General features: G+C 39.7%; 5 protein-coding genes across 5 annotated transcripts; all 5 read right to left on the reverse strand.

Annotated features, from left to right (window-relative positions):
- Nucleotides 1–6369: 6369 nt before the first annotated feature.
- LOC123949692 (olfactory receptor 51Q1) lies at nt 6370–7323 on the reverse strand. The gene has a single exon (XM_046017262.1). The coding sequence runs from the start codon at nt 7321–7323 to the stop codon at nt 6370–6372; it is 954 nt and encodes a 317-aa protein (XP_045873218.1).
- Nucleotides 7324–27623: 20300 nt separating this feature from the next.
- On the reverse strand, nt 27624–28577 carry LOC123950069 (olfactory receptor 51J1). The gene has a single exon (XM_046017936.1). The coding sequence runs from the start codon at nt 28575–28577 to the stop codon at nt 27624–27626; it is 954 nt and encodes a 317-aa protein (XP_045873892.1).
- A 5939-nt stretch (nt 28578–34516) lies between these two features.
- On the reverse strand, nt 34517–35455 carry LOC123949985 (olfactory receptor 51I1-like). The gene has a single exon (XM_046017787.1). It carries the CDS (start codon nt 35453–35455, stop codon nt 34517–34519), a length of 939 nt encoding a protein of 312 aa, XP_045873743.1.
- A 6545-nt stretch (nt 35456–42000) lies between these two features.
- LOC123948104 (olfactory receptor 51L1-like) lies at nt 42001–42954 on the reverse strand. Its single transcript, XM_046014577.1, has one exon. It carries the CDS (start codon nt 42952–42954, stop codon nt 42001–42003), a length of 954 nt encoding a protein of 317 aa, XP_045870533.1.
- A 7484-nt stretch (nt 42955–50438) lies between these two features.
- Nucleotides 50439–51431, reverse strand: LOC123947899 (olfactory receptor 51M1-like). The gene has a single exon (XM_046014203.1). The coding sequence runs from the start codon at nt 51429–51431 to the stop codon at nt 50439–50441; it is 993 nt and encodes a 330-aa protein (XP_045870159.1).
- Between the last annotated feature and the right edge of the window lie 20658 nt (nt 51432–72089).

The raw sequence follows: 72089 nt of genomic DNA on the forward strand, positions 1-72089 counted from the left end.
AGGCAATCTCAGATTGCCCAGGTTTCAGATCCTGAGAATTCTACCAAAAGCCCAAATTCTGCTCCAGTACACTCTCAGACCATATTTGCAGGGCCAAGTAGGTCTGGTGTCACTGTGCCTGGATATTCATGTTTTTCTTTCCTCCCCTCCCTTCAGCCTTCAGTAACCTCAGCTTATGGTATGATGGATTTATTTTTATATGTTTCTTGACCTTACCCTGCCTTCAGCCCTGTCAGCATGGAGCTGGTTGTATCTACCTATGCATTTCTAGGGTTTCTTGGAAACCTTTAGTCAAATGAAAAAGACCATTCTCACACCTCTTAAGGAACACAGACAGGGCTTTGTGTAGCCTGCATTGATAGGACTGGGCTGGTTGACCAGTAATTGGTCTCAGGTTTTCAGCCTTTCTTACTTCAGGGCCTCCAAGTACAATGCAAATGTTTTCCTCACCATATACAGTTCTTCCTGACTTCATCCAGTTCATTAGGTGATGGTTACTTTTTGTCACTAATTACTAGATGACATGCCCACCAATAACAGTTTCTATAAAGTCTGGGTGACTGATTATTTCTTACAACTGCATGTGCACTTACAATTATCTCCAAACAAAAGATTTACTTTTTTTTTTTTTTTTTAAGATTTACTTTTTAGGGGCTCCTGGGTGACTTTGTTAATTCTCAGGCTCTTGTTTTTGGCTCAGGTTAGGATCTCAGGGTCATGATATAAAGGCTTGAGTTGGACCCCATGTCTGCTCAAAGACTCTCTCTGCACCCCCCAAAATAATTAAATAAAATCCTTTTTAAAAAGTTTAATTTTTAAAAGGACATGAGAAATACAAACCTAAATTTTATATTAGATTTAACAGGCATACAATTCCTCAGAATTTTAGAATGTCTGCTCTTCAAAACACGTTATTAAGGAAATGAAAAAGCAAGTTAAAGACAGGGAAATTATTTATAGTACACGAATCTCACAAAAGATTTACATACAGAGTAAATAATGATCTTTTATAATATGATAAAATACAATGCAATTAAAACCACAGTGAGCTAAGACTTAACAAGTTAGTATGACTAACATTGAAAAGACTGAGAAAGATGTTACACATTGCTGGTGGAAATGTAAAAATAGTACAAGTGCTTTGGAAAAATGCATGGCAGGCACAAGATAAATGAAAACATGTGTTCATGAAAAAGCTTAACACAGGAATGCTTTTTCATAATAGCCCCAATATGGAAACAACTGAAGTGTCCACTCATAGGTGAATGGATAAGCAAAATGTGAATATCCATATAGTGGAATATCACTGAGCAATAAAAAGGAACAAACTATCATACATACAAAGACATGAATGAGCCTCAAAAACATGGTTTGCAAAACAAGAAAGACACAAAAGACTACACATGATAATTTCATTTATATGAAATTCTAAAAAAGGCAAAAACTAATCTATCATGATAGAATGTAGATCTGTGGTTACCTAGGACTGGGTGCAGGGCAGGGAATTGACTGGAAGTGATTAAGAGGGAAGTTTTGGGGGTGATGGAAAAATTCCATATTTTGATTGGGTGGTGGGTACAAGTATTTGTCTACATCATTAAACTGTACGCTGATAATGTGTGCATTTAATTTTATGTAAATTATAACTCATTAAGGTTGATTTCTAAAAGACAAAACACAAGATTATATTGTGTCTTAGATTCAACACATACAAAAATACTCTATCAACTTGCTATTAGAATTTCTATATGCTCACTAAAAAAAGAAAAAGGACTGATCTATTTCCCCAGCAACATTTCTCACATAACAATGTGTTAGTAACAAGTTGATAGGCACATCTGGGTGCCTGGGTGGCTCAGTTATTAAGTATTTGACTTCTGATTTCTGCTGAGGTCAATGATCTTAAGGTCATGAGATGGAGACCCTTGTGGGGGTCCGTGCTTAATGGAGTCTGCTTCTCTCCCTCTCCCTCTGCCCTTCCTTACATGTGCTCTCTCTCTCTCAGATAAATATATCTAAAAAAAAAAAAATACACCCTCCCCCCCAAAAAAACAAATAGTGATACACAGATAGATAACTTCTAAGAAAAATATGTGCAATACTGTAGCATAATGAATGTGATATCTATAGTAACTTAATAGTAGCCAATTTTTAATACATATGATGCCACTACCTTTTTCCTGCTAATTCACAGGTTAAAAGTTATCGCTGGAGTCCTCTGTTTTGCACATATTACCTGCTGTTCAATATACCATGCAGATATCACCGTCAGTAAACACACACACACACACACACACACACACATATATATACATATATGTATATATATATATATGTGCATATATTTACCTCAAGCTATGACTAGACTCTAGCTCCCAAGGTGAGAGGCAAAGAAATACAAACAGATACCAGGCTATAATTCCATAATCATAAAAATCCACCTATAGAAATGCTCATATTAGGACATAAACAGCATGTCAAATGTTTTACCCTTTGCAAACGAATGCAGAAGGATTGTATAAGCATGTACATCCACATTTAGTCCTGGTAAGAGTGGATTGTTGGACAAATTAGATGAGTTTAGCATTTTTATTAAAAAATGTTTAAATATTTTTTCCCTGATATTTTTCCAGTATGGAATATAATGTTGGAATAAAATTTTAATATATAAATTGAATTAATTCTTTTGCCATATTCTGCATTCCTTCCTGGGAATCCCTGATGTCATAAGTGATTTATCAACATTAACATACATTATAGTTCTTTCTGTACCGCTATAAACTGCTATGGTATGTGGCAAATGCATAGTGTCATGTATGTACCATTCCAGTATTATAGAATGATTTTATCCCTCTAGAAAATCCTCTGTGCTTCACCAATTCAGCACCTTACTCTTCCAAATCCTTGGTGATCACTGATTAGTTTATTATTTTTCTAGTATTGCCTTTTTCAGAATTTCATATAAATGAAAGCAAACATGTATGTTTTTAAGGATTGTCTTATTTAGCAATACACAATTTAGGGTTCATCTATGCCTTTACGTATCTTGGTATCTCATTCCTTTTTTTAATTTCTGAATAATATCCCATCATCTGGATGTACCACATTTTTTTTAACCTATTTACCTGATGAAGGGCAAATTCGTTGCTTCAATTTTTCTCTGTCTTTGCTTTTTTGCTCATTATTTGCAAGAAGATTCTTAGGTGCCCAGTTAGAATCAGATCCCTTTTTCTGTAGCAGCAGCCTGACCTATCTTTTGCTTGAACTAATACAATCCACTTCACATCCCTAAAAAATTGATATTCAATCCTACTTCCTCTTATATATCTCATTTAAAATAATTTTAAAAGGATCAAGAAGACCACCTTCTGAATTTTATGAGATACAAGCACATATCCATATTGACATGGGACTATTAGAGTCATTTACTTTCTGGGCACTGAGTAACTTATGTAGAAACATTTCACAATAGCTAAAAAAATTTTCCAAAGCCAAATCTATTTTGAAATCTAAACATACATGTCATTTCTTAAGTCGTGAAGGCCACACACATACACACATGCACAAATACACAAAGGAAAGAACAGCTTTGTCCAGGGAAAGGAAACAGAAAGATTGAATAAAGAATTAGGGCAGACTTCTTCATTTAATCTTCATTTAGTTTCCACTTAAATATTGGCAGTTGTCTGGGAGTTTGGTGACTATAATATTCAGTATCAGATAGAAAGCTCTCACTAAGAGATTATTTCATTCTCAATAGCTGCTGGAAAGGCAGCACACCAAGACATGACCCTCGCAAGCCTATGAGCTTAGAGTCGATGGGTGCCTTGTCTTCCATTACTTAGACTATACTTTATAACACGGACAGTCAGCCAGATCATTCACCGGTCATTGAACAACATACTTTGCCCAATAATTCCTCTTTGTGTTTCCAAACTCTAGTCTTTTTAGTGTAACCAAAATATTCCTACTCTCTTCTACAGCTGACTTTAGTTTTACAGTTACAGAAACATAGGCCATGGGTTGGAATAGTCTGCCAGTGCTGCCAAAAAAAAAGTACCACAGACTGGGTGGCTGAAACAACTTATTTTCTCACAACTCTGAAGGCCTTGCACAATTTCTCACCATTCTGGTTTTCTTTGAGGCCTTCGTTCCTTGGCTTACAAATGGTTGTCTTCTCCCTATGTCATCACATTGTCCTCCCACTGTGGTTGTGCTTATCTATATCTAATCACCCCTTTCTTCATGGGACACCAGTCATACTGGAGTAGAGCCCATTCTAGTGAACTCATTTTAACTTAATTACCTCTTTAAAGACCCTATCTCTAAATACTGTCATATGCAAAGATATGGGGATTACAATTTCTACATATGAATTTGCAGGGGACACAATTCAGCCCATGACACTGGTAGTTCTCATTGTCCTGAGCTGAATTTTATTCTGTCATCTCCACCTCAGAAACCCATCCTCCCATCGGGGAAGTCTTTAGAGGGTAGTGGAAGTATCTGTTTGTGTGGACAGTTACCATCTAGCTACTCCAGTTCCTATTCTCATGGGGATGGAACCATAGATGTTTCCATAGATGTTCCCATCCATAATCCACAGTGTGATTTTTTGGAAGGGAGCTGAAGAAAAGAATTCACATAAACTGAGCACCTCGGTTTGCAAACCTGTGTCTTCTACATACTGTGATTCATTGAAAATTCTTAACCTTGTGAGATGGGTATTATTATCCCAGTTTTAGAAATCCAAAAAGTGAACTCAGAGTTTTATTAGCTGGTCAGAAATTCATATAATTAATAATGGGGGGGGGAAGGGATTATTAATGGTGTCAGGTGCTCCACTTGAAAATCTGGCATAATCCCAAGACTTACTTTCCCCTCATGATGTTTTGGGAGATTCTCAAGCCTGTATTGTCTATTGAAAAAAAAAAAAGTCTCCTTCTCCTTCTCCTTTTTCTTCTCCTTTTAATTTTAGTTAGTTAACATTTAGTGCAGTATTGGTTTCTGGAGTAGAATTCAGTGACTCATCACTTACACATAACACTCAGTGCTCATCACAACAAGTGCCCTCTTTAACCCATCTCCTAACCCATTTATTGACTTTTTAAAAAAATATTTGGAATTCCTGGTCCTGATTTCCCCTGTTCTGAGATTGCACATGCTTCCCATTCTGCAATTTGTTTCCTTATGCAACCTGACCCATGGTTCTCTGGAGAAACATGGTAACTTCTAGGCTCTGGTAAAGAAGGGGGAAAATAAGGGAGAAAAGGGTATCAGTGGAGAAAGACATCCTTTCCCCACTTGTTCTCTGACTTTTTTCTCCCAAGCATCCCCTGCTTACACTACACTCTCTACACCCCACTACACTCTCACTGAAGTCCTGCCCGTTTTGATTCAAATCTAAGTCAGTCTTCCTACTGGCCACCTGCATTATGAGTTCAGGAATCAGAAGTTGTGACCATAATTATAGCTGCCTTTCAAACTGATATGTCTGAGATCCAATCTCATTCTACAAAATAATGATCAGGAAGGCCATATTCCTTCTCTCAGAACATTTTCTGGTACAGAATTCATGATGACAAAGGGAAATTGCCCCTAAGAATTTGAGCCACATCAAAGACATTAAGGTTTCAAAACAAAACAAAGCAAAAGAGTCTGCTCTGGTCAGAAAATTGAGTCCTTATTCCCACAACTATTATATGTAAAATCACTTAAATTTTAATTCTAAACACTAAAGGACCTCTAGCATGACAAGAACCTTAATTCTAGTGGTGGGGGACCTAACTAACCATTCCACTCCAATCTTCAGATTACATGTGTTCATTTGGTCTGCTGAAATCATGGTCTTTAGGTATACTGGAATAGCCAAGAAACTTGAACTGTATACATCCTTCCTGGAAGATTTGCCACTTTTTTTTTTTTTTTTTTGCAAGAGAAAATTGGAGCATATTTTTGCAGGAAGGTGAGCCAGTACAGTGGACCTCAAGTTTACCTGGATGTCTGAGTGAAGCTGCCTATGAGAATGGGTGGTGGGGGCAACAAGTAAGGGATTTCTTCAAACTTATCTAACCAAGCCCACAGGAGAAAAGTATATCCAGAAAGGAAGATGAAACTCAAAACTTTACTCAATTAATGAAGCTCATCCCACTGTTGGTAAATGTGCTAGAATTGAATCAACTCAGGCCCACATCGCTTTTGGACAATAGGTCCTCCCAGACAAAACTTTGAGAAAAGCCAGGACCATGTCATACTGTTTTAAAAGTATGATGGGGTATTATTGTACAGTCATCATTTCTCATTGTGACTATACTGTCCCCATAAGCCTGTGACTCTCAACTGCTGAATAATCTAAATAAATTCATTCTTTCATCTTAAGCACATATTTCTTTTGGAAAGGAAGCGGTTGATTCCCTGGCGGATCTGCTTCGTCTTTACACTGTAAATGATGGGGTTCAACACAGGAGGTGCCAACAGGTAGATATTGGCCATGATGACATGGACCAGTGGAGAGGCATGCCTGGCAAATCGATGAATCATAGATAATCCAACCATGGGGACATAAAGGACCAGAATGGCCAGAATGTGGGATAGACAGTTATTGAGGGCCCGGAACCGCTCAGTCCAGGAGGCTGTGCCCAAGATACTCTTCAGGATGAATGTGTAGGAGAGCACAATGAGCAGAGGGTCCATCACAATAATGAGCAAAACCAGGGCAAATCCGTACCAGCTGTTGATCCGGATGTCAGCACAGACCAGGCGGATCATATCCTGGTGGAGGCAGTAGGAGTGAGAGAGAAGGTGGGGGCGGCAGAAGGGCAGGCGCTTGAGTAGGAAAAGGGAAGGGAGAACAGCCAGAATGCAGCGGCAAATGATGGCTAATGCAATTCTGCCAATGACTTTATTGGTGAGGATGGTGGCATAATGGAGGGGACGGCAGATGGCCACATAGCGATCAAAGGACATGGCCAACAACACAGAAGATTCCATAAAGGAGAATGTATGGATGAAAAATACTTGTGCAAAGCAAGCTTCAAAGCTGATCTTATGAATGTTGAGCCAGAGGAGCTGCATGACTGTGGGCAGGGTGGTGAGGGTGAGGCCCAGGTCAGTCAGGGCCAGCATAGAGAGAAATAGGTACATGGGCTGGTGGAGGGATGGCTCTGTGCGGATGACAGCGAGAACAGTTGTGTTACCCACAATGGAGATGGTATAGAGGCAGCAGAAGGGAATGGAGATCCAGATGTGAGAGGCCTCAAATCCAGGAATGCCAATGAGGATGAAGTAGAAGGGGGCTCGGGTGGTGTTAGTTACTTCAGCCATGCCTTGTTGAATGCAAAACCATAATCTGTGTGTTTCACAATAAGAAATTTTATCAGTGTGCTACTGCCATAGAATCATTATCTATTTTTTTTTTTTTTTTTTTTCTTGTGATGGTAACTTTTTTTTTTTTCTTTTTTCTTTTTTTTTTTTTCAGGTCTTTCCATTTTATTTATTTTTTCAGCGTAACAGTATTCATTCTTTTTGCACAACACCCAGTGCTCCATGCAAAACGTGCCCTCCCCATTACCCACCACCTGTTCCCCCAACCTCCCACCCCTGATCCTTCAAAACCCTCAGGTTGTTTTTCAGAGTCCATAGTCTCTTATGGTTCGCCTCCCCTCCCCAATGTCCATAGCCCGCTCCCCCTCTCCCAATCCCACCTCCCCCCAGCAACCCCCAGTTTGTTTTGTGAGATTAAGAGTCATTTATGGTTTGTCTCCCTCCCAATCCCATCTTGTTTCATTTATTCTTCTCCTATCCCCCTAACCCCCCATGTTGCTTCTCCATGTCCTCATATCAGGGAGATCATATGATAGTTGTCTTTCTCCGATTGACTTATTTCACTAAGCATGATACGCTCTAGTTCCATCCACGTCGTCGCAAATGGCAAGATTTCATTTCTTTTGATGGCTGCATAGTATTCCATTGTGTATATATACCACATCTTCTTGATCCATTCATCTGTTGATGGACATCTAGGTTCTTTCCATAGTCTGGCTATTGTAGACATTGCTGCTATAAACATTCGGGTACACGTGCCCCTTCGGATCACTATGTTTGTATCTTTAGGGTAAATACCCAGTAGTGCAATTGCTGGGTCATAGGGTAGTTCTATTTTCAACATTTTGAGGAACCTCCATGCTGTTTTCCAGAGTGGTTGGACCAGCTTGCATTCCCACCAACAGTGGAGGAGGGTTCCCCTTTCTCCACATCCTCTCCAGCATCTGTCATTTCCTGACTTGTTAATTTTAGCCATTCTGACTGGTGTGAGGTGATATCTCATTGTGGTTTTGATTTGTATTTCCCTGATGCCGAGTGACGTGGAGCACTTTTTCATGTGTCTGTTGGCCATCTATTTTTTAATCTAGAACTGAAATAGGTGTCTGGAATGGATTTTTTTTAAGTTTTTTTTTTTCCTTTTAAGATTTATTTATTTATTCGCAGGGGGTGGAGGAGAGGGAGAGAGAGAATCTGAGCATATTCCCCCCATGGGACTCCATCCCACAACTCTTGAGATCATGTCCTGAGCTGAAATCAAAAGTCAGACATTGAACTGACTGAGCCATCCAGGTGCCCCTGGAATTGTTTTTCATAAAACCATTGAGCAGTACGCTAACCAGAGTGGTAGCAAATAATTATGGATTCTTCTGCCATAAATTTCTATTTAAAATAATCTTATTTTTCCAACTTTCTAACACTATGTACTAAAATTCAGCTTTCTGCAAGCCTCATAATACACTTCCTATGAGCTTTTGTACACATAAACTTACAGATACCTGCTTACTAACTGAAATGTTAGTCATCAATATTTCAAAAACACCTTCTAGTAACCAAATCAAGAGACTTTTTTTTTTTTTTTTTTTTTTTTTTTTTTTAGTTCACCTTACACTTGACAGGCAGGCAAATAAGATTCTGGAGACAACCTCCTTCTATTCAGATGGAAGTATGTCCAGGGGTCGTCTTTGAGCAACAATATGGATGATAGCGACAATTTTATGCTGGGCAGTAGAGAAGCAGGCACCTGTAGAGGAAGGACTACAGCTTGGTTTGTGCTCTTTGAGTTTGATGTTTGTAGGAGCTATCCAGGAGAAACGACCATTGGACAGACAGATATGAGGCCCAGCAGGACAGAGGAGAAATCTAACTAGGGGTTGTGGAGTCTCTGACATATTCAGGGTAACTGTAAATCTGGAAGTTAATGTGATAATCTAGGCAAGAATTAGGGTGATAAAGGAAGAAGGTGGAGGACTCATCCCTTTAAAGAAGTGTAAAACTTAGCAATTGTGTAGATGCGGCAGAAAAAGCAAAGGAAACAATGAAGTACTGCTTGGAGAAGTGGGTGGAAAACAAAGGAAATGGGAGTCACAGAGGCAAAGAAGGTAAAGGGTGTGGTCACTACAGTTCAGTGCTGCTCAACCACTCAGTAAAATCAGTGCTGGAAAGCACCTATTTGGTTTAAGGATGTAAATGTCAATAGTAAGCTTTTGAAAAGACATTTCAATAGAATGATGGGAGAAGCAGCTGAATTAAAGTGGCCTAAGGAGTGGACAAAAAAAATTTGACAGTTTCTGAGGACCATGTGTTCCAAAGCTGGAGTTATACTGCTCCCTAGGGGGTGAATACGACTTTTATTTTTTAAATAAAATAATTTATATAATGAGAGTAAATGAATACTTACTAATTTTGGAGTGCTCTGAGATGGAAAGCTGTGAACTTTCTTTTGAGGAAATACACACAGAAGTTACTGGGTTCCCAGTATTCATGGTGTCTAACTATTTTCCCCCTAAAGTGTCTATAAATGCCAAATGAAGAATCCCCAGAAAAACATTAAACCCAAGACTTTAGAAAATAATGCAAAAAAAAAATTTAGGTAAAATGGGATAAAAGAAAATGGATATAGATATGGGATTTTTTGAATTATAAAAATTAAAAAGGATATAGAATATTCAAAAATTGTTTTTTGGAAGGATCCATGTAATTTGAAATCTTTTGGCAAGTCTGACCAAGAAAAATAAATATAGGAAAATATTTAGAAATGAAATGTAATGAGAGAGCTAAACTGTAAATAAATTGCAGAAGCCAGTGAGAGGTCATCTTATCACTGACCACCCATGGAGCAGTCCAGCCTCACCTTTGTGCTTTCTTGTTTCTTCAGGGCTCTCTGGGGCATCTGTTTTCTGCCCTGTGGCTGAGTGTGGTTATATGCTCATGAAGATCCAGGCTCTAATGCAGGAGGTGGGTAGCAAAACCCCTGGAGAGATCTTACATGAAAGTGAATATTGTGCCCTGAGACCTGAGGCCCTAAGGAACAGAACCAGGAACAGAACCAGCTATTATATTCATTATTTCTGTACTAACAGTAATAACAGTAATGATGAATATAATAGCTTCTAACATTTATTTAGTGTTCAGCACGTGCCAACAACTGAGCTAGCCGACTTACAGAAATGTGAAGATGTTGTTAGGTGACATGTGAAAGACACAGTCCATATCTTGGCAGATTTTTTTCCTCAATGATTATTAGTTCCCCTCTGCTTACTGCCATAGCTATGTGGTTTTAAGAGGGACTACTTCTTGGCAGGATTACCATTTGTTGTCACCTTGAATATGGTCAAACTCAGATTTGATACAGCTTGAAGATTTGGGGGAAGGTATCCCTTATCTCTTGATAGATTCAAAAGTCAGAAAGGCAAAATGGAATTTCTTCTTCCTGTGTCTTACAGGTGCTAGCCTCAACATCATCCTTTCCTTCTTCCCCAGGGAGTCTGACTCTCTTCTCAGGCAAGAAGGGGCTGTGATCAGTGTCATCTAGAGATAATTGACCTAAGGTTTAATATGTGACTTTATTTAGCTTATACTTCTCTCTAGACAGTGGAAAGCGGCAGCTATTCACATGTTCACTGTGAATGGCTCCTTTGTTTTCTACCCCTAAAGGCACAGTGTTTCTGCAAATGTGCGTTGGCTTTGTGATTCCTTCTGTATCTGGCCTACTTAGATTTTGGGATCTATTCTGGTTTTGATGAGGGAGCAGGAGGCTGGCTGAGGACAAAGCAAAAGCTGGTACCTTGCACCCCCTCTCCACCCTCTCCCCTCAGTAATATGTGTGACATTCCTCAGGCACCTCTGACTGCCCTAAAAGAAAAACAAATAGTTAACTTGCAGAGATCAAAATCCTGCAAGGCAGGAGTCTCCCTTGGTTTACAAATGTCCTTGAGATTTACAACAAAGAAGTTACCTTATCAATAGCCCAATTTCCAGAGGCACATAACTCAGTTCCTCAAGTCCTAACATCACCCTCCCCTCCATAAACAAAACTGAAGGAGGCTGAGGTAGAAGGGTAAGTAAATAAAGTTAAATTTCTTCTAAACCTAAATCTCACTAACAAGGACGCTTGATAGCAGGAATGTGACATTCCACCAGGAGACTCCCAATTGTCTTTAGGTTAGTGCCTCATTAGAGGGAAAACGGCCTTGGCTTGATAGTAACCAGGCCTTCAATATCCTGAGTCTTCTTTACCCTGATAGGCCTTCTGAACACCCCCTTTGTCCTCACCTACCCAACTCCTGTGTATATAACCAACCACTCTTCACATCCCTGGGGCAGCAGCTCTTTTTGCCCACAGTTCCTGTCCCTGTGCTTTAATAAACCACCATTTTGCACCAAAGATGTCTCAAGAATTCTTTCTTGGTCATCCGCTCCGGACCTCACCCCACCGAACCTCACCTAGGTTCTAGAACTTCATCAGTTTCAAGGAATATCCACCTCTATACCATTTCTACTGTTTCAAAAGGAGATTATGATTATAGAGCAGAACATAAAGTTATAAATGTTGAGAATGTAGAAATTTAGTTGGGATGGTAGTATTACATTTGTGATGCAGTATTAGGTACGTGATTACTCCATATTTAGTAGTTAAGGCTACTGCCAAAAGACACAATTTAAAATTGAAAACTAAAGTTTTAAGCTATACACTAATCGGTAGAAAGGAAAAATGTCAAAATTGATAAAATATTGACTATACTGATAATTCTTCAAGTTGCGTTTGAATGAAGAGTACATGGGAATTCTTTACAATGTTCTCTTTTTCAATGTACTCTATTCAAACATCGCTCTAATAAAATGCTTTAAAATAAGATAGTAGATAGAAGATGGTGGTGGACTGGGAAGTTCATTAATTTCATTATTATTTATAGTAAGAGATTAATAGATATTGTCTAAAATATAATATTAAATCTGTATGTTTTTGTATGACTCACAAGATAAGAATTGTTTTTACATTTTTAAATGACTAAAAAAAAGACAATGACATTTTGTGGCACATGAAAATTATATTAAATTCAAAATTCAGTGTCTGTATATTGTTTTATTGGAATACACTCATACTCATTTATTTATATGTTGCCTATGGCTGTTTTCATACTACAGTGGTATAGTTGAGCTGTTTTGGAAGAAGTTATATGGAACACAGAAAGCTAAAATATTTACTATCTCGTCTTTCATAGAAAAAAATTGCCAAACTCTGACCTAATAAGATATGGACACAAGAGTTAAACAAATGGAATAATAAAATTTCTTGATAATGTGAAAAGATGCTCACTCTCACTTATTATAGAAAATAATTGAAATCAGGGCACCTGGGTGGCTCAGTGGGTTAAGCTTCTACCTTCGGCTCAGGTCATGATCTCAGGGTCCTGGGATCATGGGGCTCAGGGTCATGGAGCTCTCTGCTCAGCAGGGAGCCTGCTCCCCCCTTTACGCCTGCCTCTCTGCCTACTTGTGATCTCTCTCTATCAAATAAATAAGTAAAAATATTAAAAAAAGAAAAGAACTGAAATCAGATTGAGATAGTTTTTTTTTATGCACTTTATTAGCAAAATCCAAAAATGTTAAAACAGTGATAGGCAAAGTTCTGCTGAATCACTTTCATAGTTGCTGACAAGACTATTAATAAGTATGACTTATATGGAGGTAAACAACAATATTGCAACTGTCAAAATTATAAATGCATGAAATCCTTTACTTGACAACTTCATTCTGCTTCTGTTCTTTTTTAAAAAGATTTATTTATTTATTTATTTATTTATTTTAGAGAAAGAGCACAAACAGGGGAGGGGCGCAGAGAGAGGGAGAAAAGCAGACACCCTGTTGAGTGGGGAATCCCACAACACAGTGCATCCTGAGATCAGGACCCTGAGATCATGACCTGAGCCAAAACCAAGAGCTGGATGCTTAACTGACTGAACCACCCAAGTGCTCCAATTTAATTCCACTTCTAAAAATAAGTCAGTCAGAGGAAGACAAATACCATATGAGTTCACTATGAATTTCCCATATGTGGAATTTAAGAAACAAAACAGGGGAGAAAATAGAGACAAACCAAGGAACAGACTCTCCACTATAGAGAACCAACTGATGGCTATGGGAGGAGATGAGGGTAGGAGGTGGGTGGGGAAATGGGTGAAATAGGTGATGGGGATTAAGGAATGCACTTGTGATGAGCACAGGCTGATGTATGGAAGTGCTGGGTTACTGATGCTACACTGAATGCTAACTACCTGGAATTTAAATAAAAACTTAAAAAATTAACATACAAACATATTTACATGTAGGCAAGTTGACATAGATACAAGATTATTCACATCAATGTTAACAAGAAAACAAAAAGTGGAGGCAAGCTAGGTATTCATCAAGTGAGAACTGGTAAATAAATTCCCATAACCTGCAATATACCAGAGTCAACACAATGGAATTTAGGTAGATGAAAACAAATGGTTGTGCTCTTCATGCACAGGTTATAAATGGTTTCAAAGATACACAAGCATATGAAACATCAACTAGAGGATAGTGCACAATGTTCACTGGGGAAAGTATAAATACACAATTTCTTGTTTATATATAAATGCTTTTCTTTTTCTTCCTTTTGTTGTGTTTGTCTGTCTCCTTTCACTATTTTTAAAAATTATGTTGTGTTAATCACCACACAGTATGTCATTAGTCTTTGATGTAGTGTTCCATGATTCATTGTTTATGTATAATACCCAGTGCTCCATGCAATAGATGCACTCCTTAATACCCATCACGAGGCCAACCCATCTCCCCAACACCCTTCCCATCTAAAACCCTCAGTTTGCTTCTCAGAGTCCACAGTCTCTCGTGGTCATCTCTTCGTTTTTTAATGTTCAATTAGCCAACATATATAAATGCTCTTATTAAGAGAAATTTAAAACACTGAAAATATTTGTTGATTTTGGGGAGAGAAACAAGAATAACCAAAATAGAGACTTGTAGTGAATATATATATATGTGTGTGTATATAAACACACACACACACACACACACACACATATATGTATACATATATATGTATACATACATATATATACACACATATATATACATATATATACATACATATATATATATATGTATTCAATAGGAAAATTCAGCTTTGTGAATCTCTAACATTGCCAATATTTCAACTGTGTTCATGTCTAACATTGCCAATAATATCTACGTTAAAATGTAGATACAACTAATGATTATTAATATTAAAAATGACAACAGAAGGGATTGAATGGATAATAAAGCATGCTAAATTCTTTATTTGAAGATGAAGACATTTTGAATAACTTTTGACTCTGTAAACTATGTATGTTTACATTTTACTTGTAGAATAAAAATACCATGTGTAACTCCAAAACAAATAAGGAAATATTTTTTTGAGTCCATCACAAATACAATACTTTATATATCCCTTATTGAATAAAGTTCTCAGAATTTTTCTTGGGCTGATAAGCCACATTCAGAACTCTGTTTTGCCTTATGATCTTTGTATGAGTAATTCAGTACCCTCCCTGTATGTCGATCCCTATATTCTTTGTTTTGGGGGAGGGGATAAACCAAAGAATATGCAATTCTTTTTTTTTCTTTTCTTTTCTTTTCTTTTCTTTATTTCTTTCTTTTAAATTTCTTTTCAGTGTTCCAGAGTTCATTGTTTATGCACCACACCCAGTGCTCCATGCAATACATGCCCTCCATAATACCCACCACCAGGCTGACCCAACCTCCCACTCCCCTCCCCTCCAAAACCCTCAGTTGTTTCTCAGAGTCCACAGTCTCTCATGGTTTGTCTCCCCCTCTGATTTCCCCCAACTCCCTTCTCCTCTCCATCTCCCTATGTCCTCCATGTTATTCCTTATGCTCCACAAGTAAGTGAAACCATATGATAGTTGACTCTCTCTGCTTGACTTATTTCACTCAACATAATCTCTTCCAGTCCTGTCTATGTTGATACAAAAGTTGGGTATTCATCCTTTCTAATGGAGGCAAAATATTCCATTGTATATATGGACCATATCTTCTTTATCCATTCATCCATTGAAGGGCATCTTGGTTCTTTCCACAGTTTGGCGAATGTGGCCATTGCTGCTATGAATATTGGGGTACTGATGGCCCTTCTTTTCACTACATCTGTATCTTTGGGGTAAATACCCAGTAGTGCAATAGCAGGGTCATAGGGTAGCTCTATAATTTCTTAAGGAATCTCCACACTGTTTTTCAAAGTGGCTGGACCAACTTGCATTCCCACTAACAGTGTTAAGAGGGTTTCCCTTTCTTCAAATTCTCTCCAACACATGTTGTATAGTGTCTTGTTAATTTTGGTCATTCTAACTGGTATAAGGTGGTATCTCAATGTGCTTTTGATTTGAATCTCCCTGATGGCTAGTGATGATGAACATTTTTTCATGTGTCTGTTAGCCATTTGTATGTCTTCATTGGAGAAGTGTCTATTCACCTGAAGCTGGTTCAAAAAATTGAAGCAGAAGGAAAACTTCCAGGCTCTTTTTATGAAGCCAGCATTACCCTGCTCCCAAAACCAGCAAAGACCCCACCAAAAAGGAGAATTTCAGACCAATATCCCTGACAAATATGGCTGCTTAGATTCTCAACAAGATCCTAGCTAATAGAATCCAAGAGTACATTAAAAAGATTATCCATCATGACCAGGTGGGATTTATCCATAGGATGCAATGTGAAAGAACAAAAAATAAGAGAAGAGAGAAGAATCACATGGTCCTCTCAATTGATGCAGAAAAACCACTCAACAATATACAGTGTCCTTTCCTGATTAAAACGCTTCAAAGCATAGGGATAGAGGGAACATTCCTGAACTTCATAAAATCTATCTATGAAAAACCCACAGCGAATATCCTACTCAATGGAGAAAAGCTGACAGCCTTCCCTTTGAGAACAGGAACATGACAAGGATGCCCACTCTCACCACCCTTGTTCAACATAGTATTAGAAGTCCTAGCAACAGCAATCAGACAACAAAGAGAAATAAAAGGTATTCAAATTGGCAATGAAGAAGTCAAGCTCTCTCTCTTTGCAGATGACATGATACTTTATATGGAAAACCCAAAAGACTCCTCCCCCAAACTACTAAAACTCATACAGCAATTCAGTAATGTGGCAGGATACAAAATTAATGTACAGAAATCAGTTGCTTTCTTATACACTAACAATGAAAACACAGAAAGGGAAATTTGAGAATTGATTCCATTTACTATAGCACAAGAACCATAAGATACCTGGGAATAAACCTAACCAAAGAGGTAAAGGATCTGTACTCAAGGAACTACAGAACATTCATGAAAGAAATTGAACAAGACACAAAAAGATGGAAGACCGTTCCATGCCCATGGATCGGAAGAATAAACATTGTTAAAATGTCTATACTGCCTAGAGCAATCTATACTTTCAATGCCATGCTGATGAAAATATCTCCAGCATTTTTCAAAGAGCTGGAGCAAACAACCCTAAAACCTGTGTGGAATCAGAAGAGCCCCCAAATTGCTAAGGAAATGTTGAAAAAGAAAAACAAAACTGGGGGCATCACATTACCTGATTTCAAGCTTTACTACAAAGCTGTGATCACCAAGACAGCATGGTACTGGCACAAAAACAAACACATAGACCAGTGGAACAGAGTAGAGAGCCCAGATATGGACCCTCAACTTTATGGTCAAATAATTTTCGACAAAGCAGGAAAAAATATACAGTGGAAAAAAGACAGTCTCTTCAATAAATGGTGCTGGGAAATTTGGACAGCTATGTGTAGAAGAATAAAACTCGACCATTTTCCTACACTATACACAAAGATAAACTCAAAATGGACAAAAGACTTCAACGTGAGGCAGGAATCCATCAGAACCCTAGAAGAGAATACAGGCAGTAACCTCTTTGACACCGGTCACAGCAACTTCTTTCAAGATATGTCTCCAAAGATAAAGGAAACAAAAGCAAAAATGAACTTTTGGGACTTCATTAAGATCAAAAGCTTCTGCACAGCAAAGGAAACAGTCAAGAAAACAAAGAGACAACCCACGGAATGGAAGAAGTTATTCACAAATGACAGTACAGACAAAGGGCTGATATCCAAGATCTATAAAGAACTCCTTAAACTGAACATGAACAAAACAGATAATCATGTCAAAAAATGGGCAGAAGATATGAACAGACAATTCTCCAATGAAGACATAAAAATGGTTAATAGGGAAATATTTTAAAAAATACTTCAAATCTGAGAGAAGAGAAAAAGAGAAAAAATATGCAGTCAAAACATAGAAATCAGGTTGAATAAATGTGTTTTTTTCAAGTAATAATAATGCAAGTATAGACTCACAGTGACAGGTAAATGGGCAGGAAGGTTTTCAAAAGTGAAATATAGAAAGCATATAGATTACTGGCAACTGACTTTATAGAACAGGGAAATTGACTTGATTGACTACAGAGGAACAACTGCACAAGAAGCTAAACAATTCTACTAACACAGAAAGTTTCCTGAATTTGAGGCATTTGGAACTCAGCAAGGCAAGTGTATAGGACTCCAAACTAGAGATTCTGTGAGAATCAATGTGAAGATAAATTAGATGCAAAAATTCACTCCTTGTCATCACACAAGCACATAATTAGCACATTCTCAGAATGTCAGATTACATTTTTATACACATTTTAAAAAATATTTAATTTATCTGAGAGAGAGAGCATGAACAGGGGCAGGGGCAGAGGGAAGAGGGAGAACAGGCTCCCCACTGAGCAGGGAGCCAACATAGGGCTTGACAGATCAAGAAATCCAGATCAAGAAATAAAACATTACTATGCCTCAAGACCCTACCAAAAAGGAGAATTTCGACCAATATCACTGATGAATATGGATGCAAAGATTCTCAACAAGATCCTAGCAAACAGGATCCAGCAGCACATTAAAAAGATGATCCGCCATGACCAGGTGGGATTCATCCCTGGGTTACAGGGTTGTTTCAACATTCGTAAATCAATCAATGTGATAGAACAAATCAAAAAGAGAAGAGAGAAGAACCACATGGTCCTCTCAATTGATGCAGAAAAAGAATTTAACAAAATCCAGCATCCGTTCCTGATGAAAACGCTTCAAGGTATAGAAATAGAGGGAACATTCCTGAACATCATAAAATCTATCTATGAAAGGCCCACAGCAAATATCATCCTCAATGGGAAAAAGCTTGCAGCCTTCCTGTTGAGATCAGGAACACGACAAGGATGCCCACTCTCACCACTCTTGTTCAACATAGTATTAGAAGTCCTAGCAATGGCAATCAGACAACAAAGAGAAATAAAAGGTATCCAAATTGGCAAGGAAGAAGTCAAACTCTCTCTCTTCACAGATGACATGATTCTTTATATGGAAAACCCCAAAGACTCCACCCCCAAACTACTAGAACTCATAGAGCAATTCAGTAACGTGGCAGGATACAAAGTCAATGTACAGAAATCAGTGGCTTTCTTATACACTAACAATGAAAATACAGAAAGGGAAATTGGAGAATCGATTCCATTTACTATAGCACCAAGAACCATAAGATACCTGGGCATAAACCTAACCAAAGAGGTAAAGGACCTGTACTCAAGGAACTACAGAACACTCATGAAAGAAATTGAAGAAGACACAAAAAGATGGAAGACTGTTCCATGCTCTTGGATCGGAAGAATAAACATTGTTAAAACGTCTATACTGCGTAGAGCAATCTATACTTTTAATGCCATTCCAATCAAAATTCCACCGATATTTTTCAAAGAGCTGGAGCAAATAATCCTAAAATTTGTATGGAATCAGAAGAGCCCCTGAATTACTAAGGAAATGTTGAAAAAGAAAAACAAAACTGGCGGCATAACGTTACCCGATTTCAAGCTTTACTACAAAGCTGTGATCACCAAGACAGCGTGGTACTGGCATAAAAACAGACACATTGACCAGTGGAACAGAGTGGAGAGCCCAGATATGGACCCTCAACTCTATGGTCAAATAATCTTCGACAAAACAGGAAAAAATATTCAATGGAAAAAAGACAGTCTCTTCAATAATTGGTGCTGGGAAAACTGGACAGTGATATGTAGAAGAATGAAACTCAACCATTCTCTTAACCGTACACAAAGATAAACTCGAAATGGATAAAAGAGCTCAACGTGAGACAGGAATCCATCAGAATCCTAGAGGAGAACATAGGCAGTAACCTCTTCGATATCAGCCACAGCAACTTCTTTCAAGATATGTCTCCAAAGGCCAAGGAAACAAAAGCGAAAATGAACTTTTGGGACTTCATCAAGATCAAAAGCTTCTGCACAGCAAAGGAAACAGTCAACAAAACAAAAAGGGAACCCACGGAATGGGAGAAGATATTTGCAAATGACAGTACAGACAAAAGGTTGATATCCAGGATCTATAAAGAACTTCTCAAACTCAACACACACAAAACAGATAATCATATCAAAAAATGGGCAGAAGATATGAACAGACACTTCTCCAATGAAAACATACAAATGGCTATCAGACACATGAAAAAATGTTCATCATCACTAGCCATCAGGGAGATCCAAATTAAAACTACATTGAGATACCACCTGACACCAGTTAGAATGGCCAAAATTAGCAAGACAGGAAACAAGGTGTGTTGGAGAGGATGTGGAGAAATGGGAACCCTCTTACACTGTTGGTGGGAATGCAAGTTGGTGCAGCCACTTTGGAGAACAGTGTGGAGATTCCTGAAGAAATTAAGAATAGAGCTTCCTTATGACCCTGCAATTGCACTGCTGGGTATCTACCCCAAAGACACAGATGTAGTGAAAAGAAGAGCCATCTGTACCCCAATGTTTATTGCAGCAATGGCCATGGTCGCCAAACTGTGGAAAGAACCAAGATGCCCTTCAACGGACGAATGGATAAGGAAGATGTTGTCCATATACACGATGGAGTATTATGCCTCCATCAGAAAGGATGAATACCCAACTTTTGTAGCAACATGGACGGGACTGGAAGAGATTATGCTGAGCGAAATAAGTCAAGCAGAGAGAGTCAAGTATCATATGGTCTCACTTATTTGTGGAGCATAACAAAGAACACGGTGGACATGGGGAGATGGAGAGGAGAGGGAGTTGAGGGAAACTGGAAGGGAAGATGAACCATGAGAGACTGTGGACTCTGAAAAACAACCAGAGGCTTTTGAAGGGGCAGGGGGGTGGGAGGTTGAGGAACCAGGTCATGGGTAATAGGGAGGGCACGTACTGCATGGAGCACTGGGTGTGATGCAAAAACAATGAACACTCTTACGCTGAAAATAAAGAAAAAAAAATAAGAATGTAGTGGTAAAACTCAGTTCAATTTTGTTTTGTATCTGTTGTCACATATAATTTACAATAACCATTTCTTTCACTGATAGTTGAAGAATGATTTTCATTAAATAAAAACTATATTTTGATTGTAAAAAATAAATAAATAAATACATAAATAAATAACCAAAAAAACACTACTATGCCTCAATGGTCAGTTGTGGTTGATTGTTCCAAATGCACTAAAGGAATATATAGTATGTAGTAGTTCTTTTCTTTTTCTTTGTTGGTTAAATCAAGGTTTTAAATCATGTCTTTCAATTCTTTTAAGTCATTTTGATTTTTAATTTTTGACTTCCTTATTATGTCAGTTACTTTGAAAATTGTAATAAAATCTATCACTGTGATTTATCTACTTCTCTTTGTGGTTCTGACAGCTTTGACTCCAGGTATTTTGTTCTGTATTTAAAACCTAGAAACTTTTTACCTATCTTGCATGTTATTTTTCATTATGAAATGTCCCTTTTTATCTCTGATGATGTTTTTGCCTTGAAACTTACTTTATGTGATTCTAGGCAAAATTAAGCCTACTTTCTTTTAGTTGGTGATTACAGGGAATATCTTTCTAAATATCTTTACTTGAATTCTGTATCCTTATATTTTAGATAGTTTTTCTTTTTCTTTTTTTTTTTTTTTTTTATAGAGGCACATAGAGAGAGAGGAGGAAGGAGGCTCCCTGCTGAGCAGAGAGCCTGATGTGGGGCTTGATCCCAGGACCCTGAGATTGTGACCTGAGCTGAAGGCAGAGGCTTAACCCGCTAAGCCACCCATGCGCCCCTATTTTAGATAGGTCTTAAAGGAAACCCATATACTTTTAGTTCTGTATGACAGCATTTGACTTTTAATTGGAGCATTATCCACGTATTTTCAATAAGTTAAATGATTTGAATGCATTTAAACTCGCCATCTTACCATTTTAAAAATTTACCATACTCTTTCCTCATACTTTTTTTTAGATTACTTATTATTTTATTATTATATTTTCATTTCTATAAGATTTTGGTGGAATAGTATTTCACTAATTTTTAATGGTTTCCATAGAAATTAAAATAGGGATCTTTTACTTATCAAGTACTATGGATTAAATATATTTGTTTCTTCAGACCTCAATGTGATGGTATTTGGAAGTAAATCTTTGGGAGGTAATTAGTTTTAGATGAGGTCATGAGAGTGAATCCTCCATTATGGAATTAGTGTCCTTATGAAAAGGGGAAAAGAGATCAGAGGTCTCTCTCCCCCTACCATGTGAGGACATGGCAAGAAGGTGGCTATCTGCAAGCCAGTAAAAAGATTTGCAAGGATCAAATCTGTTGGCATCTTCACCTCAACCTCCTCATCCTTCAGAATTGTGAGAAATACATTTCTGTTGTATAAGCTAAGCCTATAGTATTTTGGTTATGGCAACTCAAGTTGATTGTCTAATTTATATTAGATCTTTAATACTTAGTAGACCATTTAGGAACTGAAGGAAATGAAGTGAACTAATTTAGTTCCACTTACCTCTTCCCATCTTCTGTCTTTCTGACAATATATATTTGGCTTTTGCTAATTTAAGAATATTCTATTTTTTCATATGTCAGTATCTATTTACATTTACCTAGGTGTTGTTCTGTATTGCTCCTGTTCTTGCAGCTCCATAGTCTACCAGATGATTGCCCTATAAATTAACATTAGTGATGGCTTTTCTGGGTTTTGGATTTTGGGGGGGGCATCTATTTTTAAATGGTATTATATTTCTGTATATAAAACACATATTGGGACTTGTTTTATTTTAGAAGTTTGACGACATCAGTCCATTCTTGTTTCTGTTGTTTTTTGTTTTGTTAGAAAATTGGAAAAAAGAGATGTTGCTGTTTGAAAAATTGACAGATTTATATCAATAATTTTTTCTTTGCTTTGATTTTAATATGTTCTCTTTTAACATTTGCCTTTCAACTATATGAATTTGAAGTTCCCAGAGAGTTTACTGTTTGCTTTATATTTATCCTCTCTGTAGTTTATTGAGTTTCTTGAATTTTTGGCTCATGTTTTATATCAGTTTTAGAAAATATGTAAGTTATCATATTCTAATGTTGCTCTTGCCCCAGGATACTCTACTTCTGGGGTTCTAGTTCCATGTGTACTTGACCTTTCCAGCAAATACCATATGTTCTTTAAGGTTTTTATTTATTTATTTTGTTATGCTTCATCCTTTCATTAAAAATTAAAAATTAGTGAAATATTCTTTGAAGTCACTTATGAAATATTTCTCTAAACCTTTCTAATTGTTCTTGGCAGGAGAATTGGTCTAAACAAACTAATACTTACTTTTATGAATGTGGAAATGCTTATAATATGTCATGCATTTTTCTCAAGGGTTCTAATTCATAATTTAGCTTCATGCCTAGTTTACTATAATGACATCATTTTGTTCTGTTGGCAAAATCAAGAATAAATTTGGTATTAAAAGGTCAAAATTTAGGGGCGCCTGGGTGGCTCAGTGGGTTAAAGCCTCTGCCTTCGGCTCAGGTCATGATCCCAGAGTCCTGGGATCGAGCCCCACATCGGGCTCTCTGCTCCTCAGGGAGCCTGCTTCCTCCTCTCTCTCTGCCTGCCTCTCTGCCTAGTTATGATTTCTCTCTGTCAAATAAATAAAATATAAAATAAAAAAAAAAGTCAAAATTAAAAAAAATTTTTTTTTTTTGTTTATTTACAGCATAACAGCATTCATTGTTTTGGCATCACACCCAGTGCTCCATGCAGTACGTGCCCTCCCTATTACCCACCACCTGGTTAAAATTTTAATCAGAATAGTGACTATGTCAGAAAAAGATGGAGCCAAACTTGATGCTTTCCCAGTCATATTGGACTTTGCTTATTTTTTAATTGCATAGACACCCAGAGACTTCTATACTCTTCATTGTGTGATTTTCTAGGATTTTGTCTCATCTCTGAGACTGGACCTCAGGGAAACAAAGTGAACAATATTGGAAAGAAAGAAGCTAGAAAAGGGGCGTTATGCATGGAGTCCTTTCTGGATGGAACTTTTTGAAAGGCAGCCATTAAATTAGCCATGATCTGACAAACTATGCCACATTTAGAATCTCAGTGTCTTTGATATCCTTAAATATAAGAGTAATCACAGTGAGGAAGCCTGAGCCTGAGGGTTCATCAGAAATTTCAGAAAGGGAATGAAAGTGAGACCTAAAATTCTCATTTTATGTCAAGCTTCCTGACAATCTGGTCTCATCATTCCTTCCTGTACTTCTCCAGCTATAGGATGCCTTTCTCCAGACACTCTAAAGATACCTCTTCTCCTTTCTCCCAAGGAACTGCCACTCTCACTTCTCTGGTCATCTATGGGATGGCCCTTCCTATGGTTTGCCTGTTTGGTTTCATTTGATAATTCTAAGTCACAGTTGCCTGCAGAGTGCAGTCACCCATCAGTGGGCTATGAATCTAGGGCATAGCTAGAGGCAACTTAAGATCCCTAGGTCAGAATCTACAGAAACATGGGAGTCTGGAAACCTGGAGTTAAAGTCACAGAATTAAATTTTACAAAAAAATCTTTGGTTGTTTTGGCACCTTTGCAATGCAATGCAAGAACACCATTTAAAATTATTTTTTATTTTTGTATTTTATTTTAATTCCAGTGTAGTTAACATACAGTGTTGCGGGGGCGCCTTTGTGGCTCAGTGGGTTAAGCCTCTTCCTTCGGCTCAGGTCATGATCCTAGGGTCCTGGGATAGAGCCCTGCATCAGGCTCTCCACTCAGTAAGGAGCCTGATTCCCGCCCCCGCCCCCCCCACCCACCTACCTCTCTGCCTACTTGTGAACTCTCTCTCTCTGTCTGTCAAATAAATAAATATAATCTTAAAAAAATAGTGTTGCATTAGTTTCAGGTGTACAATATAGTGATTCAACAATTCTTTTCTTTTTCTTTTTCTTTTTTTTTAAGATTTATTTATTTGAGAGCTCAAGCTGGAGGGGTAGAGGGAGAGGGAGAGAAAATCTCAGGCAGACTCTGTACTGAGCATGGAGCCTGACATGGGCTCACTCCCAGTTCCCTGAGATCATGAACTGAACTGAAACCAAGAGTCAGACGCTTAACCAACTGCCCACTCAGGTGCCCCAGTTATTCAAGAATCTTATACATTATTTAGGCTCATCATGGTAAGTGTCCTGTTACTCCTCTTCACCTATTTCACCCAACTCCCTCCTCCCCTCCCCTCTGGTCTCTATAGTTAAGAGTCTGTTTCTTGGTTTGTCTTCCCCCCCTCTTTGTTTATTTGTTTCTTAAATTCCACATATGAGTGAAATCATATGGTATTTGTTGTTCTCTGACTAACTTATTTCACTTAGCATTGTACTGTTCAGATCCATCCATATTGTTGCGAATGGCAAGATATCATTCTTTTTATGGCTGAATAATATTCTATTCTGTGTGTGCGTGTGTATTATCTTTATATATTCATCATCTATTGACAGGCACTTAGACTGTTACCCTGATTTGGTTATTGTAAATAATGTTGTGATAAATATAGGGGTTCATACATTCCTTCAAATTACTGTTGTAGTCTTTGGCTAAATGCCCAGTAGTGCAATTCTAGATCATAGGGTTGTCCTATTTTTAAGTTTTCATTTTTAAAAACTTTTTAAAGATTATTCACTTATTTGAAGGAGAGAGGGAGCATGAGCAGGGAGAAGGGCAGAGAGAGAGGGAGAAACAGACTCTGCACTGAGCAGGAAACTTGACAAAGGGGTGGATCCCAGGACCTTGGGGATCATGACCTGGGCCAGAAACAAAGGCTTAACTCACTGAGCCACGCAGGCACGCTTATTTTTAAGTTTTTGAAGACCCTTTATACTGTATCCCACTGTGGCTGCAACAGTTTGCATTCCTACCAACAGTGCATGAGAATTCCTTTTTCTCCACACCCTAGCCACAGCAGTCAGACAAGAGAAAGGAATAAAAGGCATCTGAATTAGTAATTCCATCATATCATTGCAGATGACATGATGCTATATGCAGAAAACCCTACATCTCCATCAAAAAAACTGCAAAAATTGATAAGTGAATTCAGTAAGGTCACAGGGTAATCAATGTACAGAAATCCATTGCATTTCTATAGGCTGATAATAAAGCATCAGGAAAAAATTATGAAAAAATCCCATTTATAATTGCATCCAAAATAATAAAAACCTAGGAGTAAATTTATTTATTTATTTATTTAAAAGATTTTATTTATTTATTTGATAGAGATTACAAGTAGTCATAGAGGCAGGCAGGGAGAGAGAGGAGGAAGCAGGCTCCCTGCTGAGCAGAGAGCCTGATGTGGGGCTTGATCCCAGGCCCCTGGGATCATGACCTGAGCTGAAGGTAGAGGCTTTAACCCATTGAGCCACCCAGGCGCCCCCTAGGAGTAAATTTAACCAAAGAAGTGATAAACTTGTACTCTGAAAGCTAAAAAACAATAAGAGAAATTGAAGATACCAAAAGGAAATAGAAAGACATTTCATGCTCATGGATGGCAAGGACAAATATTGTTAAAATGTCTATACTACCCAAAGAAAACTACACGTTTAATGTAATCCCTACTGAAATGCCAACAGCATTTTTCACAGAACTAGAAAAAACAATCCTAGAATTTGTATGGAACCACAAAAGACAAATGGCCAAAGCAATCTTGAAAAAGAAGAATAGAACTGGAGGCATCGCAATTCCAGACTTCAAATTGTATTACAAAGCTGTAATAATCAAAACAATATGGTACTGGCATAGCATTTTAAAAAGACACATTCAAAGCTTTATTTGTGTGTGGGAGGATTACAGGGTCTATCTTAAGTTGGTTCTCAACTTGGTTTCAGAAAATACAAAGTAGAGCAGAGACAGAGGTAGAAAGAAATTTCTAAGCTCCATAAGGGAAGGAACACGTCTCTTTTGTCGCCACTTTATCTCTAGAGGTTAGATTTGTGTTTGATCCATGCATGTGCTCAATTAATGCTGTTTGGTTTTGGATGGATGGGTTTGAGCAAAATGCGTATTTATCTAAGCACCAGTTTTTCTTTTCTTTTTCTTCTTTTATTTATTTTTTTGCACCAGTTCTTCATCTTTAAAAAAATAATCTTAATACTGAGTGGGAAGTGGGGGTTGTGGGAAGTGATTGAAATAATAAATATAGAGTGTTTAGTATACATTTGCATCTCAAAAGTCTTAGTTCCTTTCCCTGAAAATACAAATGTGAAATTTCTACATTATTTCAAATGTCTGCAAATAAATAACCAACCAGACAAAAAAATACGAATATATGTAAAGGGCATGCTTGCCTTTTTAAAAGATTCTGCATCCTGGGAGGGAGATTTGTATGTTGTTTACATAACAAACAAGATTTGTAATCTTTGTCACTTTCAACTGGGAGCCCTGGTGGCTGAGCAAGTACCAGTCGGAGTCAGTACCCTCAGTACCGGAAGCCTCCTTTAAGCTAGTTAGTGTATCCTCCTGCTATTGAGATCAGGCACCAAAAACTCAAGAGAACATAATCCATTTCACATGCCCATTCCCTAGAATGAAGAGCTCAGTAGATTTCCCAGGACACCATCCAACTCCTTATTACTTTTCACTTATGGGAAGAGTTATGTTTTCATAAGAGATCCTTCCTCCATTCCTGCTTCCAGCATTCCTGCTCCTGCTCCAGCTAGGTGAGATAACATTTAAAAAATAACATCAATGCTTTATAGTGTTGTATCCACCCTCGCTGGTACCCCACTTCAGTTTTTTTCTAGATTATGCAGAACCTTCATCAGATAACATATTTTAAAGAACACCATTTGCATAACATGCAAACGAGGACCACCTTTGATTATAGAGGAAAGTCCCCTCCTACTTTTTCCTTTGTCTAAACTCTGGCTCTTTTCTGGAAGAACATTCGGACAATGCCATGATAGATCTCTTTGGTCTTAATGCTATAGACAATAGGGTTGATAACAGGTGGGAAAAAGAGATAAGCATTGGCCATCATAGCATGAACCAAAGGGGAAACATGGAATCCAAAGCGATGCACCATAGATAAACCAATCATAGGCACATAGTAAGCAAGCACAGCACAGACATGAGATCCACATGTGTTGAGTGCCTTCCTCCGCCCCTCCCCAGTGGTGATACTCAGTACAGTGTGGAGTATCAGCCCATAAGAAACCACAATAAGTAGTGAATCCAGCCCAAAAGTGGAGGTAACAATGAAAAGCCCATAGATATTGTTGATAGAAACATCCCCACAAGGTAGATGGATAAGGTTGGGGTGGAGGCAATACGAATGGGAGAGGACATTATGGCCACAGAAGGGCAAGTTCCTTAAGAGCATGGGCAATGGGGCCATGAGAATAATGCTTTTCAGCCCCATGATAGTTCCTGCACCAAAGATACGGGGAAAGGTGAGGATGGCTGTGTAGCGCAGTGGGTTATAAATGGCCACAAATCGATCCACAGACATGGCCAGCAACACTGCTGACTCCAAAATGGAGAAAGAATGGATAAAGAACATCTGAAAAAGGCAGGCATCAAAAGTAATCTCAGTGATGCCAACAAGGAAGATGCCTAGCACTGTGGGAAGAGTAGATGCAGAGACACCAACCTCAGCCAGTGCCAACATGGCAAGAAAGAGGTACATGGGCTGGTGCAGGGCAGGGTCTGTTCTGATGACATGAAGAATGGTACCATTCCCAAGGAAGATGATAATGTACATCAGGCAGAAAGGGATGGATATCCAGATGTGCTCTGCCTCCAGTCCTGGGATGCCAACCAGAATGAACGTTGTAGGTAAGAACTCCAAAGAGCTATTGGAGTTCTTCATGTTGAAATTTCATCCCATGCGACCTTAAAAATTAGAAACAAGCTAGTGAGATCACATTATAATGGAGAAAGTCATCTGGACTCTGTGGAAGGGAAGAAGAAAACAAAGTTTAGAGATTCAGGTGACCATAGGTCTCCTGCCAGAAATTGACAAGATGGCCACCATCAGGAAATGCCCAGGGATTAAGGGGATTACACTCTCCATGAGAGTAAAGTTTAAAGCTGATAGAAGATTATCCCTCTAAATTTTACTTCACTTTGGATCTGCCAAGGAAAAAGTGTCTGTCTTGTCTTGGTGTGCTGCTGCTTTGGTCTCAGAAAGCTGCTGGAGAGAAAGGCATGGGTAGGCAATCTCAGTTTTAAGGTATGGACCAATGTCAGGAATAGGTGGACAAAGATGTTGATAAATATGGCTGTAACACAAGCAGCATGGTACATGAAAACAGCTAAAAATATCTGTGGAATGAATTTAGACATGTGAAATAATTGAGGTCCAAAGCAAGGCTAACAAGTGGCAGTGAAGAACCTGGAGCAAATGGTTGGAAAATAAACTAGAAAACAATGGGGTATGAATTCACACTAGGTTTAGCTGTTCTGTGCTTTGAAAGGACTAGGAAACAACTGAAAAGATGATGTGTAAAGGATAGAATGAGTCAAGAACCAAGGTTGAAGGATTTGCATGCAGACTTTAAAGTTCATGAAAATATTCTGTCACCATAATATACACAATCTCTCAACTCACAGCTCTCCAGGACAACTTACCTGATCCACTTGACCTTCTTCCTGACTCAGACACACCTGTGATATACTGCAACAACAACACTGGGAACCTAAACAGACTTTCAAGGAAGATTCTGCTGGGCAGGGGAGAAAGGCACCAGAGAGGAGAAGAAAAACACCTCTCTAGAGTGGGGATATTTTGAGCTCAGCTCTATCTGGGATGGCACCAGGTATCACAGTAGAATTCTGGGCTGACAGGGCAGGAAGAACCTCTTGAGAGGTATTTTCAATTAATTTATCCAAACACACACACACACACACACACACACACACACACACACACACTCCTGCTCACACACTTGCATATGCAATAATTTCCACACATGCTGAAATCTTGTCTTCATCTTCTCTGATGAGGAGTCCTCACTCAGCCACTGCTGAGCTTTAGGGACCTCACTATTATATGCCGGTTGTTATTTAGTTCTTCTCTGCAGGCTAAGTCAAGAACTAATATGAGTAAAAATTAATATGTACATGGGTGACTTATTTTATTAAACTTATTGCATTAGCTTACAAAGGTGGTGGAGTTTACTACTATAAGCACAGTTATACAGAATTTTGTGGGACAAGGGCACACAAACATAGCCAACTTCATACTGATCCCATTGAACAACTTGTTAGGACAAGTTATTGACCTCAAGACATGACCACACATGTTGGAGCGTCGCATGGCTGGGGACTTGGAGGACACTAACATTTACCACTAGCTATGGAGAGCTTCTTTTCTCCCTTCTCTGCCCAAAGCCCAACGTGTCTTTCTTAACCTTTACAGTGGACCAAAGTTGGTCTGCCTCTGGGTCCAGCAGCTGTTTCTCCTGTGTGTAGCCTCATCGTAACCTTGATTCCACTGCTTCCTATTTCTAGTTTATGCCACCCTGATGACTTGATACTGGAAGAAACAAATCTTGAGGGAGACTTGCAGCTAGGATCTATCCTCTCCTGTTATCAGCTGTCTTCTCTGGTTCTCCTTGTGCTTGCTCTCTCTCTCCTTCTCTCTCTCTCTCTGTTTTTATCCCTTTTGCTTCTTTGCATCCTTTTTGTCCTGGTCCTTCAAAATCTCCCCAGCCAAGCAAGCCTCCTTCAACAGCCTTCAAAGTCTCCTTTAAAGTTATATTAAAAGGCAACAATTCCCCTCAGCTTCAGATTCATATGACAAGGACATTTCAAGTCTGAGGAGGAAAAAAGGGATTGTTTAATCCAAAGCCCAATGTAATACACAGTGGAACACCACAGGTCAGCAGAGAAAGGAGAGTACGGCACAGTAAATACTACATTTCTGGAGGTGGGCAGAGGTGGAAGTGAATGCTGTGTGCAGGACAACTCTATGTACTTAAACGTTATGAAACTCCTTTATTTTTAAAGATAGAGGTGTTGATACCTACCTCAGAATGGCTCTGAGCATTAAACAGGGACCTTTAGCAACCAGTGATTATCAGCATCCCCACACTTCCTGCCTCCCTTCTCAGTTATCCTCAGAAGGGATCAGTCAAATTCAAATTGCCTCCAAATTTCTTTTAATAATGATCTTTCCTGTTGGAGAGGGACTCCCTGAGGAGGAGTGCCCAGATAATTTCATCACTCCTTCTCCATGTCCAGGGGCCCTTAGAGGAAACAGGCAATGGCAGAGTCAGTACCTATTTGAGATGAGCATAAACATCTACTACAAGAATAAAATAATTAATATAGGTAAATTGTGTACAAAAGTGTCTGGCTTATAAAAAGTACGTTATAAGGATTAGCTATTATTCTAACAATTATAGAACAATTGTATCTTGGAGAATAATTATTAATAATTAATAAATTGTATTAATTTACAATGGTCATCAGCTGCCACTTTTATAAATATGCAGATAATGAGTAAGGAACAGGGCACAGAGGTGATGGTATTCATAAAATATCAAAGGTGTTTAATAAAAGGACATGAAATTCAAGGGGTTAAGCTCTTGTGAGAAAGGTTTCAGATTGGTTTGGGGGGCAGGGGAGGGAAAGATTGATCAGAAATATCACCAGCATAAGATGACTACAGAGAGCTGGCAGAGTGAGCCTTTCCAGACCAGGGTTAAAGAGGATTTAAAATTGCTGAACCAAACATGAGTTTCGTTTATTTGTGGATGGCTGGTTCATTGGCTAATTTTCTGACCAGCAAGGGGAAAAAAAATTCTTGGTTTCAAAATCCACTATGACCCATTTTTATAGGACTTTTAATTAAAAAGTTCTTAAATTGTTTGTGCTGCTGGTTTAACCAGAGAGAAGAGAGTTTTGTGTGATTGGTGTGCAAATGCATTAAATGATATGGGGGTAGGAGAGGGAGTTGAGGGAAACTGGAAGGGGAGATGAACCATGAGAGACTATGGACTCTGGAAAACAACCAGAGGGTTTTGAAGTGGCCGGGGGAGGGGTGGGAGGTTGAGGAACCAGGTGGTGGGTAATAGGGAGGGCACGTACTGCATGGAGCACTGGGTGTGGTGCAAAAACAATGGACACTGTTATGCTGAAAATAAATAAAAAAAAAAATAAAAATAAAATGATATGGGGGTAGATGAGATTCAGATATGTATGAAGTCGGCAGCAAGATTTTTATATAGAAGTTCCAACAAAACTGAAAAAAAAAATTGAGGGCAAATATTTCTCATGGAAACATTGGAAATATTGCCCATTCCATTAGTTGCAATAGTCTGAAATGTGTCTTTCTGAGAAAGGTGTGGGGTGTCCTTACTTGAGAAAAATTCTTAATAAATACATTCGATCTTGCTTCTCATCTTCAGTGTCAGTGGGTTTAATTCCATGTTGCTCACTCCATGGTGTCTCCTGACCTCTACAAGCCTATTTTCTGACAGCAGATACTTAACTTCCAATTCCTTGTTTTCTTACTCACACTAGATTTATTTGACTTTGATAAGGCCAGGTCTCACTCAGTCCCTGCATTCTCTCCGAGTCTGTCAGCTCACTGCCGACTTCATACATATCTGAATCTCATCTACCCCCATATCATTTTATTTTTATTTTTTTTATTTGTTTTGCTTTCGACAAAAATGAAAATGCCAGCAATAGGACAATGGTGAGATACCTGTTATCCTAAAAAGGAAATCAGATCTTTTGGACCTGATGAGGTTGGTTGGACCCATGGGGTTGGTGTGCGATAGATTAAAGCAAATAAACAAACCAACCAACCTAAAACAAAAGCAAAACCAAACCTATTTTCAAACTTTCTTCCAAATGTAATCATATCTCACATACCATATCTAAAATATTACCGTAGTTTTTCTATATATGATTAAGATTAAACCACACATGCATTTGCCAAGAGTCTCCCAAATGTTACTGGGAATGTTTAATTAAACACATGTGCTCAGAATGAGGATGGATTTTGCATTGAGACCATTGATGTTTTACTGAGAAGTTAAAGGACTTAGCATCTGCCAGGAGCATATCTTTTGACTTTAGAAAGAGAACCTGAAAAAGTAAGAGTGAGAGAAAAATGGTAGTCAATGCAGAAAACAGAGGGGAAAGAAAGAATAATAGGGATACAGTGTCATCAAATGGGGTTCATGCATACAGAAAATCACAAGGTCAAGGAAGAATTTGTTGACTTGTATTAATTCACTCAAGGATTAATTTGTTCATCACCAAGTATTTATCAAATAGCTAGTATATTCTCAGTGAACAAAAAGATATCATCCTACCTTACTGAACTTAATATGTACTGGACGTAGAAAAATAAAACAGTACAAAACAGTATAAAGACGATTACTTGATTACAATTGTGATGTACGGTATGAGACAAACAACAAAAATTCAAGCGAGGGACAGCTCCTCTCGTGAGACGGAGAGAGACATTGTAAATCCAGGTCCTTACAAGGAAAACACACCTCTCAGAATCTGCCCCTCCCATGTTTCCATACTAATACTCCAGGTGCAAGACTTCAACTTAGCACATCTTCTGGAATTTCACATTTCTAATTCTCAGGATGACTAGGGATATTTAGCATTAGCAAATTATGCTCTCTGCTTTCCACTTCATCATCTCAATGCCCATGTACAATAGATTTTTCCAATGAGGGCTTTGCAGTAAGAATTAGTTCTATTCCTCCCTCCGTAATCCTCAAGAACAATACAGATTCCTGATTTGCAAAATTATTCCTTCTGGGCTTATTCCCAATCTTAGGGCTTTGTTCTTAGTATCTAGTTTGCTTCTAATTGTTCTAAGGTTTGAATAGTTTTTCGGTATAAACCTAAGCATATGTATCTATACATAAAGCTGTTTATTTTTATAATGAAGGAAAATGTGGAATGCCTTATTCTTTTTTTTTTTTTAAATAACACAGGTCAAGGAAAAGTCTGTTTGTTCTTCTCTTCACCATCACAGTCTCTACCAAAAGAAGCTATTATTATTATCAATGTAGCATGTATTTTTGAATACATAAACTGATATTTATATGATTAAATTGTTTTATGAAAAGTGTTATCAAATATGTGAGTGTGTAAAACTTTCTCTCGCTTAAACTTTGAATGCTTATCAATCTAAGTCTTTTTTATGCTGTGGAATACTCCATTTGTGGACTGGTATCAAGTCATTTAACTATTTACTTATTGATGGCCAGTCAGGGTTTTTTTTATTATTACTATTATGTTATTTCAAACCTTGCTGAAGTGAAGATTGTTTTTTTTAGATTTTATTTATTTGACAGAGAGACAGCCAGAGAGGGAACACAAGCAGGGCAAGTGGGAGAGGGAGGAGCAGGGAGCCTGATGTGGGGTTCCATCCCAGGACTCTGGGAACACGACCTGAGCCACAGGCAGATGTCAACTGAGCCACCCAGGCACCCCTGAAGTGAAAATTCTTATTCAAGTCTCTGTGTTCATAAACAAACCTCAGAGTATAAATCTAAGGTAGTGCTATGAACTGGAATTTCTGGATGAAAGAGTAGATGCATTTTAAGCTGACACATGTAACAGAGGAGCTGACAAAATACTATACAATATGGATTTAGATTATGACCTCTTGTGTATGAAATATGAATTCTCAAAACATTCATCAACATGCAGCCTTATCAAGCTTTCTGACTTTGACAAGGTGATGAGCATCCTGTGCTTCCCTGGACCACTTTTGGTGATGAAAAGGACTGGCTCGTGGGTGACATCTCACTGGCCTTAACCCCGTTACTGCTTTCTTGGAAGAAAGAGTTGGATTAACCCCTGGCGAATCTGCTTTGTCTTAACACTGTAGATGATGGGGTTGAGCACAGGAAGCACCAGAAGGTAGACATTGGCCAGGAGTAGACGGATCGCAGGGGCTGCATGCTTCATGAAGCGGTGCATGAGAGCCACGCTGATCATGGGCACATAGTACACAAGCACGGCACAGATATGTGACACGCATGTGTTAAGGGCCTTCCGCTGCCCCTCCCCAGAGGTAATGCCCAGCACCGTGTAAAGGATCAGCACGTAAGAGAGGACAATGAGCAGCGAGTCCAGCCCAAAAGTGGAAGTAACAATGCAAAGCCCCAGAATGCTGTTGGGACGTGTATCTCTGCAGGGCAGCTGGATTAGATCTGAGTGAAGGCAGTAGGAGTGGGAGAGGACGTTGTGGCCACAGAAGGGCAGACGTTTCAGGAGGAAGGGCAGTGGGAACATGAGCATCACACTCTTCAGTCCAAGGGCAGCACCAGCAGCGGCAATACGGGGCCTGGTCAGGATGGCGGTGTACCTCAGTGGCTTGTAGATGGCCACAAAGCGGTCCACAGACATGGCCAGCAGAACTCCAGACTCCATGATGGAAAATGAATGTATGGAGAACATCTGCAAAAGGCAGGCTTCAAAGCAGATTTCATTGGCACCAAAAAGGAAGATGCCCAACACAGTGGGCAGGGTAGATGCAGAGACACCAAGTTCTGCAAAGGCCAGCATAGCTAGCAAAAGGTACATCGGCTGGTGCATAATGGTGTTTTTCCTGATCACTGCAAGGACCAGGATATTGCCCACAAGTGCCACAAGATATATGGAACAGAATGGGAAGATAAACCAAGAGTACATGGCCTCCAGACCAGGGAGACCAGTTAGCAGGAAATATTTGGGGTTGAATTTACTGCTGTTGAACATTTTCCTATGGAGTCTGAGTATTTTGACCTGGGCGGGTGTCAGAGACACAGCCTGGGGTGAGACACATGAACGTTATTAGAAACTAAGAGAGCCTGCAATTTCCTCTGCCTCATATGATCTGCCAACTTAAGTCCCTCCTCCCATTCACGACCAGTTCCTTTTGGTCTTCGATGCTAAACAAAAATGTGGAGTCATACTTGCAAATAAGTTTATCTCTAGAATAAGGGAATCTGGTAGAATATTTTATCACTCATATTTAAAATTAATCTCCACTGTGGATTCACTGTGTTTATCTGGTAGGAATTGAATGTTTTCCATGTTTCTATCAAGACATGGCATTGTGTAGTTTTAAAAAGACATCATCGGAAAGACACTAACACAAAGAAAGCTATAATCTGTCAGACATTCCCTAAATCCCCTGTTAAAGAATGTTGGATTTTAAGTAATCACTGGGGACAGGGGTTAGAATAAAACTACTTCAAAGTTAGCAGAGAATTGTTCAGGAGATAAAGATTCAAAAGGCCTATCTCTGCCACTCCAAGCAGCACTGAAGAATACTCTCCACTGGCATGAACAGACATTTCTGCAAATAAGACATCCAGATGGCCAACAGACACATGAGAAAGTGCTCCACATCACTTGGCATCAGGGAAATACAAATCAAAACTACAATGAGATATCACCTCACACCAGTCAGAATGGCTAAAATTAACAAGTCAGGAAGTGACAGATGCTGGCGAGGATGCGGAGAAAGGGGAACCCTCCTACACTGTTGGTGGGAATGCAAGCTGGTGGAACCACTCTGGAAAACAGCATGGAGGTTCCTCAAAATGTTGAAAAAAGAACTACCCTATGACCCAGCAATTGCACTACTGGGTATTTATCCTAAAGATACAAACGTAGTGATCCGAAGGGGCACGTGCACCCGAATGTTTATAGCAGCAATGTCTACAATAGCCAAACTATGGAAAAAACCTAGATGTCTATCAACAGATGACTGTATAAAGAAGAAGTGGTATATATACACAATGGAATACTATGCAGCCATCAAAAGAAATGAAATCTTGCCATTTGCGACGACGTGGATGGAACTAGAGGGTATCATGCTTACTGAAATAAGTCAATCGGAGAAAGACAACTATCATATGATCTCCCTGATATGAGGAGGTAGAGATGCAACATGGGGGGTTAGGGGGATAGGAAAAGAATAAATGAAACAAGATGGGATTGGGAGGGAGACAAACTATAAGAGACTCTTAATCTCACAAAACAAACTGAGGGTTGCTGGGGGGAGGGGGGTTGGGAGAGGGGGGTGGGGTTATGGACATTGGGGAGGGTGTGTGCTATGGAGAGTGCTGTGAAGTGTGTAAACCTGGCGATTCACAGACCTGTACCCCTGGGGATAAAAATACATTATATGTTTATAAAAAAAAAAGAAATAAATAAAAAAATTTAAAAAAGGAGAAAATCACTATGGATGATCCTCTGTCACACTAGGTCCATTTATTCCTATGACCTTGTACTATTGTTCTAACAACCAAAGGAATCTCTGGCTGTGCCTAGGCTACCATTCTTCAAGCTCAGGAAGCTGCTTTTCAGTGACCTGAAGGACTTTGACCAAGGTTAGCTTGTTTCCTCCTTGGCACTTTGGTCTATTTTGGTTGTTGGGTTGTTTTTCCCCTATTATTTTTCTCATTTTTATTTTTACTTTTATCATTTTTTATTGTTTTTTCACTCAATTATATTTTAGTTTGTTGATACTTGCAAAAAAAAAAAAAAAAGAATGCTCTTCACTGGAGACACAGACTTACGTAGTTTTACCAGATAAAACAGCTCTAAAATGGTCTCAGTCCTCCATGTTCTTTCTATAGCCTTCTGGATGATAATTTTGGCTTTTACCCATAGTGGGGTAGAACACACAAAAAGTCAATGTTATAAAGGTTAATGAAAAGAAATACTTTGCCCACTGGAATTCCTATTAAGAAAGAAGTATTCTGCCCGATGGAGAATTGCTCTCCCATTGTCAATCCACACACAGCATGCTTAATCAATACTTACTGTAGCCTAAGGAAATGATGGGCAGTAGTCCCAGAGTAGTCCCTTTAGACCAAGTTTTTGAAACTGCACATATAAAAACAAAAGCTTTTTATTAAAAGATTTTTTCTTATTTGTATATTTATTTATTTATTTATTTGGTTGGTTGTGGGGGGAGTGTGGGAATGAGGGGGAGAGAACTGGGGGAGGGACAGAAGGAGAAAGAGAATCCCAAGCAGACTCCCTGAAGAGTGTGGAGCCTGACAAAGGGCTTGATCTCATGACCCGGAGATTATGACCTGAGCCAAAACCAAGACATCGGGCTCTCTGCTCGGCAGGGAGCCTGCTTCCCTCTCTCTCTCTCTGACTGCCTCTCTGCCTACTTCTGATCTCTCTCTGTCAAAATAAATAAATAAAATCTTTAAAAAAAAAAAAAGAAACCAAAAGTTAGACACTTAACTGACCCAGACACCCCCAACCAAAACAAGTCTTTTTATTCATGATGGTCCACTTCAATAGTGCTGATGTCTTCTGAAAGCCTGCCTGGAAAGGCAACCTATATAGGAATTGATTTTAAAATGCATGGTGCTCCCTGGCACTTCAAAATGATCTGGTGGAGAGGAATTCAGTGGCATCTGAACGTCATCCATCAATTTAAAATGATAAGAGGAATGGTGATTTTTGTTCCCCTGCACTGTTTAAGATAAAGGAAAACTCTTTACATCCCATGCATGCATCCTTTTTGAATGGCACACTTCTTAATGACGACAAAACTCCTGTGAAATCCACCTGCTTAACTTGACTTGTCTGCAAATCCTGACACACCCTAACTCCTCTTTTCCTTCCTCATTCTTGTGATTTTTGTTTTGGTTTTGTTATTGTTTACTTTGTTTTTCTTTTCTGCCTTCCCTTTTTTAAGTACTTCAGCATATAGCTCAACTGAAAGTTGTATTTTAAAACAAATGCAGGGGTGCCTGAGTAGCTCAGTTGGTTAAGCCTCTGTCTTTGGCTCAGGTCATGATCCTAGGGTCCTGGGATCAAGTCCAGCATTGGGCTCCTTGCTCACTGGGGAGCCTGCTTCCCTCTCTGCCTCTGCCTGACACTCTGCCTGCTTGTGCTCACTCTCCCTCTCTCTGATAAATAAATAAATAAATAAATAAATAAATAAATATCTTAAAACAAAAACCATATTCAACTTGCACTGTTGTTTGAGAGCATCTGGCTCAGATGTCAGTCCTGTGATGTCTTTCTCATTTGAGCATGTGGTTAACCACTTTCTGCAGTAGCACCTCCCCCTAATCTAGCACTCTGTCCCCTGTGTTTCTGTTTAATTTTTTGTGTGCCTTCTCTTAATTGTTCATAAGCTCTTCCAAAGAAGACGTGGAGCCTATATTTTGAGAATGTCACCAGGGTTTAATAAAAGGGAAGGGGTACAGGGAGGCAGAGAGCAATATAGAAGGTACATATTGATGTATGGTAATTTAGTCTAGGCTGGGAACTTGGGGCAGGAAGCCAGGGAAGAACTTTGTCTTCTTCTATCAAATGAGAGCCTCACTGAAGAAAAAAAAAAAATAAATAAATCATGTAATATCCCTTTACTTCGCTGTGTAGGAATTTAAGTAATTAAAATTTAACTACTTAAAATCCATTATTGTAGGAAATCAGAGATTAATGCTGATGAAAGAGGTGTGTGCATTAAGAGGGAAATAATAGAAAAAGAGGTTAAAGCCTGCCATTTGGTAGGGAAAAGGTAATTCTTACTTAGAATTTGGTAATTTTTACTTAGAGTTTATAAGAAAAAAATCACATTGATTTAGTATGATGTATCAGGTACTGTGGAAGGGTGCCCTCTGTTATCTTTGTATAGAGGTCATCTAACTTATCCTCAAAATACTCAAAACGACCCACTCAAACACGTATTACAACATGGGAGAATGAGGAATTGGCATTTTAAGTGACTTGCCAAGTCACACTGGTAAAACTGTAGTTAAAAAGGAGAGAAGGAAGCTTGAACAAAAGAGATACAAGGAAGACTGTGGTGACAAATGGGATGGGAGAGGGGATGAGTCAGCCAGATGGGGAGGAAGGACCGTGAAAAGCATGGGTCATGGAGGAGCTGGGTTTAAGACTGACCAGGCTATGTGGCTGCCTGCCTGGGATGGAGAGGACAAGGAATATTGATTGGCATGGAAGGTAAAGGAGAGGAGAGTGAATAGGTTTAAGAAACACAAAGATTTTTAAAAGGAATTACATATCTAGTTTTAAAAGATTTGGATTTGGGGACAAAATGGAGTTTTTCTTGCCCCAGTTTTCCTGAATCAACAGCGAAAAGTTGAATAAAAGAGATCAAGTATTTCTCTGCCACCTGAAGCTTTCTGGATAAAAGACTGTGTCCTGCCAGGAGGGGTCTTTTATGATATGAGGGAAGGGGAACATAAAACCCGTGCTGGAAATAAGCTGCATCTCTGAAAGAAAACCCCAGGTTCTGCTCACCTGAACAGATTTCCCATCCTCCTGATCCCACAGACTGGACTTTCAGGCCAACTCACTCCTCCTTTATGCAGGCCCACCTGCCCTTCAAGATAGCTGGTCTCAGACCTGGTCTCTAGCTCACTACCTGGAAGCAGGAGCTGACTGGCCTTCTTATGTATCATGACTTCAGAACTAGCCTTTTTCTTCCCTCAATTTTATCAGTCAGTCCCTTGGGTGACACAGGCAAACCGGCCCCAGAAGAATTTGCGTCTTTGAGGCCTGTAGGAATAATTGGGTCAAGAGCAGAGGAGCCCAAGGGCGCCTGGGTGGCTCAGTGGGTTAAAGCCTCTGCCTTTCGCTCAGGTCATGATCCCAGGGTCCTGGGATCGAGAACCGCGTCGGGCTCTCTGCTTGGCAAGAAGCCTGCTTCTTCCTCTCTTTCTCTCTCTGCCTGCCTCTCTGCCTACTTGTGATCTCTATCTGTCAAATAAATAAAATCTTTAAAAAAAAAAAAAGAGCAGAGGAGCCCAGGAGATGCCTTCTGGGGAATAGACATCAGATTCTGAGAAAATATACAAGATGTGCATGAATGTGTGGATGTGTGGATATACATGCCTGTGTGAGCATGCTTTTATGTGCATTTGCAAGTGTGTAAATTCATGTGAATGTGTATCTGAACACGTGCATGTGCATGTGTGTGCATATGTGCCTGTGTGTATGTCTGTGTGTGTGTGTGTGGATGTATGCATAACCACATTCCCTCATGTAGAATCCTTTTTGAAAGTTTGCATGAATCTATGAGCATGTATATCTTCCCACAAATTTATTTACCATGGAATGTACATTCATGTAGGTATTGATATGACAGATGTGTGTCCTCGAGTCACTAACCCAAGGAAAGGACCCTCATATCTGAGTATAAGGTGGAAGTGAATATCCATTCATGTCTGTATATGTGCATGAATGTCTTGCATTTCTCTACAATTTTATGTATTGTATGACTGTATATGGTTGCTTAAAGATACTTCTAAAATACTCTGATATTGTCTTATATCCTAAACTTCATTGGTCAGTGACATTACTGTGTACTTTGGGGACAGCAGAAATTGCCCCGTACTGAAACAGGCAAAGTATGATCTAAATGGCCTGTTGAATTTGCACCTTGTACTCGGATCTGGGGGTTCTTTCCTTAGGTTATTGACTCAAGGACATGCTTCTGTCATATCACTACCTACAGATCTGACACACTGTTGACCCCATTTTTTTCTCATGCTGGTTATAAACTACAGTTTATTTGTTTATTTGCTTTGAGAGAGAAAGTGCACATAAGTTGGGGGGTGGGCACAGGGAGAGGAAGAGAGAGAGAATCCTAAGTAGGCTCCATGCCCAATGTGGAGCCAGACTTAGGGTTCAATTTCACAACTCTGAGATCAAAATCTGAGCCAAAATCAAAGGTCAGACACTTAAATGCCTGAACTACCCAGGCATCCTATAAATTAGGCTTTTATGCCTCCCCTGGACTTAGTTCTGTCCCAGACTACGAAATGGACCAAAAAAGGCAACATTGGAAAATTCCTCTTAGGTACATGCACTAAAGTTATCCCTGATGAATGTATATTATAGAATATTATATTTTAAAGAAATATACTCATTTGTTTAAAGAAATAAACTCATTTGTTAATCCAAAGAATCTGAAGTGAAGATTTAACTCTCCACATCATCAGAGTAACTTATCACTAATGACATTATTATGGAATTAGAGTTCTACCAAATCAGTAGAGGAGCAAATATAAAAATCACTTTGAACATGTAAACATTTAAGTAAAAAAAAATCATTTTTTTAATGTAAGAAAGTAGTGGCTATATATTTATAAGTATATGCATACATACATAGTAATGAGCATAGAGTTTTTTGATTTAACAGTAGAGTCAAGTCAAACTAAAGTGGGTAAACAGAACCTGCTTTGTGGTATGAAGGCTTAATAAAGAAGCGTTAACTCATTCCTTATTTTGAATCACTATAGTTCATTGCCAGTGTCTCACTGTATCTTCCCCAGTGAAACCACCTTGAGAATGGCCCTGCGGATCTGCTGGGTCTTGATGCTATAGATAATAGGGTTCATCAGGGGTGGGAAAAGCACAGAGATAGTGCCCATGAGGATGTGCACCAAGGGCGAGGTATGGTGCCCAAATCTGTGCACAATGGACAGGCCTAGCACAGGCACATAGAAGCAGAGCACAGCCAGGATGTGTGAGACACAAGTATTGAGGGCTTTGAGCCTCTCCCTGGCAGAGGCGATGGCCAGCACAGCGCGGAGGATGACAGAGTAGGAGATCAGGATGAAAAGGACATCAGAGCCCATAGCCAGCATGATGATGCACAGCCCATAGAGTCTGTTGAAGCGTGTGTCCGAGCAGGCCAGGCGGATCATGTCCTGGTGAAGGCAGTAGGCATGAGAGAGCGCCCCTCGGCGACAGTAACCAAACTTCAGCAGGTTCAGTGAGGGGGCCGCAGTGATGGCGGCACTGCGTATGCCCAATACAGCCCCGGCCAGTGCCACGCGAGGACCAGTGAGCACAGATGCATAACGCAATGGGAACCGGATGGCTACCAGGCAGTCCAGGGCCATAGCAAAGAGTACGGCTGACTCCATGAAGAAGAAGGAGTGAAGGAAGTGCTGCTGCAGAACACAGGGCACCAGGCCCACCATCCGGGCATCAAACCACAGCAGGCCCAACACAGAGGGCAGCGTGGACATGCACAGGCCCAAGTCTGTCACAGCCAGGATGACCAGGAAGTAGTACATGGGCTGCTGGAGAGAAGGGTCAGTTCGTACCAGATGCAAGATGCTAACGTTACCGACGAGGGCCACCAAGTATCCTACAAAAATGGGTAGTGAGATCCAGCGGTGAGCCCATTCGAGGCCTGGGAAGCCTGTCAGGAGAAATGTAGAGAAGCTCACATTGTCATTTGGTGGAGCAGATGTCCTCATTCTCAAGTCTGTTCGTTCTAGGAAAAGGCGGTAATATATTGAGGGTTACTAGGCCATTAAGCATGAGCACTCCTATCACTGAACACCAATCCCCTGGGGGCCGGTCTGGCCTCTCTGCACACTGTGAACTCAGTGACCTTTTGATTAACCACTGCCCACACAAGCAACCTGTCCTTCTCCTGCTTCCTCCCTTCTTTCTCTTATTCCCAACCAAACCTTTACTTACCTCATGACAGTGAGCCTCAACAAGTTTTCTCTACTTTTGTTCTCAACCAGTTGTGAAAGATAGAGCTTGACCTTAACAGAATGCTGTGATTCTCTGAAATTCTGTTACTCCCAGATTGTATGACCCTATCCCTTCAAGCTTTTCCTGTAGCAGAAATTCTATCTAATTTGTCTAAGCAAATCAAGAATGCATGTAGAGAGTTTCCTCATTCAGTTATGTTCTCCACTTTATATCCTTATTGCCATTACGAGATCCTGCCCACGTTCCTATGATTGGGAGAAGAGATACCCTGCTTTTCTCCAAACCCAGCCCCTCTTAAAGAACCATGACTCACTCTGCAGTACCTCATCCCTCAAGCACCTCAGGTCTCTGGGAAGTCACACTAATTCATCCTACACTATCTGTATCTTTGGAGCTGCTACCTTTACTCTAATTCCTGGAATTTATTTTCTTTTTCTTCCTTCCTTACTTTTTTTCTTCCTTCCTTCCTTCCTTCTTTCCTTTCTTTCTTTGTTTCTCTTTTTCTAGGTTTATTTATTTATTTATTTTTGAGACAAAGCACACAAGAGGGTGTGCATAGGGGGAGGGGCAGAGGGCGAGAATCTTTTTTTTTTTTAAGATTTTATTTATTTATTTGATAGATGGAGATCACAGAGAAGCAGGCAGAGAGAGAGGAGGAAGCAGGCTCCCTGCTGAGCAGAGAGCCCGACACGGGGCTCGATCCCAGGACGCTGGGATCATGACCTGAGCCGAAGGCAGAGGCTTTAACTCACTGAACCACCCAGGCGCCCCAGAGGGAGAGAATCTTAAGGAGACTCCCTGATGAGTGGGAAGCCCAACGTGGGGCTTAATCTCATGACCCATGAGATCATGACCTGAGCTAAGACCAAGAGTCAGTTACTTAGCTGACTCAGCCACCCAGGCACCCAGGAATTTCATTATTTTCAAATCAAATTTGAGAGTCCACTGACATGTCTTCTACTTTCTTCCTCCCTTTCCTCCCCTCTTTCTTTCTTTCCCTCTCTCCCTTCCTTCCTCTTTCTTTCTTTCTCTCTCCCTCCCCCTCCCTTCCTCCTTCCCTCCCTCCTTCTTTCCTTTTCTCTCTTTCTATTTCTTCCTTTCCTTTACCTTCCTTCCTTCCTTCATCTCCATGTTTTTTTTTTTAAATTTATTTATTTTTATTTGCTTATTTACATCTCCATGTTTTTAAAGGTTATCTCTCCTCCAAAATCAAGATGGAGACCTGATACAGATTTAATGAATCAGGGCAACTTATTAGAGTAGTATTTCTGAAATAGGTGTTGCAAAAAAAGCAGATCAGGGGCACCTGGGTGGCTCAGTGGGTTAAAGCCTCTGCCTTCGACTCAGGTCATGATCCCAGGGTCCTGGGATGGAGCCCCACATCGGGCTCTCTGTTCCACGGGGAGCCTGCTTCCTCCTTTCTCTCTGCCTGCCTCTCTGCCTAGTTGTGATTTCTCTCTGTCAAATAAATAAAAAAATATATTTTAAAAAAGGCAGATCAATAGTGTACCTTGAAACAGAACCAGTAATGACAAAGCTTGTTCCTTGCTCAAACTAGTTTATTAAAAATTAAAAACAGGGTTACCTGGCGAGGTGCTGACAAGACAAGCCCTTCTATTCCAGATCTTGGTATCTGATATAATACTTGCTTCTGTATCCTCATCAGTAAAATAAATAAGTTGAGCCCATCTGAATGGTATATGTGACTGAATCAAGTTAAGATGCTGGTGGTGAGTGCAGAGAGCTACTTTTCTTTGTGGTGTTCAAGACATCCCTTGTATATAAGTTCCCTTGCTTACCAGACCTGCCATCTACCAATCTGCAGTGGATGGCCTTTTTCTTCAATCTCTCCCTCCCCTCCGTGTACCAGGGCCAGTTTCATATCTTAAGCAGGAAGCTGCCATGTTTGCAAATAAACACCCAGGAACAAATTTTGGTATCTTTTTCTAATCCAAAAGGTCACGGGGAGATAACATACTGCAGATGGCCATAATGCTGGAAGTTGCCCTATCTCATCACCCTACTTACAGACCTTTCAGGTAAGAGGTACCAGAGAGGTCACTGCGTTGGCTGCCTCTGCCCATCTTCAACAACTTACTGGTCCTTGTAGTCTGTGGCTTCTTTCCCCAGTCCTGCAGCACTTCTCACTTTCTGCCCCCCCAGCCTCTTCTGACTCAATCAAGATGCCCGTCTGGATCTGCTGCAATGGCAGTTTTATGGCTCTCTGTCCTTTTCCCTTGGGTCTTAGGCCCTCAGAGGAAACTCCTTAGATGGATGTAGACCTGTAAACACCAAAGAGGGATCAGTGTCTTCCCAGAACTTGGTCATTGGGTACCCCATTTATCTTTGATGGAAACGTAGTGACCCTTCAGTCCCACCATTAAATACTTTGTCAGTCAGATGAGTCTTCATTCTCTTCTCCCACTAGTTGTTATTGTTGCAAGAAAATTTACTGGTTGACCCTTAGTCCTCTTCTCCATGATCCTCTTTTCCTCCGTCCAGCCTCCCTTTGAGACTCTCTTCCCCACCAGGTAGTTATTCATACTCATTCATTCAGCAAATATGTAGACACTACAAGCTTTGGGACATATACTTAAGTGCAAAGATCAAAAAAACACAATCTCAGCTTTTGTGAAAGTCATTTGTCTTTTGCAGGAGACAGATCTGAAAAATGACTAACTCTTCCTGACAGAGTAAAAAACCAAAAAGATTCACAGGAACTATAAAGATGTAACAGGTATTCTTTACTAATGGCTCTCACACTGGATCCAACATTCCAGATAGCGAGGGAAACGGATGAAGTCTCAGAGCTGACACAAAGCAAGACATTATAAAATCACGTGAATTTCAAGCACCTGAGAAACACGTTTTAATTACATAAAAATATGTATTTTACAAACACAATGCTAGCTTCGAAGTCTTAGGGAGGCATGAGGATATTAAAAAACATGACACGTTTGTAAAGAACTTTGCATGTGGGAGCATAGAATCGTGCTGGTGAATGGGCCACACAGTTTACACCAAATATTGTCATATGTGTGAACAAATCTAGCTTTGATGAGTTTTGTGGGGTTTTTTTTGTTGTTGTTTTTTGTTTTTTTTACTGAAGAGGGGGCTTGGGGGGTTGAAAACATAGACACTGCATGAGTAAAGAAGTTCTATGAGCTTAAAACTAAAGGAGTTCACTTCTGTAGCAAAGAAGGAGAAGCTGTGTGATTGTGTATTTTTTTCGTTTGTTTGTTTGTTGGTTGGTTTTTACTTGAACTTCTTTCAGCAATGCAGGCCCTTGTCTTGAATAGAGAGGAGGTCCAGCACCAGCACAGGTGCTGAGGTAACTCTGTGACCAAACAGAAAAAGATAAATCCTCATCCTCAGGGAGCATACATTCTAAAAACTTTATTTTTCCTTCACAATTATTTCATTAGGATAGATTTCTAGAAGTTGTGCTTCTGAGACACAGGATCTGAGTACATTTAAGTCTTTCAGTGCATCTTGCTTTCTATAAAAGACAAATCAAATTATGCTCTCACACCAGTATATGGAAATCCCTTTTTCACTTCATGCCTGATTATGAACTTTTAATATTTATTAACAAGATTAAAAATTTTAATTTGCATTTTAAATTCCAGAAAGGTAGGAGTTTTAAAATGTCATTATCTATATGTGTTTTTCTCATTTTGAAAAGAAATTTAGATGGTAGTGGCCTATTTGTTGATAAGTGGTAAAAATGGGACTTAAACTGTAATCTAAATCCACATTCTGCTTTCTCCTTCAGTATGCCTTCCATTCAGTATGGGAAAACCATTTTGAGACTCACAGCTGCTATTTGGTGGTGTGGCCTGCTATGTGGACTTCCGTTAAAGCTCAAAATGGAACCCATGTAAAAGGGGTGCCTGACTTTAGGACTGGAAAGACTCTAGTGCTCCTTAGGGCCTCCCAAGCCTAAATGGCTGGGATTCCAAAGACCTCCCAAATGCATGCGCAGGCACAAATGCACAAGCAGGCACACAGGATACCACACAAACACAAGAACATTTATATCCAGTTTTAGAATTTGGTTCTTTTAAAAATTTCACTTTGTGCTTTTGTTTGTATTTAAATAGGGGCTTATTTTAATTATAAAATATAGAGAATGATATAATAACCACGTGAGTAAGTGTACATCTCTAGGCTTACCCAGTTTTAACAAATCTTAACATTTTGCTTATTTGCCTCAGATTTTTTTTTTCTAGGTAGAATTAAAACCTTCCATGTAACATGGCTCACTTAATTTGTTTCTTTTTTTCCCTAGAGCTGTTTTCAGAGTTTACCAATCTCCACATAGTTTTTAATTTTTCCTGTGCATATGTTTGAAAATATGTGTGTATGGGGCGCCTGGGTGGCTCAGTGGGTTAAGCCGCTGCCTTCAGCTCAGGTCATGGTCTCGGGGTCCTGGGATCAAGTCCCACATCGGGTTCTCTGCTCAGCGGAGAGCCTGCTTTCCTTCCTCTCTCTCTTCCTGCCTCTCTTGTGATTTCTCTCTGTCAAATAAATAAATCTTTAAAAAAAAAAAAAAAGAAAATATGTGTGTATGTGTGTGTATATATGTGTGTATTTATATTTATGATATGTATTATTTCCAGTTTTGCTAAATTTATTGGTAAAATATATGGCATCTCTTTGTTATTTCTTTTCCAAGTTTCTTGTCAAGATGAACGTGTTTTCAGATATATTGGCATATTTTTTTTGTGTGTAGGTGTATTGCCTATTCCTATCTTTGCTTAATTTCTTATTGGATTTTCTGTCTTTTAAATTTTTTACTAACTTATAGAGGTTCTTCATATATTCTGAACATTAAACATCAGTTGTCCATATAGATACATATTGCAGACTTCATCTCTTAGTCTGATTTGTATTGTCTCTTTGTTTTTGGTGTATTCTGTTTTACTATATTTCAATTGCCTATGCATCCATTCTCTCGTATTTTTTAAAACATTTTTAAGTTTTCCTCTTAACATTTATATCTTTGATACATTTTTGTGTATATTATAAGGTAAAGATCAAATTTTATCTTCCATAATGGATAAGAAATTTGGCTAGCACTGTGTTTTGAATAACCCAATTTTTCCTAGCTGTTTTTACTAGTATCTTTTTCAAGAGCCATTATATCTGAGGATCTTTGTCTGGTCTGCTGCCACGACCATTCCTCTTCCCATTTTGACCAGGCGAACAGAAAAAAAAATTAAATCAGAAACTAGTTTAGCAGGTATCAACCATCTGTTTCCCATCCAAAGGAATTATCTCAGACTTCATATAAACTAAAACAAATGAAGAGATGGGGAATGCTAGAATATAAAACCAAGAGAAGTTGACTTGTGTGGAGGCAAGGATATGGTTATTCTGGCCCCAGGAACCGCTCAACTCCTAAATCCATGGAAAGAAAGTGACAATTGAGTTTATCAAAGAGACCCAGCAAGGTTTCTATTCAGCCTGGATCAGGGAAGAGGAGTGCTAGACTATATACAAGGTTTCCCATGCCCCAGACCCATGAAGAGTAACTCTCGGGAAGCGCTTCTGGGTCATAATAATCTGTGGCAGAGGAGATTGTGGGGTCCAGAGGACTGAATGATGCAGAACTAGGGTAATGGTGAGGAATACTCTTTGAGGGTTGCTATCACAAGGGGGTCTTCTTGGGCTTCCTGAGTGTAAGGAGAAAAAACTTCCCTAGAATAGAAGTCCTCTTTCTTAGCTTTGAATTTGAATTTCTGCTTTCATGTATCTAGAAATCGATAGTATGTATTCATTGAGCATCTATTCTCTGCCAGTCATTGTATTTATGGAGATGTACTGGCAAGACATAACAAGGCATAACTCCTTCAAGGGGCTTAATTTAGTAATCCATTCTGGAATAAAAAAAAAAAAAAGAGGAAAGAAAAGGAAAAGGAAAGGAGGAAAGAAAAAGAAAGGAAAGAAGGAAGGAAGGAGGGAGGGAAAGAAAGGAAGGAAAGAAGGAAGAAGGAAAGAACGAGAAAAAAGAAGCAAAACGGAAACACGAAGCAGTACATTACTATGTGACATATGTTCAGATGTTACACTGGGAAATGCAGGGTTCTGAGGGAGCAGAGGAGGGAGCATCTGCTCCGATATTGGAGAGGGGACTCTGAGGGAAATGTATGTGAGGAAGTGATCCCAATGCTGAGACTCATTTATTCAATGGTATTGGGAATCTTCTCTGCCAGCTTTAGGTCCACAGTCTCCTGAGCAATGGGATTATGACTTACAAATATTTGTGATATTTTCCTTCATTGTAACTTTGCCATGTTTCATGTCATTATGCAAGATCTCCCCACTGAGGTGCCTGGGGGCAAACTCTGACTTCTGCTTACTGTCAGAAAGTCCACAGGAAAGGTAAAATCAGAGATGAGATGAGTCAAGTTTGGGGTCAAGGGCTTCTACTAATGAAGTAAAGTGGTAGAAGGATCAGAAGGGGCACATCCATACAACACATGAAGGTGTTCTAACTAAATCAGCTATTAGGGAAGAGTAACAAGTTCTTCTTCCAGTGTGATTGAAGAGTGCAAAGGATAGTCAGGATAGAAACTGAAGAGAAGGTCTTGGCTGGGTAGAGAAGAGAGGAGCAGTCCTAAGGAGCCATGGGAGAAGGTACATTTCCTGCGGTGAATTTGTTTCTTCTCTGCCAGGTTTATTTATTTATTTAAATTTACTGTTCTGTTTTCATTTTTGCTCCATTAAGTTTTAGTTTTAATATTTGTACATTGATGATGACCTTCAACAGAGTCTTCATCTGGGCAGTTTTAGGTGCTATGAAAACAGCTAGGTCTCCTACATAGGAGGAGGCATTAAAATTTAAGCAAGGGCATATCAGTATTCTTTTTTTTTAAAGATTTTATTTATTTATTAGAGAGAGAGAGAGAGATCACAAGTAGACAGAGAGGCAGGCAGAGAGAGAGGGGGAAGTAGGCTCCCTGCTGAGTGGAGAACCCGATGTGGGGCTCGATCCTAGGATCCTGAGATCATGACCTGAGCTGAAGGCAGTGGCTTAACCCACTGAGCCACCCAGGTGCTCCCATATCAGTATTCTTAACTCATAACTCAGGAAAAGAAACTCATATATATTTTATTTAGGGAAATGGAAAATAATCTTGGGGAAACACATGGTTCTTAATGCTAGTAGGTTCTTAATGCTAGTGATCTTTGGCTTGATTTGGGACTTTCTCTCAGGTACCCAGTGGAATTTTTAGCCCCTGGATCCAGCACTGACCTTCTTAAGACCCAGGAGCTTGCTGATAACATGGCGGATCTCCTTGGTCTTAATACTATATATGATTGGATTTAGCATGGGAGGCACAAAGAGATAGACATTGGCCATAAGAAGGTGGACAGCAAGTGGGGCATGCTTCCCAAAGCGGTGCACCAAAGACAGCCCCACCATGGGCACAAAGAATATCAACACAGCACAGAGGTGTGAGGTGCATGTTTGGAAGGCTCGGAACTGCTCCTCTTTGGAGGCCAGTTTTGCCACAGTGCGCAGGATGACTCCATAGGACAGTGCGATGAGCACCAGGTCCAGCATCATAGTGAATACCACTACCGTCAGTCCATATAGGTTGTTGAAGGTGGTATCTGTGCAGGCCAAGTGTATCACTTCCTGGTGTAGGCAGAAAGAATGGGAGAGGACTCGAGGCCCACAGTAGGGAAAAGTTTTCAGGAGGACGACAAGAGGAATTAGGGCCACAGGCCCCCGAAATATGACAGCAAGACCTGTCCTAATCACTCGCTGGCTAGTGATAATGACTGAGTACCTAAGGGGGTGGCAGATGGCCAAACAGCGGTCAAAGGACATGATGAGGAGCACTGAGGACTCCATGAAGGAAAATGAGTGGATACAGAACATCTGGATTTGGCAAGCTCCAAGGTAGATACCATGAGATTTGAACCAAAAGATTCCCACAGTAGTGGGCAAGGTCGACACTGACAGTCCCAGGTCAGTGAGGGCCAAAAAGGAGAGTAGATAGTACATGGGTGTGTGCAGACGAGGGTTGGTCTTAATAATTATCAGAATGAAACAATTGCCTGAGATAGCCACCAGGTACATAAGGAAAAAGGGGATGAAAATCCAGTGTTCGATGGCTTCCAATCCTGGAAAACCAGTGAGGTAGAACATGGGGTTAAACTGAGTAATATTGGACAAAAGCATGAATTGAGGACTAAGAGGATATTGGGCTGGCATTCCTCAGAGATGGAGCTGAAAATAAATGGATATTTCTAGTTATTAATTTTTCAGTCTTCCTAATAGTCACACCATCATAAGCAGAATCATGATCATCATTATCTTTGATATCATCTAATTTACTATCATCAATTCTACCACCCGACTAGCTATTCTAAACTGTATTACAGCACCTCGCTCACCAGATTTTCTCCAGTATTTCTCTTTTTTTCCTTGAAGATAGAAGAATTTTTTATTTAAATTCAAGTAGCAAAAATATAGTACATCATTAGCTTTTGATATAATGTTCAATGATTCATCACATCATTGATGTGGGGGCTCATCACATCATGTGCTCTCCTTGATGCCCATCACCTGGTTATCCCATCTCCCTGCCCACCTCCCTTTCTGCAACTGTCACTTTTTTTTTTCCTGTATTTTTATAATTTCTGTTCCTTCCCAATCTCTGTTGCTGGCTTCCCTTATTGTTTATCCTTAAACAATTGTTTAGCCATTCCCATTCTGGGCAATTTTTTTGGCCAGAATACTTTATTATTTACCTTGGAAAATCATTGTTCTCATGAGTTTATTTACCATCTATACATGGAAAATATCAAATATATAACCCCATAATTTCTTTTTTTTTTAAATTATAGGCTCATCTATCTAGCAGTATCCTGAGCATCTGTATCTAGTTGTTTCAAAAGCATGTTAAAAATTCAGTTTAGAATCACTTCTCCCAATAGAGTTTTCATTTATCTTGTTCTCAGTAGAGGAAAAATATCAACTTCAAAATAAGTTGAGGAAAAGATGTATATTTGAGATATATTAGTAAATAGCTTGGACAAAATCTAAAAAATGAGGGTAGAGGGAAGTTTCTAGTACTAAGTCCTGGGAAAATCTGAAATTTAGAGGTCAAGAAGAAAGGTTCCACTAAAATAGCTTGAGGGGGGGAAATCCCAGTTGAATAGAGAAACAAAACAAAACAAAACAGGAAAGTGTGGTTTTGCGTGTGAGTTTCATAAGGGATAAACCAATTATATATAATGCTGCTAAGGAGTCAAAGTACTAAAGGACTGAGAAATGACCAGAAGATTTAGCAATGAGGAAATCCTAGCTGATGGTGAGATAGTAGTTCGGTGGAGTGGTCGGGAATAAAATCTGATTCTACTGTGTTCAGATGTAGGATTCCAGGCAGTTATGAGGCTCATTGGATATTCATAACATCAGAGTGGATCCAATCAGCACTCTGGTATGTTTTTAATCATTACACTTATGTGCTCAAGGGCAGAAAAGAAGTATGTGGAGAGTGGCATTTACCCCTACTGAAATTAGGGTAGGCTAGCAGGACTAAAGTTAAGGGTGTATGCAGAGGGCTAATTATGATGATGTACTATGGAAACTCCACTGAGTAAAAAGAATAGCAAAAGCATGAAGGAGTGAGAGACGGGTAAAAGGGACCAGGGTTGCCAATTTATGGTAAAGGACACAATATTTATTGAGAGGAGGTCAAGAGGCTGAGAGGGCAGCCGCTGATTGGATCAAGGGAGGGAATATGGGAACCATAAAAATTTTGTCTGGATCGGTAGTGAAAAGAGCAAAGGGAGTCAATGCTAAAATCTTCAGTGAATAAAATCTGACTGGAAAGGCAGCAGGGAGGCAACAAGGAGGGGGTGGCAGCAGTGATAATGCATGTGGCCATGCACTGGAAAGAATGAGGCAGGAGGTGGTGAAAAGGAAGAAGGTTCAGGAAGACCAGTGCCAACCCTTTATCATTTTGACAAGAGGGTGAAAGAACTATCCCCTTGTACTCTCTCCATTCTTCACCCGTAAGTTCAGTACTCAACCAACTATCCGATGACTTTTTTTTTAAATTTAGCTAAAGCAATGCTCTCTCTATTTTTTTTTAAAGACTTATTTATTTGAGAGAAAGGGTGAGGTGGGGAGGGGCAGAAGGAGAGGGAGGGAGAAACTTTAGCAGACTCCTTGCTGAACCCAACACAGGGCTCAATCTCAAGACCCTGAGATCATGGCCTGATCCAAAACCAAGAGTCAGAAGCAACTATGCCACCCAGGTGCCCCCAGCAATGATCTAGAAGTCATTGGTGATCTCTAGGCTTGGAATTCAATGGAGAATCTTAAGTCAACATCCGATCTCCATAGAAATGCCTTCCTTTTAAAGTTCTCTCTTGAAATTCTTGATGCAACTATCAGCTGATTCTCTTCTAATTTTTATTACAGCTCTTATTCAGTGCTTCTGTCCATTGCTCAAATATTCATGTGTTCATGTTACCCAGTCTCCTGATGTTGAACACTTTCTTATTCATAACATGATCTATTATTATTTTACTTGTATACTGATATCCCCTAAATATTTAACTCTAGCCCAGACAACTCTGCTATGCCTCAGGCCTACCTTTCCTCCTTCCTGTTAGTCTTTCCAAATGGATGCCAGTTAAACCCAACACATCTAATTTTGAGCCCATCACTGACCCTCTACATACCTGATTCCCCTCCTATTTATACATTTTTGACAGTACCATTTACCAACTACTTTCTAATCATCCAAGACAACATTTTGGAATGTACACTTTACTTGACCCTTTCCTTCTTTCCAGATCTATTTTGTAACTGAGTAAAGTATTTTTTACCTCCTAAATATCCCTACAATCTATTGTTTTGTCTCCACCCTTGTGCTCACTGTCATAGTTCTTAGTTTTTCCACACCTGCTTAACTGACTCTCTGTCGCTTAACTTACCTGCCCAACCACCCTCTCCTGGCCTTGATCTATTCGCTGCTGCAGTCCTTGGGGTTGTCCAGAGAATGCTAACTCCCTGAGTCGCTGGGATGTCCCCAGTCCCTCACTGCTCCTTTTCACCAGAATGCAGTTCAGATTTGTGAAGAGCTATGGTGAGAGCTTCAATTTATTGAGCCTATGAATGATTCAGACACTGGGGAAACTTAATATCATCGTGTATATTTCTCATAACCATGAAGTATTCCATCCCCACTACACAGAGAGGGAAGCCACAGAAAAGGTAAATAACTTTCCTCAAGCTTCCCAGTAAGCTAATAATGTCAAAGATGGGATCTGAGCCCATGTCTGCCTAATTCCAAGTGTGCATTCTGAATATTCCCAAATACTCTGTCTGTAGCAAGGCTTTTGTTCTTTCTCAACTTATTTTTTCTCCTGCAGTCAAAAAATCCTTACAACTCTTTCTACAATTCCCTCTATGTACTTTTCTTGTTTTTTTTTTTTAAATTTTATTTATTTGACAGAGAGAGATCACAAGTAGATAGAGAGGCAGGCAGAGAGAGAGAGAGGGAAGCAGGCTCCCTGCTGAGCAGAGAGCCCGATGCGGGACTTGATCCCAGGACCCTGAGATCATGACCTGAGCCGAAGGCAGCGGCTTAACCCACTGAGCCACCCAGGAGCCCCTACTTTTCTTGTTTCTATTATTTTTATCACTTCCTATCTTTCTTTCCTGAAAAAAAAAAATCTTGTTTTCCTGTCCAGTGAATTTTGGCTGATCCTTTAAGACAACGCAAATATCATTTTCTCTGACAAATCTCTCCTGAATTTCTTGTGTAGAGTTAGGCATATCTTTCTCAGTATTCATATAATACCTTTGCTGCAGCACTGTTAAAGTATAAATCACAAATACATCCTTTATATTATACATATATATGTATTCTTCTATATAAATATGAATATATATTCTATATAAATATGAACACATATTTATATATGAGGGTGTATGCAGAGGGGTAATTAATATTCATAAAATTCATATTTATATGAACACATAGAATCTATAGATGTTATGTATAAGTATATACAATAACAAATATGTATAATATAAATAACAAACATAAGTATATTTACCTATATATGTTTTTATATAATATAATATGTATTCTTCACATACATCTATTCTTTATATAGAAGCATACTTACACATAGTTATATACTGATACATATATTTCTCATATACATTATATATGTATATATTATTTATACCTTATATATGCTCCTTATACATATATTGTTTGTGTGTGTATTTGTAACTTATGGTTTTGACTCACTTTCTTGTATAGGTAGAGTGGGACTCTCTGAGAAATACACCTGGAGCCCAGAACAGTGTCTGATGTTTTAGGCACCACCATATGCTTTTGCATGAAAAACTGAATAAGTGAATGAATCAAGTGCTCACCTCTTGTGAGTTAGTTGTGCCTGGAGTTTAGCATTGAGGCCTGTGTTCACTGACTTCAGATTGAGGACAGGAAGAGGGACCTGGGAGAAGAGAGAAGTCTATAGAGAGACCATGCAGAGCTGTGATTATTTTTCTTGAAAGGAAGTCCTAAGTAGTTTCTCTGGAAATGAGAGATAATTGTTGGTGTTAGGGAGTAACAGGTGTTTCTCCTTAAAAAAATAAAAAAATAAAAAACAAACAAACAAACAAAAACCAAAAAAACACTCCAAATTCCCACCTCCCTAAAGTGGTCCCCATTCCCATCTTGACCTGAAAAGACCCAGGTCAGAGAGCTTACCACACCCCCATCTCCCAGCCCAGCCTACTCAAAAAATCTGGCAGTCCAGAACAAAAGGAAACAGATAAGCCCCTCTTGGTTTCTGTCCCAGCTCCCTGCAGCCAGATGGAGAGGCAGCCACTTGTTTTCCCTGAGACCAAGCCCTACCCTCTAACAGGGTAAGGAGAAACTGGAGCCCCACCTTTGGAGTGGGCCAAATCTTTCCATCTGGGGTGAGCACTCAGAGGCCCAAGGTCTCCACCCCAGTCTGGCCTTGACTTCCAGCCTGCATCCCTTTGCTGGGGAGGAGGCGGTCTGCTTTGTCTTATGTGGAAGGGGTAACATCAGAGTCACCTCCAATCCAAAGCAGAATCATGACTCTGATAAAGGTTTTGAAGTGACTAAAGTTTTTAAAGCTCCAGATGGAAACAAACAAACAAACCAGGAAGTCCATTTGTCAGCACACAGTTATGGTTAATGAAAATATAACTACAGTATTCATGGCAGAGATACAGCAGAGCCCTGAAGAGGAAATTCCTGAAAAGAGAGATTCTTCACTATGCAATGAGCAAGTAGATCTCTCTACCTCACACTTGTGTCCTAAATATTTTTGTTTCAATTTAATATCTGCTATTAAAAAATGAATAGTGGTAGAGGTTACTGTTTCTTATGAGTAGGAAAAGACACAGAGGACTTAGACTTTAGTTTTGAAGAAAACCTCATTTTTTAACCAAAGAGCATTTCCACAATGGTCAAACTCCTGTGTAAACATGACTCTTGTGACCAGAGTAGAAGAGGACTTTGGGGGGGATGGTGTATCCTGGATACCAAGGAAGCCAGAGGGCTGGCTGTATTAATAGAAGAGACTGGGGGCAGGATCTTCCCTGCCATGTTCACGGGTCTGGCACACAAAATGCACTTAATATCTGGGTTGAAGCAATGAATGATGTTTGGTTGATAAGAAGATGAGGGAATGCTGGGTATACCAGAGAGCCTGGCAGGGAGGAGTCTATGGAGAACAGAGGGTTTATGGTATCCATGACTTCCAGACATAATCCAAGAAAAGCCTGACCTGGGCATGTCAGCCCTGGTCCAAGGAGCCAGGCACCTGAATATTATAGATATTCTCTCTTCTTCAGGGAGAGCAGTTCCTGTTCCTTTTCCTGGCTCTGGTTCTTTGCAAAGACTTTAAGAGTGTCAGAAGTGAAAAAGTTTCTGTGGGACCATGAAGTCCAAGACTTCATTTTGCCCTGAAAAACACTAAGTAAGGCCCAGTGTAGGGAATATACTTGCCTCAGGTCATTCAAGGATTTAGTGCAGGAGCTGGAATTAGACCTTAGACCAACTTCTACCAGGGCTACTGCTTTCCTGGACCCCTGTGTACCCCTTTCTCCCTGTATTCTTTCTCTCTTCCCATATGACCTCCTAATCCTCACCCCTGAAACCCTGACACAAGACAGAAATAGAGACTTACCAGCAGCTGCTAATTTTAAAAAGAGTGAAGCTCAGATGATCTATACTGGAAAAGGAAACAGGTAGACAGGATGGCACCAGGGTCGGTGAGAGGTGTCAGGCTGTGCTGCCAGAGAAGGATTTATTCTTCTTTTTCCTCTGTGCATGTGAAGCACCATGGCAGCAGCTGGGAGAAGCTGAGGACAAACAAGGAGTCCCCAGGGCTTGGAACCCTTGTAGACAAGAGCTATCATGACTCCTCTTCCCTCTGCAGCCCTCTCTCCTTTACCTCAGGCTGAAGATTTTATAGGATTTTTTATAGAATTTAATTCAGGCTTCAGCTGCTGACAAATCTCTACTGCAGGAAAAGAAAAGTAGTTTGGCTTCATCCTGTTTTCCTGCTACCTTATTCTCTCCCTTCCTTTGTTCATTAGGATGGACCCACAATTTGCCAGAGAGGCTGGATGTGGTATATGAAGATTATGCACATAACTCCCAGATCAGTTTACATTGCTCATTTTCCTAGAAGCACCAGAGTCATCACCGCCCCAACATCCTCCCACTCTTGCACTAATTTTCAGGCTTACATATTTGTTTCCTTGTGTAAGATCATTCATTCACTCTTTGTTCCTGCCAGTCACTGCATGTTTGAGCCTAGAGTTTGGCCCAGTGAAAACCTTCCATATATACACCTGTCCCAAATACATGTTCTAGCCAGTTTCTCAGGCTTTCCCAAGGCTCTCCACTCAACTCTGGATGTGTGGAATGCCACTTCAACCAGCCCTAAAATAAGCAGCCTTTCCCCAACATTTCCTCTCTTCTTGCCTTACTCCCCCTTCTGGTAGTGAATACCATTATCTTTCAGAAAAATCAGTGTGTATTTCTTCCTCAGTCTATGTTACAAAATCTAAATTGATTGATGTGATGAGGTCATATGCACACTTTTCTTTCCTCTGAACACACACACATACACAGACGTAGAGGTCTGTGAGATTATATATATATAATATAATCATAAGCCAGGGATGGTTGATCAGAATTGTGTGAAGCAGAACCCCTGAAATGGGACAAACAGATCCAAAGTAAGGACAGATGCCCATGGAGTTTATGATATACCAATGTGATCAGAACACACCTAGATAGAAGATCTGTTTACCTTAGATCAGGTAAATAACCAGTGGTTATGGACAGACTGTAGGCATGCAGAGTTCGGGTGACAAGACAGGATGCAAAGAATAGGTCATCTTTCAAAATGTAGTTGAAAGAGTTGTTGAAAGTTGAAAAAGAGTTCAGGCTCAGGCAACAAAAGGAAAGAGTTGAAAATCCTCATTTCGGTTTGTAGGAGAGGAAATCTTTACTGGAAAAATTTGAGAATATTCTGTCTTTATTGAGAACATGATTTTGGCTGTGTCCTAGAGGGAGCCTGGTTAGGGAACAATGCTGCTATTCCTACCATCAACAACTATTGCTATTGTTTGGGGCTTCTATCACAAATGAGATGATATAACAATTGTCATATGTGTAACCAAAATGATGGACATAGTAATTATGTGAGTTTGGGTGGGTAGGAACTAGCCCACCTGGGAGACCCAGGGAAGCCCTCAAATTGATCTAGAAAGACGAAGTAAGAATTATTCATGAGATGGGGCATTATAGAAAGGGATTTCCAAGAAGAAGTAGTATAAGGTAGGGCACAGAGGTGAAGATATTTGTTCTGAGAACTACAAAATTCTCCAATACACAAATATAAAATTTGAGAGAGGTCATACTATGGAATGAGAGAGTAGATGTAGGTAGAGATAAGACTCTGAAAGACTATACATATTGATGATTGAGTTTGAGAGGACAAGGAATGACCTTATTATATTTTTAATAAAATATACTATTAGCAATATGTAGAAAATACTTAAAATCTGCACTGGAAACAGACATTGCTTGGTGTATGGAGCTAGGTGAGATTATTTTACTCAGAGCTTTTCACATGACTAAATAATACTATGTAACAGAAAACCTGCCATTTATCTAGAGATATTTTCAAGGCAAATTTTTGCCTTATACTTTTTACTAGCATCCATTTCTCTGAATTTTATAATAATTTAAGGACTAGTGCCCAAGGAATTGTTATTTTAAAAAAATACAAAATGTTCTTAGATTTTTTTTCCTTATTTCCATCAATGATCTTTAAATTGATTTTATCATATCACAATTTTTTTTTTAAGTAAGCTCGACAATCAACGTGGAGTTTGAACTCATGACCCTGAGATCAAGAGTCACAAGTTCTAAGGACTGAGCCAGCTGGGTACCCCCAAAGAAATCTATTTGAATGAAGATTGAAATTACATTAAACATCCTCATCCATTTTCATTTGCTATGCATCTATTAAGTGCCTACTCTAAAAAACCCTGAGCAAGGTCTTGCAGATGCACAAAGAGATATGACATAGTGTTGCCTTTATGAAGCTCATATTTGGTAAAGAAAACAGACTGTTAAACAGAGTTTACCAAACAGTAAGACTAGCCTAGGTTCAGAAGGCAGAATTTTTTCTGAAAGTTGTGGCAGAAAACAACAAAGGAATAGTCCTTGGGCATGTCTCTAACCCCTTGGGTATTGAAGGTGTAGGGGGACAAAATTTGCCACCCCAAAATGTGTCCTTGGGATATGAATTATTTAGGCTGATTATTTTTAAGAAACAGAAGACTCAAGAAGTTTTTTCTTTTTGCCTGCCTCAAAGGATTTAGATAGAGCAACTGTTCTAGGAAGAGAGCTATTACAGTAGATAACTACAGTGTAACATGAACTCAATGTTATAGACAAGGAGGAACCTAGCAAGGTCTGTTTGTCAAAATTCCTCTCTGTGTTCCATTGTTTCCTTAAGGCCTAGCAAACATTTATTGACCAAATATTTACCCTTTTCATCTTCTTGCAAGTTATCTTTCTTCCCTTTAAAGTCCCAGATCCCTACCCACTTCTCCTTAGTTCTGAAGGGCAAATAAGACTCAAATTGCTTGACTGCCTGTAGACCTCTTATACTTATGGAACCCCCATTTATATGTAATTAAATTTGATTTTCTACTGTCTCATGATTAAATAATGATTAATTTGTTTCGTGACAATTTAATTATTAGACTAGCCTGAAGAATCTCAAAGGGTAGAATAAAATTTTTCACCTCCCCAACAATGAAATCTTGTGACTGTAAAGTGAAGTGAATGTAGATGGGTGATGCTTGGGGAGGTGCTGTATCCATGTATTGGTGTGAATCATTCAGGCCCTAACCTTGAATGTATTAGAATCCATTACTAAAGTATCTAAATGCATTACTAAAAGTATTAGTGTAAGAGTGTGCCTATTTATGTATGTGCTAATAATGGCATTTAGTGCATTATTTTCACATGTACCTGTGAAAATTGTTTTCACATGTGCCTGTGTGTGTATGTGTGTACATATGTGAGAAAGACATAGAGAGACAAAGATATTTTGTCTCCGGTGATGTGTGTGTGTGTGATAATATGACTGTCTTAGCTCACACCCTATGCATAAGAACAACTGAGCCTACTCTGTATCAGAGATTGCAAAAAACCTGTGGGGAAGACAGGGATATATTATATCCTAGCATGCTTTTCAAGGTCCCCATATAAGTTATATTCAAGGGAGCTTCGACCCAGTATCCTTATATAACCTACAGAGTCAGACTTAGTGGGGTAAGAGATAACTGTAGAATAGTCAGGTCAATATGCTTATTGTCGTTTTTCAATATAACCACCAGGGGGAGCCTTCAACTTGAAAATGGGCTTAAATTCAAACCCCTTTCTATTTCCCGCAGGTTAAGGAAGTAGATCTTCAGCTTCATCTTCCCACATCCTCTTTATCTCCCACATAGCTTTGAAAGATGCCAACTTTGCATTCCTCCTCTGAAGATGATCCTCTCTGTCTCATGCATAGAGACAGCAGACATATCCACACCCTATAACCCACATAAAATCCTGAAACTGATGATGTTGGGTCCACCAATAATAGGTCCATGGTCAAAGGAGCTAGACTGATACAAAGCGAAGGTCAAGCAAAGCTTTATTTCACGCCAAGCATCAAGAATCAAACCGACCGTCAAACAGACTGGTCGGAGCTGCTCCTTACAGAGAGGGCGACTCCTCCCTGCCTCACAGACTAACTTTTTATAGAGCAAAGGCCATGTAGTTGGGCCTGGCCACACACAGGTGGCCAATGAGATTGTAACACAGAGAAAAAGCTGCACAGTCATGCTAGGTCACACATGGGTCGCCAATTGAATTACAATTCACCCCATAGTAGTTATTTGAACTAGCTTATCACCTTGGTCAGAATTGGTGCCCAAAAGGTGGGGCCCACCCTCCCTGGTAGCTAGGGAGACAGTATGTGTGCTTTACTGATTGGATGTCTCCACCTGGCCCAACTCATCCCTGCATTCTGGCCATTATCTCCACCTGACCTGACCCACCCTTGTATTTGGGCTTTGTTACCTGGCACTGGTTTCCTGGACTTGCTTTTAAGTGAGTTCCCCTGGGGGTGGGGGGCAGGGTCAGCTTAAGTTTTACTGCATAAACAACAAAATGGCTGTTCAACCAAGGTGGGGCTGCTCTGGCTAAATAGGCCCTTACAATGGAGACATGATATTTTTCTCTACATACAGTAAAGATAACCTCAGAAGTTGCAGATGTTTCTGTGTGCTTTAGTTCTAATCATATAGACCAAGGTTTGAATTCCCAGTCGGACCAGACACAGAACTAAAAGAAATTCTTCCTCAGGGTTTTCAGTTTATCTAGACTTAGACTCAATTTGGCTGGTGGAGGAGGCGGGGGAGGGTTGTCTTGTGTTGTGGAAAATGGCTGTAGCCTTAAGCAGAATTTGCAGCTCCAAAATATGCCTCTTTGGCATAAGGATGATTTTAAGGCTGATTATTTTTAAGAAATAGGGAGAAGCTCTGAAAACCAACCAGGTAGAGGTTGTCTTTTTTTAAGAGACATTTACATTTGAAAGAAAAACTCCATTTGTAATGGTGTCTCCCTGTGTGTACCAGGAAGTAGAGAATGGCTAAATCTCTAGAAACTTACCAATGGAGAAGAAAAAGACCTAAATCTATATAATAAACTTACCCTTGATGACTGTACTTTTCTAATAGCTTCCCATAACTGGGCTTCCCCCCGCCCCACCACCACACACACACATCATTTGTCTTTAGCTGGATCTGGGATTTAAAGTGGTGTCTTGTGCCATTTTGGAGAGTTACTCAGTTTTCCTGAAACCTGCCATATATACAGGAGGTGTGCATGTTCTTAAACTTGTTTTTCTCAGGTTACTCTGCCTTTTATTATTTTATTATGGAAGGAGGGAATTGGTCGTAGTCTTAAAACTTTTTTTTTAAGATTTTATTTATTTATTTGACAGAGAGAGATCACAAGTAGGCAGAGAGGCAGGCAGAGAGAGAAGGGCAAGCAGGCTCCCTGCTAAGCAGAGAGCCCAATGTGGGACTCCATCCCAGGACCCTGAGATCATGACCAGAGCTGAAGGCAGAGGCTTAACCCACTGAGCCGCCCAGGCGTCCCCCAGTCTTGAACCTTTAAGGGTAGAAAAAATTACTTCCCCCCATCCCAGAAAGCTCAGCACACTTTTTTCTGATCCAAGTTTCTAGTGATCCTGGTGAGCCCAGGCCTTCCTAGATGAACTCCACTTTATGGAATGTGATTGATAGGGATCTTTCAGGTTGGAAAGACCTACACATGTTGGGATTATCAAAGGGATCCTATAGCTTGGTCTGAGCCCTTGAGAAAGTTTCATGTTGGAATTTATTTTGTCTACTCCTCTCCTTTCTGGTTTGTCTATGTCTATGTAAGCATAGAAAGTCTGGAATGTTTCCATAGAGAAAGACTCCACATCTTCCCATGGCAATCCTTTTATCAAGCTCTTCTTTCCTTATATCCTGCCTCTCCCCCCTCATTCTAAAGAGGAAACAATTTTCATCCTCATTGAAAAATTTAAAAAGGAAACTCCCCTGTGAGTACAGAGCCCTACACTGGGTTCCATCTCATGACTTTGAGATGGAATCAAGTGGGACATTTAACTGACTAAGCCACTCAGGTACTCCTGGAAACCTTTAAAATAATTTAAGGACAATAATAAAAACACATATTCATGTTAGAATATTAGAAGAATGGAAAATATCTGGGGAACTCATAAAAATTCCAGTGGGAGATGAGCAAAGTCATGGGATACAAGCAGAGAGGAGACCAATGAGACACATGTTAAGAGTATGCAATCTATGTAACCTGAAGATTATCAAGGTATGAATTAATTCTGACACATCAACACATTGAAACCTCTTTTCCCTAACATAGCAGTCTGGAACCATTTTCCTGAGGCCAATGGATACCTCTTCAAATTATTTTGTATCTGAGGTATTCTCAGGTATTTTGTCTAACTACTGAAACTTCCTAGTCCCCATATAATAATCTATATTTTGAGCCCAGGTAGAACTATTCTATTCTGAGATATTTTGCTAATTTAGTCTTCCTCATCAGGCTTCTCACTGCATTTCTCTTTTTCCTCCTTATTAATAGCATATTATCAGCTGAGCCAGGATCAAGGAGGTAGCATCAGTTTAACAGGATCTCAGAATTTGTGTGAATTTTTTTCTTTTTTTTTTTTTTAGGTGTTTTATTTATTTATTTGAGAGAGAAATAGAGAAAGAGAGTGTACACAAGTAGGGGGCAGAAGCGGGGGAAAAGAGAGAAGCAGACTCCCAGCTGAGCAGGGAGCCTAATGTGGGGCTTGATCCCAGGACCCTGAGATCATGACCTGAGACAAAGGCAGCTGCTTAACTGACTGAGCTCCCCCAGGCCCCTCCCATATGAAATACCCCAAAAGAAAAGAATTTCTTTCTTTTTTCTTTTTTTAAAAAGAAAAGAATTTCTTATAAAACCTTGGTGAGAGGCAGGTCTTCTCCTTTCCCTGCAAACAAATACTGAGCATCAGGGCCAGGCCAAAGATAAGCAAGGTATACAACTAAAGAGCAAAATTTAAGGAGATGCCCATTCCCGTTGTACAAAGGCAAGGTTGGCAATTACAGAACCTGAGAGTGGGTGCCTCTCTAAATTTGCCCCATGTTGGTCCTGTTGAGTACCTGTTATATTTAGGCACTGAGGATACACAGTAATTAAGAAGTGATCTTAGGGAGCCACATGCTCCTGGATGTGACAGATACATCAGTAGTCAATTGCAACAGAATGGTATAAATGGACACATAGAAATAAGAAGTTAAATGAGACTTGAGGGCTTACAAGAGACTTCCTAAAGGAATAACCGGATAAATCAATTTATGATAAAATAGCACATTTGCCAGGGAAAGAAGAGGGGGGTGGGATATGGTTTTCCAACACACAGCTAGCCACTGGACTCTTTTCCAATGATGATGAACTCATCCTTTTGGAAGATGGCATGAAGAAATGGAAGCTCATAGGACTTTGAAATTTAGTCAGATTACTTAAATGAATCCCACCCATGTAACAATAAGCAAGTGATTTAATTTCTTTCAGCTTCACTCTCAGCATGTTTTTTTTTTAAAGATTTTATTTATTTATTTGACAGAGAGAGATCACAAGTAGGCAGAGAGGCAGGCAGAGAGAGGGGGAAACAGGCTCCCCACAGAGCAGAGAGCCTGATGCGGGGCTCTATCCCAGGACCCTGAGACCATGACCTGAGCCGAAGGCAGAGGCTTAACCCACTGAGCCACCCAGGTGCCCCCACTCTCAGCATGTTAAAAAGAAAACCAGAGGCCCAAATTAGCATCACTGAGTTTAAGGCCCTAAGTCAGTAAACTGGTTTTTAATACCTAATTGAATTTCAGTTTCACCCTTCCCCAGAAATGCAGTCTTAACTGGTCAGTCAGTAACTGTCTGAAGGGCACCAACAAGTCTGTCACACGGCCCTCTCCACTCCCCAAAGGAAGATAAGGTCAGCTGCATGACAAGATCCCCTGTTGTTTCCCCTAAGGGAAAATGACCTTGCTTGGAATAATTCTTTCTTTTCTTTTCCTTACAGCTTTCTTGCCCCACCCTCCTTCCTATAAAAACCCTCCCTTTTGTACACCACCTCCTAGGAGCTCCCCCTCTACTTGCTAGAGGAGATGCTGCCTGATTCATGAATTATTGAATAAAGCCAATTAGATCTTCAAATTCACTTAGTTGAATTTTGTTTTTTAGCAAGTAAAATATGTAACATTCAGACAGCTATTGAAAGAATAAAATGTAACAAGAAAGTATAATTTCTGAAAAAAAAATAGTGGTTATTTGTTTCCTGAAGTAACACAAATTGCTCTACATATACTTTCTTTTGGAGCCTGAGAAAGAGTCAAACTCTCTTTCCGTGCTGCCTCATTTATAGTACTGTGGAAGCCTAAGAGGTAATTTTCCTTATCTGTGTCCTGCAGTGTTTATGCTAAGTAGTCAGTCGGATGGTTTAGACCTGGAGCCTTTGCCTTTCCAATAGGCAAATGAGGAAGGAGTTGGACTTTCTTCTGATGACAATGGACTGGCCTATTGCTTTCCTTCTTTGTAAGCACTTGTTATCATAGTATTGTCCAATAGACTCTGCACTACCCTTCCTCCTAGTTTTGAAGCTCAGCTTATTGGCTGACATCAAAGTAACAATATACTGCTTACTGGGGCCCTACCATTTTCCAGGATGTCTGCTGCTCCAGTTTCCTCTGCCAGCAGGAGCACTTTGACTCTGATCCCAAGGAACTTCACTCACCACTTGGTAACAACCATTGCCACTGACCTGTGGCCCTAAGTACTCATTTTAGAGAATGTTCTGATGTGTTCCAAGAACAATACAATTTGTTAAAGCTAGAGAATGAAAGCCTCTTTTTAGCCAAACTAAGGAAGTTCAACAGATCATACTCTTGTACCCAGAAACATGCAGGCTTACATACAGAAATTCAGAGAGCCCCACAAATATCCATTTATCCAATAAATATTTAATAGGCACATACTATACTCCAGGCACCTTATAAAGCTGGAAGATAGAGCAGTGGAGAAATGGTAAGGTATCTACCCTCATGAGTCTCAAAGTCTTCTGAGGCATTTTTGTTACATCAACCCTGTATAGATACATTGAATACAAAACAAAGCTGTGGAAACAGGAGAGCAGCCTTCTTAAAAACCACCAAGCAGATCAATAGCTCTTATGTGAGCTTCCTAGCTTCAGCTGGTCAGACCAAGCCTTCTCTGTTTTCTGGTCTGTTCACATCTGTCTGTTTGTAATTCCAGCACATAAAGAATAACCTCTCATCCAAAAATCAGACTACAAGCAGGAGTCAGAAGACCGTTCATAACTTATTTATTCTGTGGATACCAAAAGAGCAGAAAAAGAGATGTCACAAGCTAACCTCCAATAGAATCTTGGAATGGTGACCATCTGTTGTTTTCAGTTTTGATGGGCTCTATTCAGTTCCATTCTAGCTTCAACCCAGAAGGGATTTATTTTTAGTGATATCTGAAGAATATTCCTCAGTTCTCTTCTAGCTTAGAAGTGTTCTTCCAAAAAGTTCAGCTGAAATTTGCTATTTATCTTCCACCAAGCTAACATTGTCTTTTTCCTAATATATCTCTACTTTGGATGTGAAGAGATGAGGAATTTAGATATACATGAGATTAGGAATTTCAGGAAATATTTGGAAAGTCTAAAAAAAAAAATAAATGAGAATACAAATAGAGAAAAATAAATTTAAAAAATCATTAGATGGGATCCAGCGTAGATTGGACAACATAGAAGCAGGAGTAACTGAACTTAAAGATATATCAACATGGAGGGGGTTAAGATGGCGGGGAAGTAGGAGGAGGCACCATTTCAACCTGTACCCTAAAGTGAGCTGATTACCTACCAAAGAACTCCGACCACCCATGAAATCAGCCTGAGATCAGAATTATACACGTCTGGATCTCTACTGGAGCAGAAGACGCCAGTGGCAGGTAAAGCAGACTGGGAGCGGCGGACTGATATCAGAAGATAAACAAAAGGGTGAGGGAGCCACCAGAGGTGACCGATTGGAAAGTAACACCCCAACACAAGAGTGCTCTGCGTCTGGGGACCAGCATTAACTTGGAGTCTGGTTGAAAGCACTCAAAAAAACAAACAGCAAAGGATCGCGGGGGGTAATAGAGGGAACCTGGGCAGTTAGGGTCAGGGACCTAAGTCCCCGGACCCAGGACAGCCTCCCCTGGCGCGGAGCCAGAGAGAGTGCGGCGGAGAAATCAGGTCTCTGTCCCTGAGCGGCCAGTGCACCTGAACGCCAGCGCGCCCGAGAACGAGTGGGGTCTGGCTCCCGTGAGGGGCTGGGAGCCTGGCCAGACGGCAATCCTGAAACGCGTGCGTCCCACACCTTCCCTTGGGATAGGTGCTCATAGGCGCTAGCCTGGAGCTCTGGCATCTGGAAAAACCAGACATTCCCAGACCGGGACAGCGGGAAAATCTCAGTGTGCGATCTCTGCTCGGAACCTCTCTGGCGGTCTGGAGCTGCCTAGACAGCCACTGCTGCCCTGGTTTTGGGTACAACGAGGAGCTCCTGCATCCCCAGGGACAGTGACTCAGAACCGACTCTGCCAGCAGCTTTTGCAAAACAGTCTGAGGCTTCTCTCTGAGAGGGAGGTTGGGGTGCTGTTTGCTCTCCTCTAAACCTCCAAAAACCATCAAAAGCTGTCAAGGCGAGAGAAAGCAGATGAAAGAACATAAAAACCCCAGAGAACAAAAGGCTGAGAAAAACAGTTTCCTGGAAAAAAAAGAGCTCACTCCCTTGAGGGGAGCTGGAGGACCTAACTCAGGGAACATCATTGTCTGAAAACCCACGTGGCAGGCCCCTCCCCCAGAAAACCAACCAGGAAGGAAGGAAAAAAAAAAAAAGACTACAAGAGAACAACCACCACTACTTCATAAATACAACTTTTATTCTTAACTCTTTACCAATATTCTGGTTCTTTTTTTTATATATATACATACAGATAATTTTTTAACCTATTTACCATCACACTGAGATGTCCAGTACATCAAATTCTTTAATAGCCTTCTAACCTCAACTTTTTGATACATACACCCGTGTTTTTCTTTTGTTTTTCTATTTTTTAATTCTTTTTTAATTTTAACTTAGTTTAGTCTAGTTTATTCTTTTTTAATTTTTATTTTCTAATATACATATAGAGTTAAACTTCAAGGTAATCCCCTTTCCCCAATCAATGCTACCCCTATAGGCAAACCAGTTTCTAATCCCCCTGTAACTTAGGAAAGTTGAGTCCCTTAACAAAAACATCAAGATACCTTCAGGAAGAATCAAAATAAACTTCCTCACCCACACTGAGAATCTATAACCATTCTCCCAATTTTTCCTTCTGTCAGTGTTTCTGTGAATTTGTGTTTGTCCTGATAATATATAAATCTTATACTTGGGGTTCTTTCTGATGAGGTTCTTCCCTTTTTTTTGCTTATATATACATATTTTTTTCTCTTGTCATATACTTTTATCACACTTTTTGTCTGTCTGTTTTTGTTTGTACACTCCACAAATCTTACCTTGTGGCCCATTTGGGCTGAGCCTTCTCTTTTATCTTCCCTTTTTTTTCCTATCCCTCTCTCTTTTTTTTCCTTTTTTCTTTCCCCTTTTTTTTTCTTTCTTCTTCTCTATTTCTTTTTCTTTTCTTTTTTCTCTCATTTGGATGGGGAATCCTGATTGCACAGAAGCGTTCCAGGGTGCACATTGACTGCACCACAATCGATAAGTCCAGCTGCATCTGTTTAGTCATCTCTTACCAAAATGACTAGGAGGAGGAATACCCAACAGAAGAAAAATACAGAGGATGGGCCTTCTGCAAAAGAGCTAATGGCTATCGACATAGACAATATGTCAGAAAAGGAATTCAGACTAACAATTATCCAGGCAATAGCTGGGTTGGAGAAAGCCATGGATGACCAAACAGAATTGATTAGGGCAGAACTGAAAGCCACCAGGGATGATGTTCACAATGTTAGGGCAGAACTGAAAGCCACCAGGGATGATGTTCAAAATGCTCTCAATGAGTTCCAATCCAATCTAAATTCTCTAAAAGCTAGGGTAACTGAGACAGAAGATAGAATTAGTGATCTGGAGGACAAACAGATAGAGAGAAAGGAACAGGAGGAAGCCTGGAACAAACAGCTCAGAAGCCACGAAAACAGAATCAGGGAAATAAACGATGCCATGAAATGTTCCAATGTCAGAATTATTGGAATCCCTGAAGGGGAAGAAAAAGAAAGAAGTCTAGAAGATATAGTGGAAGAAGTTGTCTATGAAAATTTTCCCAATCTCACGAATGGAAACAACATTCATGTACTAGAGGCAGAAAGATTTCCTCCCAAGATTTTAGATTCTCGAAAGTCCTCACGGCACCTTATAGTTAGAATGGGGAATTATGTTTCAAGAGAGACCCTCTTAAAAGCAGCTAGGACAAAGAAGCTTCTTACATACAGAGGAAAGCCCATTAGAATAACATCAGACCTTTCCACAGAGACCTGGCAAGCCAGGAAGGGCTGGCAAAATATATTCAGAGTACTAAACGAGAAGAACATGGAACCAAGAATACTCTATCCAGCAAGACTGACATTTAAAATGGATGGAGAGCTCAAGAGTTTCCAAGACCGGCAAGGCTTAAAAGACTATGCAACCACCAAGCTGCCACTGCAGGAAATATTAAGGGGGTCCCATAAAAGAGAAAAAATCCTAAGAATATCATTGAACAGAAATATAGAAACAATCTATAGACAGAAAGACTTCAAAGGCAATACAATGTCAATAAAAACCTATCTCTCAATAATCACTCTCAATGTGAATGGCCTAAATGTGCCCATAAAATGACACAGGGTTGCAGATTGGATAAGACGACAGACCCATCCATATGTTGTCTACAAGAGACCCATTTTGAACCTAAGGATACACCCAGACTGAAAGTGAAGGGATGGAGAAGCATCTTTCATGCCAATGGGCCTCAAAAGAAGGCCGGGGTAGCGATTCTCATATCAGATAAATTAGATTTTAAACTAAAGACTGTAGTCAGAGATACAGAAGGACACTACATAATTCTTAAAGGGACTATCTGCCAAGACGATCTAACAATTGTGAATATCTATGCCCCAATATGGGAGCACCCAATTACATAAGAAAACTATTAATCAAGATAAAGAGTCATATTGATATGAATACAATAATAGTAGGAGATCTTAATATGCCTCTCTCAGAAATAGACAGATCATCGAAGCAGAAAATTAATAAAGAAATAAGAGCATTGAATGAAACATTGGACCAGATGGACCTCATAGACATATACAGAACATTCCACCCTAAAACAACAGAATACTCATTCTTCTCAAGTGCACATGGAACCTTCTCCAGAATAGACCACATACTGGGTCACAAAGCAGGACTCAACCGATACCAAAAGACTGACATTATTCCCTGCATATTCTCCGATCAAAATGCTTTGAAACTGGAGCTCAATCACAAGGAAAAGTTCAGAAGGAACTCAAACACCTGGAAGCTAAAGACCACCTTGCTTAAGAATGCTTGGATCAACCAGGAGATCAAAGATGAACTTAAACAATTCATGGAAACCAATGAGAATGAAGACACTTCGGTCCAAAACCTATGGGATACAGCAAAGGCGGTTCTAAGGGGGAAATACATAGCCATCCAAGCCTCCCTCAAAAACATTGAAAAATCCAGAATACACCAGCTGTCTCTACACCTTAAAGAACTGGAGAATCAACAACAAATCAAACCAACTCCACATGCAAGAAGGGAAATAATCAAGATTAGAGCAGAGATCAATGAGGTAGAAACGAGAGATACAGTAGAACGTATCAATGAAACTAGAAGCTGGGTTTTTGAAAGAATCAATAAGATCGATAAACCATTGGCCACACTAATCCAAAAGAAAAGAGAGAAAGCCCAAATTAATAGAATTATGAATGAAAAGGGAGAGATCACAACTAACACCAAGGAAATAGAAACAATCATCAGAAATTATTACCAACAGTTATATGCCAATAAGCTAAGCAACCTAGATGAAATGGATGCATTCCTGGAAAGCTACAAACTCCCAAAATTGAACCAGGAAGAAATTGACAACCTGAATAGACCGATATCTAGTAATGAGATTGAAGCAGTGATCAAAAACCTCCCAAAAAAACAAGAGCCCAGGACCTGACGGCTTCCCTGGGGAATTCTACCAAACTTTCAAAGAAGAAATAACACCAATTCTCCTGAAGCTGTTCCAAAAAGTTGAAGCAGAAGGAAAACTTCCAGACTCTTTTTATGAAGCCAGCATTACCCTGATCCCCAAACCAGGCAAAGACCCTACCAAAAAGGAGAATTTCAGACCAATATCACTGATGAATATGGATGCAAAGATTCTCAACAAGGTCCTAGCAAACAGGATCCAGCAGCATGTTAAAAAGATTATTCACCATGACCAGGTGGGATTCATCCCTGGGTTGCAAGGTTGGTTCAACATTCGCAAATCAATCAGTGTGATAGAACACATCAATAAGAGAAGAGAGAAGAACCACATGGTCCTCTCAATTGATGCAGAAAAAGCATTTGACAAAATCCAGCATCCGTTCCTGATGAAAACGCTTCAAAGTATAG

The sequence above is a fragment of the Meles meles genome, chromosome 8 (genome assembly GCF_922984935.1).
Source record: "Meles meles chromosome 8, mMelMel3.1 paternal haplotype, whole genome shotgun sequence".
In the NCBI taxonomy this organism is placed as follows: Eukaryota; Metazoa; Chordata; class Mammalia; order Carnivora; family Mustelidae; genus Meles; species Meles meles.

Excerpts from the sequence above, each read along its gene's own strand:
- LOC123949692 (XM_046017262.1), bottom strand. The coding sequence starts at position 7,323 with ATGGCTGAAGTAACTAACACCACCCGAGCCCCCTTCTACTTCATCCTC.
- LOC123950069 (XM_046017936.1), bottom strand. The coding sequence starts at position 28,577 with ATGAAGAACTCCAATAGCTCTTTGGAGTTCTTACCTACAACGTTCATT.
- LOC123949985 (XM_046017787.1), bottom strand. The coding sequence starts at position 35,455 with ATGTTCAACAGCAGTAAATTCAACCCCAAATATTTCCTGCTAACTGGT.
- LOC123948104 (XM_046014577.1), bottom strand. The coding sequence starts at position 42,954 with ATGAGGACATCTGCTCCACCAAATGACAATGTGAGCTTCTCTACATTT.
- LOC123947899 (XM_046014203.1), bottom strand. The coding sequence starts at position 51,431 with ATGCCAGCCCAATATCCTCTTAGTCCTCAATTCATGCTTTTGTCCAAT.